At 43.9% G+C, this 52,178-nt stretch overlaps 1 protein-coding gene and 1 non-coding gene across 2 annotated transcripts in view; one reads left to right on the top strand and one right to left on the bottom strand.

Annotated features, from left to right (window-relative positions):
* Positions 1–7,354: 7,354 nt before the first annotated feature.
* On the bottom strand, positions 7,355–39,030 carry VAPB (VAMP associated protein B and C; the record flags this gene model as incomplete). The annotated part of the gene is made up of 5 exons (XM_035025646.1): positions 7,355–14,522; positions 17,275–17,451; positions 19,393–19,473; positions 22,856–22,959; positions 38,790–39,030. Coding segments are annotated over 5 exons (762 nt in total), but the record flags the coding sequence as incomplete, so codon positions are not given.
* A 13,038-nt stretch (positions 39,031–52,068) lies between these two features.
* The window catches only part of LOC118024120, a 140-nt gene continuing 30 nt past the window's right edge, over positions 52,069–52,178 (top strand). Inside the window, exon 1 of the small nuclear RNA XR_004683001.1 lies at positions 52,069–52,178. This exon is cut by the window's right edge and continues 30 nt beyond it. This is a non-coding gene — a small nuclear RNA (U4 spliceosomal RNA).

Raw genomic sequence — 52,178 nt, 5'->3', positions numbered from 1 at the left:
CGGGATTCCAGTGCCCTCCTAAGGGTGGGATTCCTTGACTGTGTTTGGGGAAAGCAAGTCAGAGCTCCTTTGTGGGGCCCCGCATGAGCCACCTCTAATTAAAGGCTCCCCTGACTGGACCGAGGTGCCCTCCCTCCCAGGGCCTCTTGGTTCTGGAGCAGTGGATGCTGACAGAAAGAACCATGGCTGGAGAAAGGACAACAAGCCCTTCTCTCCTGAGCTGAAATAAGAAGGCGTCATCTGGGGGCCTGGGGGGCCAAGGGGGCTGGGTGAGAAGCCCACAGACACCAGCCTTCTGGCCCCTTTCTCTGCTCCTTGTAGAACCCTCCACATAAAACCCAAGATAGCTTTAATCAACAGAGGGGAAAGTAAAACCCATAGTTCTAGTTCAAAACAAAACAAAACAAAATTAATGTTCTCCATTCTATGTTCAGTCACGTTTAAAAGGGAAGGAAAAAAAAACCCCGTGCAGTTTATAATTCCATAGTGCAAGCTCCCAGGAGAGTAAATGAGGCTTTTTTTTTTTTTTTTAATAAAAAGTTTAAATTGTATACAGCTCTCAGAGGCCCATTAACTAACAGATGCTGGTTATCAAAAGAAGCTATTTCTTTGCTTTTTCTAAGCGAATGTGTTTAATCTCCCAGCGGTGCTACCGGCCTGAGAAAGAGCAGCTCACAGTGACGCGGGCTCTGCCCACTCAGGCCGGTCTCATGGGGCCTCGGTGACTCAGGCGTGAGGGAGGCTGGAGGGGACAGGGCGGGAACAGCAGCTCCTGACGCAGAGGAGCGGGGGAAGCGCATCAGGGCCATCAGTGGGGCCCTGGGAGGGGTGGGGGGGGCTGTTTCTGCTCCCTGGGGGTGAGCTTGGCCCTAAGTGTCTAGAAGCCGGTCCTCCTCACACACACCCCACTAGATGGATGTGGCGACCGAGGACTGACCCGCCCCCCCCCCCCCCCATCAGGGTCTTCTCTTCGCCCCTCCCTCTGCCTGGAATGCTCCAGCACCTTAGCTTTCACCAATCACAATTAAGGACCCTGTGCTTCATTTCCCTATTGTGGGCCTCTCTCCTCCAGGAGTCCCCTGACGGCTCACTCTTGTCTTTCTTGTCCCCCACCACGCCCCCAGCGTGTGGGAAGCGCCTGACACATAGTAGGAGCTCAGTAAACACTGGTTGAATGAGTAAACCCCCTGAGTACTGATTTGGAGGCTCCAAACTCAAGCAGCCAGAGGACAGCCACATACTCTAAATCTGGCTTGGAATTTTGGTGTTGCTTTATTATTATTATTATTATTATTATTATTTTAATAAAATGGGCAGAGCAGAGCCCAGAACTGTGAACTTGAGGAAATCTGTTTTCTCCTACCCAGGATCTTCCTAGGAAGGGCATTGGGGGCCAGCTCTGTCCCAGAACAAGGGGCCACACAGCCTGACTTGGGCAGGATCCCCTGAGAGACCCCCTCAGGTTTCACACGTACAGAGGTCACGGAGATGGGGAGACCCTCAGCATCATCCAGGCACCTAAGACTCTCCATCCTTAGCTGTGGAGCCCCCAGCTTCAGTTTCCTCCCCAGGAAAACGAGCTGAAACACCTGGAAAGACCATGCCTGCCTGGTAAGAGATTCAAGAAGCAGCAATGTCGTGTTCGAAGAGGAATGGCTTTAAACAAAAATCTCAGTGAGGATGGGTCTTCTCCCAGTGATGTATTTACTTCCTAAGGGTTATTAATAACCTACTACTCTTGCTCCTACATTTGGTACTTTTTTAATCCCTCAGGAGAAAAATAATTAGCAAAAAACCTTATTTTTCTTGGTCATCACTGCTGTTAAAATCAACGGTCAGTTTATTAAGAACTACATGTAGGTACTGAGTACCCGACATGGGCCAGGTGGGACACCGGCTTTCACATCTACTTCCTTCTGAAGCCCCCTGTAAATTATGGGAAAGGAACGAAGAGGCACAAGTTCACATGGATACACAGGAAAGGAGAAGAGTCAAGTAGAGATGGCAGCAAACCTCTGGAGTCTGGAGGGCTGATGGGTAACATGTTGAGAGCAGGTGACAGAGAGTGGAGAGAAAGGTGCTGCCTGGCCGGTTTAGGGGTAGGGGTCAGAAGCAAGTCCACTCATGCCCCCAAAGGCTTAGGAAGCAGTGGTCTAAGGAACCCTAGGGGCAGGAGAGCACTGGGGCTGAAAACAGGACTATGTGAAAGTCTTCAAAGGAGTTTTACCCCCAGATCCTCTTCCTAACCCCTGTATGAAACTGGAAATGCAATCGGGATGGTTGGACTTGCAGACCATCCAGGGCAAGGTGCCATGCTTAAAAATATAGGTAGCAAAGAAAACTCTACCCATTAAATGGTTGGGTTGCACAGCCTCCTTCTCCTTGAGAGATAGTGGTCAGGCTTCTGCTACCACGCAGAAGACAGGAAGATTCCAGAGAAATGAACCCACATTAAACCAACTACAGATACTGACAGCGGGAAGTTCCCCCAAGGAGGTGTCTGTGAGGTCCCCACCCATTAGCTTGCATAGAGACCCACCATTCAGCAAATCCCACCTACACAGATGCCGCTCTTTAGTGCTTCACTTCTAAAAACATTAAAGGATGGTCAAGGATCACCAGGCATTTAAGGAAAGCCTCCAAAATGATAGAGACAAAAACCTAGCCCAAAGTGACTAGGAAGAGCCCCATGTTGGGTGTGGAGATTACTTAAAAATAAATAAATAAGCTAAAAGTGACTAGTAAGAAGCAGATAATACACGGGACAGAACAACAAAAAGAACTATACCACCCTTGGTGAAAACAATGCTAATGTTTTAAAGACCATCAACATTTTTCAGTCCCTCTTATTTATAGAATGAGAACCAAAAAAAAAAAAAAAAAAAGGACTAGAATATCCTCAGTGAAAAGAATATATACATCTAGCAAGAGCAGTTTGTTACAAACAATAGTATTTAGAAAGGAAAGAATTCTTGAAAATTATAAATATGATGGCAGACAAATCAAGAGAAAGTTGGAAGTTAAAGCTGAATTTCTCCAAAAATTAAATTAAAAAAAAAAAAGGATTAGGAGTTAATGGCATTAGACTTCTTAAGGGCAACACTGGAAGCTGGCAATCAGCAAACATTCTAAAATCCTCAACATGATTTCCAACCTTGATTTTTATACCCAGTACTACTATCAACTGAGTGGGAGGGCAGAATGGAACATGTTCAGATATGTAAAGTTCTCAGAAAAGTTAACTCCCATACACTCCTTTCGCAGAAACCAGCTTGAGGATGTACTCCACTGAAGTGAGGAGGTAAAACAAGAAAGAGGAAGCTAGAGAAACAGAAAACAGGAGATCTGCCAGAAGAGGACAAAGGGAGATTCCCCAGATGATGGTGAAGGAAGGGCCTCCCTGGGATGAGAGCTGGGCAGCAGGTCTGGAGACCAATCAGTCCAGAGAGTAGCAAAAGAACAGAGAGCTCCAGGAGGGACCTTCCCAAGAAAATACGTAAGAATCACAGGGTACCGAATGTGTGAATGCTCTTTCACTTCTGTCAGAGTCCAGGGCTGAATTAATGAAAGCTATATAAGAAACTAAGCAGGGGAGAGGGCAAGGGTTATGTATAAAAGGGAACTATAATCATGGAACAGATAATACCTTGCTGCAAACGATATTTAAGTCTTCAACAAGCAAAAGGATACTGACATAGCCAAAATTTGTGACATAACACTATGAGAGGGAGGGAAAGGAGACTGTGCTTCAGACAGGGGTGGAGAGAGAAAGGTGACTGGAGCCAAATCCTCACCTTCCTTAGAAGGAAATCAATAGATAAGATCTAGAAGTGAGGGCGCCTGGGTGGCTCAGTTGGTTAAGCGACTGCCTTCGGCTCAGGTCATGATCCTGGAGTCCCGGGATCAAGTCCTGCATCGGGCTCCCTGCTCGGCAGGGAATCTGCTTCTCCCTCTGACCCTCCTCCCTCTCATGCTCTCTGTCTCTCATTCTCTCTGTCTCAAATAAATAAATAAAATCTTTAAAAAAAAAAAAAGATCTAGAAGTGAAAACTCAAGAAAAAGTAATATAGCCACATGACTGAGAAATAGACATGTTACTACCAGAAGGCAGAAAGCGCTAACACGGCTGCCTCTAGGAAGTGGAGGTACAGGGCCAGGAGGGTCTGCTGGTTTTCATTATGAGCCTGTTAGAACTACTTTGCATTTTATCCAATGCACATGAAATGCTTTGGTAAAAGGTAAAATTAAAAATGCTGCAAAACACACGACACATGAAAAGATGCTCAACATCACTCATCACCAGGAAAATGCAAATCAAAATCACAAAGAGATACCACCTCACTCACGACTACCAGAATGGCTAAAATCACCAACACACAAGAAACAACAGGTGTTGGTGAGGATGTGGAGAAAGGGGAACCCTCGTGCACTGTTGGTGGGAATGCAAACTGGTGCAGCTAGTGTGGAAAACAGTATGGAGGTTCCTAAAAAAGTTAAAAATAGAATTACCATATGACCCAGCAATTGCACTACTAGGTATTTACCCAAAGAATACAAAAACATTAATCCAAAGGGACACATGCATCCTGATGTTTATAGCAGCATTATTTACAATAGCCAAGTTATGAATACAGCCCAAGTATCCATCGACAGATGAATGGACAAAGAAGATGTAGTGTGTGTGTGTGTGTGTATAGGAATATTACTCAGCCACAAAAAAAAAAAAGAATGAAATCTTGCCATTTGCAACGACATGAATGGATCTACAGGATATAATGCTAAGCAAAATAAGTCAGTCAGAGAAAAACAAATACCATATATTTCACTCTTCTGTGGAATTCAAGAAACCAAACAAACAAGCAAAGGGGGGAAAAGAGAGAGGAAAACCAAGAAACAGACTCTGGACTACAGAGAACACACTGCTGGTCACCAGAGGGGAGAGGGGCGGGGGGACGGGGAAACGGGGGATGGGGATGAAGGAGCGAACTCGTCGTGATGAGCACCGGGTGATGGATGGGAGTGCTGAATCTCTGTATTATACACCTGGAACTAACATAACACTGTATGTTAGCTATCTGGAATTTAAATAAAAACTTAAAAAAAGAAAAAAAAAAACCACTGCAAAACCAAATCCAACAACAAAACCTAAAACTTCCCTTCAAATTGCTTTCAATCCAGTTAAGGACAGACTATGGCAAGAGAGGTGTCAAACGCTTTGGGCGACAGGGGTGGTGGAGCAGGGAGGGTGCCCTCGCACTGGATCCCAGGGTAGGGGAGGAGGGAGCAGCTGAGTTTGTACAAATTAGACTCATCCTCCATGTCTGAAACTGAGGGAAACACGGGAGAAAGTGCCTGAAGCGCCAGCCGTGAGCTGCCAGCCCGTCTTCACACAGCCACCAGAGGGATACCTTTTGATGGTTTTACCATTACGAACAGAAAATACTTTCTGTGCTTTGGAGTCCCATTTAGGACCAGCAATCTGACTGCAAGGCGGGGGTTGAGATATAACAATGGGTCTTGCTTGGCTTGACTTTAAAAAGCCTCCTGCCTTCCGTACACATTTTCCTAACATCTTTTAAGTAGCATAAAGTTACATTTTTCAAAAAGCCCGTAACACTAATTTTGTGTTTCTCCAAATTTTTACTTTTTTTTTTCTTTGAAGTGATTTTAGTGGTCAAGCATTGCTAAGAAAACAGAAAGCGAAGTTCTACTTGGACAAGGTAAAGCCTCCACCTTAAGTGCAGCTTCTGAGAGGCAGCTTCTGAGGGCGGGGCGGGTCTCCCCCATCACAGGACCCTGGCAACTTCCCAGGCGGCATCTGTCTTCTTGAGTAATGAGATGATGAGAATGCCAGAACGGCTCCTTTGACTGTTGAGTACAGAACACCTCTACTTCACAGCTTTAAGGATGACCACCATTTCTAGTCCCTCTTCCAGAACGCTCCACGGTCTGCAACACTGAATTGGGCCTTACCTGTGCCCCCTGCAATAAGGACCCGAGAAGCAAGAGGACAGGCTCACTTAGACCGACGCCATCGGGACGTTGCTGGCAGAGGTCAGGAACGAGAGCTTGATCAGCTGGCAGTACAGCGTTATTTATCGCCCCCGCCCAATCCATTTCTATACCCTCTGTGGCAAGTGGTTTTCCCAGGAGTAAAATACCGTACGTTCCTATTTCCACATTCATAAATGTACCCCTTTTAGAACTGCATTTCTGCTGTTCTACCACTGGCCCTTCCCGCGGTTAAGACTCCCCTTCCTCTGAACTTCCATCATTCTACATCTTCCGTGTGCGTTCAAACGACCTTTACACGTACAAGCTGCTCAACCTCATGCAAAGAAATGTGGACTGAAACCAAGAAACTGTGCGCCCTTTCCAGATGAGCAGAGAAATGCAAAAATCAGCCATGGCAACGTGCTACCCTGGGCGGGGGGGGGGGGGGGAGACAGGAGCTCGCATGTCCTCCACATGCCGGTGGGGAAGTCACGGGGCAAAACTTAAAATGCAGGCACCCTTTGACTCAGCCATTTCTCCCCGAGGAACTGTGCCCTATTATTCCCGCTCGTGTGCAGGGGTGTTGCTGTAGCTGTTTGTAGCAGCCAAGACCAGAAACGGGTGAAGTGCACCTCCGTGGAGGGCTGGTTAAGTCAATTACGGGCACATCACAAAGGAAAATGACAGAGCCATTAAGAAAATGTGTGTGGACGTGAAATGATCTCTGACATATTACAAAGTCAAAAAACACGACAGCGGGCTGTGTGTGCCATCTGCATGTAAGGAAACGCGGGGCTGTGCGCGCTCGAACACATGTGCAGAGAGGGTCTCGGGAAATGGGGCATTCAGGAGTCTCTGGAGAAGGGCGAGGGTCTGGGCCTGGGGCAGGGGGGTCTTTTGGACTGGTGTCAAGTCTTAATGTTTGCTTGTGTTACTTTTTCAAAAGAAGTTAAAATGTTGTCATTAACGTTTTGAAAAGATGACACTGTAAGTAGGAGAACTGTCCAGCACAGCTTAAAGACAGGCCGGCGCACCTTGCAGACCTGGAAGCAAGCTCCACCAGCCAGGACTCTGTCAGTGACAAATCCTCCCCCCCCCCCCCCCCCCCCAAAGTACAGGAATGCGTGCCTGGCCCCCACACTGGGCAAAAGTTTCCTCATCAGTAAAGTGAGGAAGCTGACCTAAGTCATTCCTTACGTCTGTTTCCGTCAGAGAAGATATCTATGATTTTTCATTTTCAACCGATTTTATGTTCCTGAGAATCAGGGGCAGAGCAAAACAATGGGTACTGCTGTGTTCCCTAAAGCATATCCAAATGCTCTTAAGCCATCCGTTCAAAAAATTTTACACTGAAGCATCCTTTAAATATATTCAGAGCACAGAATTTATTGAACAGAATACGGAGACAGCTAGTACAAAAGTTTATGCCTTGGCAGGGCGGGCTTCATCAGGCCGACACGGCGGAACATGTTGAGAACACGCTCTGAATGGCTCTTTCAATCTGGACACTGCAGAGATACATCTCCTTCCCTCCGGGAAATGTAAAGTCAGCCATAAAACCATGAATTTATTACATATCAGATAACCAGAACGGATGATGGTAAAGAGTCCTTTCCTGCACCAACTTTTTAAATGAATTCTGTCAAAACAGGAAATACAACTTAAAATACAGAAAAGAAAAATTAAAACAATAGCATTCTAAGACATCTCTTAAAAGACTCAATCCCCAAATGTTAATGTACATTGAAGTCAGAATAAAAACACACACCACAAACTGCAGAGATTTTTTTTTTTTTCCCCAAGACAGGGAGAAAGCTTAAGCAGAGGGGGACAGCGCGCACCATTGAAATGACTTCTTTACTCACAAAGGAGAGAGGACGTTAAGGAAACATTTAAATAGATCATTCTGAGTTTCTTATAGGAAGTTCCAAATGGCAGCAGTTTATAAATTCTTAAAAAAGGAAATGCTAGCAGCAGAAATGAGAACCAAATGTACTTTGCAGTCTGCTCTCTACATATAAGCTTGAATCACTTTACTGAGGCTGCTTACGAATGAAACGCACAAAAACAAATCACTCCTGTTGATTAATTCCTCAGCATCTCCTGCAGTATCTAACATATTACAGAAGGTAAACTGATAAATGTTTGCTAAATGCGCGAACGCTGGAGGCAAGCAGTTCTTGTACACATGGTCTCAGGATTACAGACAATAAATTCTGACCTCTGAATCCAACTAGAAGAGTCAAGGGAAAAACCTCGTTTTAAATGAATGCCGCAGTGGAGGGTCACAGCTGAATGTAGTTGGCTTCTAAAGTACAAAAGAAAGATGGGAATGCAGGCGTCAGGTTCCTACAAAGAACCAGACCTTTTCGTATCACATGAAAAACCATTGAGTTGACGTGAGAAACATGCATGCTAGTCTATCATTGTTTTAAGTCACAAAAAGCTATGCATTCTTGTTAGCACTAAGCCTTAATGAAACTGTGCTGAGCTATCAGATTTGTCTACCCTAGTTGGCATGTACTGAAGAGAATCAAAAAGTTAATGGGACCCTGTTCCGCTGGGGTCGGCCGCGGCGCTGGGCAGGAGTGGGGCCACTCTCCCAGCGTCCATCAGGATGCAGTGAGCGCACAGCAGTCCTGCACCCACGTCCATTAGCCGAATGATTAAATATACATCAGCCCTGTGGTATAATAAAGTAATTCTAATAGGGCATTGTCACAGGATCAATGTTTCCTGGTCTAAAAATAAACATTAGCATTTATCTAGCGGCAGAAAACTATTATCCCATGGTACTGTTTTATTCAACTGACATCTTTTAATCAAAGCAATCCATATTGTGGCAACATTCCAAGGTATCATGATTGCAAATATCTACGGCAAGTTAGGTAATAGCTATGCTTTTGTTGCTAGCTTTTTCTTCCTCTTCTATGGAGTCGATACAGACATTTTCTAATGAATTAATTCCATTAGGAAAAAAATCTGAAGTAATTATATTACTCGAGACAACCTCTCATCTACCTCCACGGGTTTCACTTGTAACTATTATACACAACCATTCGTGTGTGTTCATGTCTTCTAAATTTCCCCAAATACCCCTGTAATGAAAATAAAACAAAACCTTATTTTTCAGTGGCATAGATGACGTCGCTAACACCCCGTGGAGGGAGGTCTGGATTCCTCCGCAGGGGGTTGGCGGGGCGTGGGGTGGGGAGGCTCGTGCACCCCAACTGACATTCTTTGGGGTCGACCCTGTGGACTAAGTGTGTGGCAGATGGGACTCGAGCGTAGGAGCGAGAGGGCTGGGAGTCTCGCTGGAGGCCCGTTTTCACAGCCTCCCAAGCCCGCCTCTGGGCTGCCGCCCCTTACCAGGGTCTGCTGGGACTTGCTCCCTTCCATGATCTCTGCGAGAAGTGCAGCGCTAATTCGGGGAGAGGTCTGAGCCTAGCAGCTTGGCTGTTCTTAAACCACGGCAGGCCGCTTCAGTGATACCAATTTTAATGACCTGCCCTCGCTTCACATTTAATTTATAAGTTACATAAAGCCCCACAGAAAGCATCCCTGTCACTGCCTTGCTGAGACAGACTGGGCATTTTCTTTCCACAGCCCCCAAAATTCATTCCCTGCGAGCATCAGGCAGAGATCTTCAGGTAACCAGAAAATGGAAAACGCAGTTTCTTCGCTGTCTGAAGTGTATTTGGTTTCAAAAAGAAAAATAAAAAAGCATCTCAATGAGCGTCTGGATTCTGTCCACTTCATCTTTAGAATAACTGCATGAGGTATGAAGGCAAACACATAAAAGGGGAACAAGCGGTCCAAGTGGCTGAGACTGCGAGTTCACTCACCAGAGCCTTCACACTGCTGAGTGGGAATGCGGTCCAGACCCTGTCTTAGCCATCCCAGCCTCACCACTGGCTTCTCAGAGACCGACTTCGTTCCGAATGAGAGGCTCTAAGAAGTTGCTCAGTGTTACCTCTTGGAGACTTCATTTCCTCATGTGCGAAACGGAGCCCTCACCCCCCCATCCCACCCCCACTGGGTCACAGCTGTTTGAGCGAACGTTCTGGAAGTGCTCTGCACAAGGCAGAGGGAGCACTGGAACAACAGCAACTTTCCCTAAAAGGCTGCTGTGAAAGCAGCTCTGTCTGAGGAAGGTTAAAAAAGAAAACAAGACTTCCACAAACCCAACCACGTCAGGGAAACCCCAAGGGGCCCCACTCGACGTGCGGCACGTGTGGTCCCCGAGCTGCCTTCAAGCATGGGTAATCACAGGCCTTAGCAGATCTGTGTGCAGGACTGACTCCTCGGGGGACTTTCTAAGAACAGGTCCCTTTCTGCTGATCTTTGAAAGCATTCACACCCAGCAACAGCAAACACGCCCACGCTTAACTGAGAGAGGACTCCTCGGAGTGGTCACTCTGGAGAACTCCGGAGTTGGACCTAGTTCTGCTCCTCCTCTAGCCAGACGCACTCCATGGACCGGGGCAGGGGAGGCTGCCCTGGACCCCGGGGCCCCGTGAGGCGCCCTCAGTGAGCTGCCATCGCCAGCAGGGGGCGCAGCGGCCTCTTCACCTGAGGAAGGCTGGCAGTCCAGTGCTCAAGGTGACCAGGACACCCAAGTCCCATCTCTCTCATTTTTTTCTTTCAAACTAAGAATTTCACAAACCATAACAAGAAACTTGTAAATGGTCCAGTTTAGAGAAGAGACTGAAAATGACAAACGGTATTGTATTTTGGCATGGATTTCTGAGTTTGCAAAAATAAAGATCTGTGTGTGCAAAAAATATAGGCACCATTTGAAAAATGTTAAGCTACTTACATATGGTACATGGTCTACACACACACACACACACACACAGTTTGTTTTCAAATTAATTTGAAAGGCTATTTAGCTCTGAGCTATCACTGCATTCAGTTATATCTGACCCAACACAGCCTGCAAGTCCACACTGATATCTCTGGATAGCAGTTCTGTTCCTGGGATTTGTTTGAAAGCGTTTAGGTTTTCACGGATCACTGGAGGTTCCTCATTTTTCCCCCTTCTGTGTTATGTAGGTATAAGCCGTCTCTCTAGGCATAAACTGTCCACTGGTAAAAATCAATTTTGATTTTATCAGTATTTATTACTGCTGGTGCCAGCAATTTAGAAGACTAGAGCGGGAAAACATGCAAACTAGGAGAAGGAAAAAAAAACTAAAGCCAGGTCCTCATACCTACAAACAATACAGCCTGCTGTCTTTAAGAAGTATTTTGTATTGTGTGGAGGGAGCTTAAATTATCAATTTAAAAATTCAATCAATAAAAATTTGCAGGACTCTTATTGCTTACATCTCTTATGTATTGGTGGGCTCGGTGGCAGATTTCTAAAACAAAGGCACTGCTCTGGGAGGTGCTGTAAAGCAGTGCCCGGGGCAGCAGGCGGGAGGGAGGGTGGCCTGGCCGCTGCCGGCTTAGGGCTCGGGCCGGCCTGCGCCCTTGCCAGTCAGCCCTGCTCGGGCCAGGCCAGTTTATTCTGATTACTTGACTCTCTTCCTCTTGCTTGGGACAGGCCAGGCCACAGGAAGGGACCACACATCTACCTCTCTGCCTGACCCTCATGCTTCCTCAACCGTCATTCCAAGAAAGACACTCAAAAGGTGCGTACTTCTCCGGTTTGAGACCTCGAGTGTTTGTGGCTCTTCAAACGGTCCCTGACCCTTAGCAGTGCTTTGTGCGTACACACTCGGCCTCTCCTAGCACACTCTTTACTCCTGGATGATTTACATAATATCCAATCTCCCCACCATCACCTTCCCTCTCTCCCTGGGAAGCTCCCTTCTTCTGCTCAGTCAAAAAGCCCCATAAACTAACATGCGTTCACCGAATCTTAACCTCGAAAGGAGAGAGCTTACAGGATGATTAGTTAGAAAGAAGACAACTCTGGATTTTAAATTCTGATTTTCAGCTACAAACAAAAGGCCCACATCTCCTGAGAAGCTGAATGCCGTCTCCTGCATATACACAAAACGGGAAGTCACTGCCAAGTCTGAGAACAGAACAGATATCCGAGGCACTCTTTTTAAGAACTCAGCCACTCCAGTGCAAGTGCGGGCAAGCTCCAGCCTCATACGCCAAATCCCGCCAGCTGTTTCTGTGAATCAAGTTTTATGGGAACATACAGCCACACCCCTTGAGAAAAAGTCTGCAGAGCTCCACTCCACAGAAATGGGACTGTGCCGCACTCCAGGAACAGTCTGAGACCCTTCTGAGTGAGCCCGGTCCTTTCGAGGCCATGAGGGGCTGGAGGCTGTCAAGAATGGTTCGCTGCAGCTACCACATTTGGACAGACTGTAGCCCACTTACAGAAAATTAATGGCAGAAGGCACAGTCTTTTCACCCCATTCCATAAGTCCCTGGATCCACGTGGACAAGATAATACTGGAGACTCACTTCTACTCGGGCAGCCCTCCCTGTGCGCGCACTCAACACCATCTGAGCACCAGGTGTGTGGCTGTGAACTAGGTCTGCTCCATGTTCCCTGCAAGCACTCGGGATACAGTAACTTCTCATGAAGACAGAAGCTATTTACTTAGACTGCAGATGCCCAGCTCCCAGTCTCTAGGTCCCTGACCAGATCCTCAGGGCCAGAACCAAGGCCCTTCCGCCCCAGCCAAGCTCAGGAGGAACGTGACTCACACGGATAACTTCTAAGAACTGTCTTCCTTTTGATGAATCTGTCTTTTCAAACCTACCCACTCCCTGGCGCCATGCTCAGCATGCTTATCTCTCATCTTTTCTGCACGGCTCCTTGACCCAGAGGAGAGATTTCTTTCTACTGAGGGGCAAAGCAATGGAAGAGCAAGGGTGACCAGCTGCTTAAGATTTTCAGCAGTTTTATTTTTATACTCTCAGTTGAAGCCAACAACAAATACACACACACACACACACACACACGAGATATATATATAGATATATATATTCAAATCATTAAACATACGTATTTCTCATTGATAGGGCTCATTTTAGAACTAACCTTCCAATAACAAAATAATAATGAGGATCATAATAATTTCCCCCGTATAGCAAGTGTGACAAAATGACAAAAGAACTCTTAATTCTGGGGCTTTATTTTAATTTTTTTTTCTTTTTAAGATGCTACATAGTCAAACAGAACTGGATTGGTCTTTTATGGCATAAAATTAATTTACAGTCAAATCTCAATCGCTACTTGACGATTATCTGAAGAGCCTCCCCACCCCCTGGCCCCACCCCGCTGGCTCCGTCTGCCGCCCCAGTCCAAGCGAGGGCCACGCAGGAAAGGTCAGGACCAGGCTAGGGGCACGTGTGCTGGAAGTATGCGTGGTGGCAGAGGGGCACTGAAGGAACAAAACGGAAGATCAGCTAGTCTTCGCCATTCAAAAGGGTAACAGAGTTGACTGTTGCTACTAAGAACTTCCCTCTCTGACGGTTGTTACTTATTTACACAGAGAAACACCTCCTGGCAGCAATTGTCCAACATTCAAACAAACCACACCTCCATGTGTACGTAGAGCCCAGAACCTCTGGAGAGACAGGAGCCCTCAGCTCTCCAGCAGCAGTGCCAGCCTCACCCCCTGGCATTAGGCCACAGCATTAATTATAATCTTGTGGCAATAAGGAAACATGAGATGAGATACATTAAATAAGTTAAATATGCATTAAACATCTCTGAGTAACAATTCAATCTCACTACATGAACGGACAGTAATTTAGCTTGGTCCCTTTAAGAGAACAAAGCATTGACTTTCATTTCCAAAGTGTTGGGTCAGTCGCTGAGCACCGCCCCCCGCCCCCCACGGGCAGACCCGACACCGCCACAGCACAACGCCGCTGGCTTCCGACCTCGTTCATCGTTCCCAAGGAACCGACGGCCAGGCCCAGGGCAGACCATGGAGCAGCAGGCCGGGGGTGAGCAGGCAGGGGGGTGCTACGTGGAGGGGATGGCCCTCCCCGCCACACTGGGCTCCGCTCCCCAAGGGCCAGTACCAACAGGCAGGAAGAGGGTCTTGTTCTGAGAGGTAATCAACCCAGCCACATGTACCAAGGCTACAAATGTCTAAAGTGACACAACATGCCATTACGATTTAATCACGGTTTCCCTTGTCATTAATAAAGACCATTCTTTTCCCCCCAATCATTTACTATACATTTTTCACTTTCTAAAAGATTGTTACGTTATAATTGTGTGTGTGTGTGCACGCGTGTGCACGCGCAGGGAAGGGGTAATTTAAAGGCAAGACCTGTGAGATGTCATCACACATTAACTTCTTTTTACACATGGTTATGATAAATTCAAACCCCATGGTATGGCGGGCCCATCAATCCAGCGTGCCGCCCTTTGCCTGCCGCCCCTACAAGGCGATCTTCCCTACGATCACGCCAACGATGAAGAACAAAACCACCAGCGCGAGCAGCCGGGCGCTGAGGCCCTCGTCCTTCCCGGCCGCAGCTACCACGGGAACAGGGTTGTTGCTCTGTGCTGTCTTCCTCATCCGAAGCCCATCTTCTTCCTACGGGAGCAAGCGCACATTTCAAAGACAACCCAAGGCACCAGAAGGAGAAGTCAACTGTCCGGCTTCATCAGTGTGGGCTTGTAAGCAGACTTGAATCACATAGTGTGGGCCAGCCTCCTCATTTTTCAAAGGGAGAAACTGAATCCCACGGAGAAGGCCCCGGCTTGAGGCCACTGAGAAAACACTGCCAGAAGCCCCTCTTTGCCTTCACCCACGCACACGATGCTGCTAGCCACCTTTTCATACCACACATCTAAGCAGGCGGGCCTCGGTTCCCCATCACTTACAGAAAAAAAGCCCCTGAGAGTGTCAGCCAGGCCCTTTGCACCCTGGGACCATCCGCCTCTCTGGCCATGCCTCCCGCCGCTCTCCTACATCAGACTCCAACCCGCTCTGTCTTCCTTTCCTCTACTGAGCAGGCTTCCCTAACCAAGGCACAGGTTTTGAAATGATAGACACTTCCCAAAGCGCAAACATAAAAATCACAAGAAACTACGAAGTGGGGGGCCCTGAAGCTTTCAAATGCAGAGCTCTGTATTGATGAGTTACATGTAGACTGCTAGATAGAAGACATGATATGTGGCATATTAAAATGTCACTGAATCTGACAGAGGCATCTCCGATATTTTCTACTTAATGCATGGAATAGAAACTTTTTCCTCCTTTACTGATCCCAAGGCCAAGTCCATACTCCTCAACAGGGCATGCAGCAAGGCCTCTCTACTTGGGCTCAGGTGCATCTCTGGCTAATTGCCCCATCTCCTCATCCCCAAACTAGCCAGTCCTGGAGACAACAGGCAGCTAGTCCATCGAGCTGAGTCTCCGCGGCATTTGTGGTCCTCTCTGTGGGGCCACTCATCACTCGGGTCGTCAGTATTTGCGTCCCCAGCTACCCTGGTCAGCAGGGAGCTCTTCCATGGCTGGGATAGCTCATGCTTGCACCCACAGTGCCGGGTACATGGGAGAGCCTCAGAAAATGTGTTGGCCAAAGGGAAGAATGAAACAACACAAAACAAGAAATCAGTGTTTGGCAGGATAAAGAATCTTCTAACGTCAAGATTGGTCTGATAATATTTTAAAGATATTCTGCTCATGGGGCATGGCCAATATCGCTGCAGAGTGATAAATGACTGGTGTTATTCGATTAACTTCAAAAAAAAAAAAATGGGCACAGCAAAATACAGCATTTATTTTATTGGGTTTATATAGAAGCTATTTCTACCTATTTATCACTTTAAATGGCACAGGACTCTGTTTCTGAAGAGAAATACGCTCAAGGAGAAGCTTTAGGCGTATCTTAGATTTTTAGCCAAAAAGTAAAATGCCAGCTTCATAATTTACTCCATACTAAAAGAAGTTGCTGAAGGAGGCAAATCAAGATTACGCAAAGAAAGAAGATGATGCCATTCTCCAGACAGTCAGTTCTCCTGTATCTACGGCACGGTCACAATAAAAGAAGTCATCAACTGAACGGTATGTATTTACTGCGTGTGTCTGGTGCCGTGGTGGTTAAAGAGCGGATGCCAAGGGCGGGTGAGTGGCATGATCGAGAAGGGACTAGACCGGTCTCAGATTTAAGCTGCAACAGAAGTTCCTACGACCAGATGTTCAGAAACATTCTCATCAAGACCTTGTCTGAAACAGACAGACTTTTAAAGCTGGAAGGGGCCTTAGATATGTTCTGCGAGTGGAGGCCCAGGAGATGCTGTGACCATGACAGACTGCGAGCTAGTCAAGCGTGCGCCGTCACTAGCACAACTCAGGCCGCCAAGGCCAAACGAGGTGCGCCCCACCTCCCTTCACCACCCAGCGCAGCCCGACCTTCTAACGCCAAGGCCAACCACCTCGTCAACACCCACAAGCTGGAGACTCAGGCTTCTCCTTCTACAATCTCCACCTGTCTACTATGACAACTTTCCATCTCCAATCTCATCACCGTGTGAACAGTTTGAGGAGACCCTACTGCCCAGACCCACCTAGAATCTTCAAAAATGACAATTATGCCTATATTAAAAGAGTACCTATTTACCCTCCTAAAGAAAGATTCTCACCCACTGGGGATGGAGCAGGGTTATAACCACTGCTGTTTTGTGTTTAGTCTCAGAGTCTGTCTTCGGTTGACACTAACGGGAGGGCGAGAGAGGCTTGGTTTCCTTACAAGAGGACGAGAGTCTGCAGGCTGAGGCAGGAGAATGGAATGGATGTGGACTCTGAGGCACAAAGCCTGGGTTCAATTCTCACTGGAAGTGTGACCTCAGGCAAGTCACTTAACCTCTCTGTTTCTCAGTCTCCTCCATCTGTAAACTGGGGATGGTAACAATCCCTACTTCATAGAAGGTTTAGAAGATTAAAGAAATTATAACATGTCAAGTACAAGGGAACAAGAATTTAAATAGCTGAGAAACTTCTGCTCAGGGACACTGGATAATTAGGGGGGAGGGGGGAATGTGTCAGAGCTCTTTTGAGAACCTGATGAAAGCCATAGAAATTTCTCCCTAGGGAAAGGATGTGTAAATACAAAACAATTCTACAAATGCAGGGATGTGTCAACTTCCCCACCCAAGATCACAGTGGAAAAGCCCCTGTTTTCTGTAGACTATCAGGAAATAAAACACCACTGGGGCGCCAGGCTGGCTCAGTCGGTAGAGCATGTGACTCTTAATCTTGGGGTTGTGAGTTCGAGCCCCACGTTGGGCATGGAGGTTACTTAAATAAAATCTTAAAGGAAAAAAAAAGAAGATGCCATTACCTTGAATTGCTTGTTCTCCTCCCGGAGCCTCTGCACTTCTCCCTGCAGCCTCTTACACTCTTCCATCACCTTCTTAACTTCAGTGTCATCCAAAGAAGAACTCAGAGCTTTAGACACCGTTGGTGTTTCTGTCTTTGATGCAGTTGTGGGTATAATTTTATTTATTTCTACATCATGCTGTTCAGAAATAAATGAAAGCCCAAGTGTCACCAACTATGTAATAAAGGACTTTTTTATGCAAAGTAAAGTAGTTCTCAGAAAACACCACACGTGGTAGCGTTTCATCCACACTGTAAAATGTCACATTTATTTTAAAAATGGATCACTTTATCTAGTATCTTAATAATCTAAAGCAACTGGGCCCCAGAAATTATGGATAAGGACAAATAATGAAGTTCGGCTGAGACTAATACTTCAAAGGAAGAGGAAAAGGGCTGTGCATACTGCACTATCAAATTCCTGCCATGCAAAAATTAGCATATCGTAATCGTGCAAGCTCAGGAGTTATTAGCCACAAATTACTGTCACCAGGAAGACCTCAACATCCCCAGGACGGGCCCGGACGGGGGAGGTGGGAAGTCAGGGAGGACATTACACAGAGAGCGATTTATTTCACGAACTCAGGACTTCGAAGCTGGGTTGAAGGTGAAACTAGCTCAGTGTCCGCAATATTTCAATCGAGGGAAGCTGCACATCCCCACTTCCCTGCCGAGACAGTTATGACGGTCTCTGGAGAGTGACTGGGGAGGAGCCGGTGCCAGGGAGGGCATGGAGGTGGTCAGGTGTGCCGGGGATCACTGCCCTAGGGGTTCTGTGCAGCACACCGAAAACGACCGACTCTCCCTTCTGCACTCTCGAGCTTAACCCTTCATTTTCCAGGTGAGCAGAGGGGAGCCCTGCAAAGGGCAAGGCCCCCATCTACAAAGCTCGTACAGCACAGAGCCAGGAGCAGAACAGGAGGTCTCACAAGTTCCCAAACCGACCTTCCCGGGACAAAATGTGCAATGGGAAGAGACAAACATCAACAACAACAAAAAACCTATTACCCACTCCAAGAAATAGGGTAACGATGGCGGTCAGTCGCTGAGCAGGAAGAAACTACTAAGAAGCGGTGGCACAGATCAACAGCATTCCTGCAGATCGCTATGGACAATGTTCACGGAATGTGGGCGTTTCGATTTCCCAACTCCAGCTATTAACAGCCAGGGTAGTAGAATATTCTGCAAGGTGTTTTTTAATACAATTTAAGTTCTTCTAAGTTGAAGGAAGGTCCAAATCAGCATTTCAGATAGAGTCTGCTCTCCCAACTGGTCACGAGCAAGGGCCATGAGAGGCCTGTCCCTTGGTTTCATGGAGAAAAGCAAGCTGACAGCTTGGAGGCAGCTAGTCCTTTCCCTCACCCCCTCAGGCAGCACAGGGGGCAACTCCCAACAGGAGGCAATTCCGCCCCCACCAGCGCACACTGGGCAATGTCTGGAGACATTTTTGGTTGTCACACGAGAGGGGTGATGACTGGTATCTAGTGAGGAGAGGCCAGGGATGCTGCTAAACATCCTACACGGCCCAAAACAGCCCCCATGGCAGAGAATGATCCAGCCCTGATGTTAATAGTGCTGAGGCTGAGAAACCCTAATCTAAAAGCAGGTCTGACTAAAGAGGCAGGAGGGTTAAGGGGGTGGTGAGGTGGTGTTAGGGGAAAGTGCAGACAGGGAGACCTAAGACAGCAGTCTGTGAAACAACAGAACCCGAGAGCTTACCACCTGTCCATCAAGCACCATGATAAACGGCAAATTATTCCCTGTTGTAGACTTACCCACTCTTTACAGCAACCTATAACTGCCAAGTCAAAGAAGCTCTTTAGGATTTATGACATTTCAACAGCCAACAGGTTGCACTTTTCAAGAAAAAAAATTGTTTCAATTAGTTGTCTTTCTGCAAGTCTCTCAAAGGCTGATTTCATGAAGGCCCACTTATTTGTTGACTTCAGCTTATTTTTTTCATCAGACTTCAGAAAAAGGAAAATAATTTGCCAACTTAAATCTTGGTTTTGCAGGAGATGGTATGCAAATGAGAATCACCTTGCAACATTCAATTATTGTTAACTATAAACATACTTACTGGTTTATCATTTTCTGCTGGCAATTCAAACACACATCTAAGTTTTGAATCCATAAGGTCTTCCGGTTTTGCCTCCTTCCACTAAAACAATTTAAATTTAATAATCAGGATATTATAAAGCTGCTGGAAGAATAATTTTCTTCCTATAACTGACAATTTCAAAAAAATATTCTTAATGAGAAAGCCCTGATGTATATCAAATAAAGAACTTACGTCTGCTAAGATTTCAATATTTTTAACATGACAAGATTAAATACACTAGCTTTCCTGAATATTTATTACACTTCACAAATCCCAGTCCTGCAGCCTGATTCCTCCAAGTCAACCAATGCTGCTCCTGTTGCTAGTCTGTGGGAAGCACATGGAACAGAGACAACCACCGCTGAAGGAAGAGGAATTTTCTAAATTATGTCTGAGCGGTCAGAGGTAACTTTGGCTCTCCTTAGGAAAATAAAATTTACTTTGCAGGGTACATCCTTCTTAAAGTAAGCGTATACTACCTGGGAGTGGTTTTAGAACCACGCTGCCAACTACCAATGGGGCACATTTATGAGCAAGCCATTGTCTGGGCCAACCCCCACTCCCTCCAGCCCGCGGGTGGGGACGACTTCCTGGCTAAATCCATGCTCTGGGATTGTACTCCTGGCTTAATCCTCCTCCTTTGGGCAGTGGAGGGCAGGAATCCCAGGGTATGCTGAGAACTGCAGACCAGCGTAGCAAGAAGGTTACAATACGGAAAAAAGAACAAACTCTCCACCCTCGCCCCAGGACCATGCAGGAGGCAGCTAGCGCAACACAAGTACCAAGAGCCAAAAATAGGAAACTATCTATATGTCGAACAATAGGAACTGCCAAATAAATCATGGCAGATCCATTCAGTGGAACAGCATGCCATTCAAATGATACTGAAGACTACACAGAGAAAATTCACAGAATCATAGTGAAGAAGCTACAGGCAATAGTCTAGTCTGTTCCTCTGTACACACACACACACACACACACACACACGAGCATACGGGTGCCTGTGTCAAAAGAGCGTCAAGCAAGGATCATCACTGGACACTAAAACCACCAGGTGAGACTGCTGATGAGCAGGATATTCACATGATCTCCAAGCATCCAGGATTACTCAAGAGTATCACAGATTACCTATTAACCACAAGGGGCAATTGTGCCTTGACACTGGGAAGTTGGCAGTCACCATCGTAACCAAGTAATCCAACTGAGCATCACCAATAGAGGGACGACCCAGTATTAAATGCCTTCTGATATGATGCATACAATGACATTACTTATGGAATATTCTTGCCAAAAAACATTTAACCTTAATTTAATCATGAGGAAATAATGGACAATCCCAGAACTGGCCTGGACTCAAAAAATTCAAAGTCACGAAAAACAAAAAAGGTTGAGGGAATTGGACTCTACTAGAGTAACAACAACTAACGGCCATTTTGGAGCAATTGGAAAATGCTGCGTATAGGTTTCTCTGTTAGATAACATGATTGGATTAATGTCAACTTTCTCAGCTATGAGGACAGTGCTGTGACTATGTGAGACACTGTCCTTGTTCTGAAGCGTGTAGGAGTGGAGTGTCATGAAGTCTGCGTCTTACAGTCAAGTGGTTCGGCAAAAAAAAGAAAGTTTATAACAGAAATGAGGCCAATGCGGCAAAGTGTTAAATGGTGAATCTAGGTAAAGGTTATAGGAGTAGTCACTGTACAATTTTTTTCCGCTTTCTGTATATCAAAATACAAAAAATATAGTTTAAAATAAAGAAATAGCACAAAGCTCTCCATAACAGTGGTTAGATCTAGGGTAAATAAATTACGGGTCACTTTTAGTTTTATTTTTGCTTATTTGTGTATTTCCAAAATTTCCTACAATGTACATTCATATAAAAAAATTTAAGTGTTATAAAAATTACCATAAAAGGGAGTGAAATTCACGTTTATTGTATGTAGAGGGCCCGGACCACAAGAGCCCTCAGATACAACAGCTCCAGACACTGTGCCAGGTGCTCGACACACACAGCACACTGAATCCCACAACAATGTGTGACCTAGGTTTTTATCCCCCTTTTACAGGTGACCCAATCTTACAGAGAGTTAATGAAAACTGCCCAAGGCCACAACGTTAGTACAAGGCAGAGCTCAGCCCCACGCCCGAGACGCCCAAGCCCATGTCACTCTTGTCACTAAGCCATGCAGCAAAAGCCAAGCGAACACATTCTTAGATATTCCAAATTTTGTATTTGCCATACATTTCCTTGCTCACACAAATTAACATGAAGTATATATCATATTCTGGGAAATAAAAGAAAAAGTAGTAAATGCCTCAATAATCATTCTTATGAAAGGGGAAGCCTGCCTATTATCACTCATCTCTCTCCAACCTCAAAATACCCAGCTTACCCTCATCTCCTGCCCCAAACTTGAACATCCGCAAAGATGGTCATTTATGCTTTTCCAAGACTAACAGAAAAGGCTGAGTGGTGACACTGGAACGTGAAGGGAAGCTGTGCATAGAAAGCCCTTCACATAAAACTTTTGAAAGAGAAAAACCATAGTACTTCATGAGCCACGGCTGACTCCCGTCTGCAGGTGCTCCTTGGGGGACCCGTCTCCCAGCTTGGGCTGGCAAGCTGGAAAGTGATGTGGGTGTTGAGGGAGCCCCACCTTCTTTTTCCCATCTGTGAGCTCAAGGACTGGCCAGTCTGTCCTAGCTGGGGCTGTGCACAATAAGGTTTATCTGTACATTGTGATTCCCGCAGACAACAGAATGCCCGCTGATTTATTCAAATGCAGAAAAAGCTTACTTTAAGGAGAATTTCCATTATAATCTTTTCCCAGAAAACCCAATAATATAGTATCAGTTATTCATTTTATAAAAACAAAGTTACCTTATTTTTACCAAAATTAGAGAGAGTTAAACATGTATTTAAGCGGGGGGGGGGGGGGATGAGGGAAATTAGGGAGGGGGAAAAAAAATCATGCTTACCAGAACCAAGCAGAAAAACAAACCCTCAAGCGTTGGAGGACATTTAAGTATTCCACTCTCTCACATCCCTCTGGGTTCTTGGGGCAGGGGGTGTGTGTGCAAGGAGACATGGTAAGAGACATTCCCTAGACTAAGAAGGACCCTTTTCTATGGGGGATAGAAGGGGGGTTTAAAGGAAGGGAATCCTCAAACCATTCAAGACACAATCCATCAGAACAAGGAACTGCTGAAGCAAACTGAGATATAAAAGTCAGAAAAGAATAGTATTCTGGAAAGTTACATAAAATGTTAAAATCAAAGTTTAAGAAAACCCATAAAGGTAGTCAAAGTACAAACCTCCTTGAAAACACCATTCCCCTTTAAAAACAATTTTGACACATTTTGAAATGCATGCACCCAAAATTTTGTACCTAATCATTTTTTTTTAATTACTAAAAAAAAGTAAGAAGCATTCAGTACTTACTACTGCTTCCATATCAGAAGTGTCAGTTGGAGCAAACATAGACTGAACCATAAACTTGTGTTTACTTTTCTCATTGGGGTCATAATCGAAAGGCTGTAACATCACTGAGAAAGAAAATATTTCATTAGGAGGGTCAGAGCTTGGTTACCAGCAGCCATTTGTTATGTTAAAACTCGTATCTCGGTTGTACAGCAGTTTACCAGGATTCTCATCTGAGCCTTACACCGCCCCAGTGAGGCCAGCAGGGCAAGGTGCCCAGCATCTTCTCCGCTTTTCAGGTCTCAAGCCTGAGATCCTGAGAAGTTGGGGGACTTGCCTAAAGTCAAACAGACAGTGGCAGAGCTGGGACCTGGGCTTAGGATTCAGGTCTTCTGATTCCTAGCCCCCCGACCTTTCATGACCGCCCACCTGACACAGAGGTCCGCTACAGGTCCCACAGACAGGTAAACCAGGCGCAAATACCATATGCCTTTCTGCTCAAGACAACAGAGCGAAATGATCTCTTCAGAAAGTAAACTAGAATAATCCAAGACGTGTGACGGTTTCATTTTAGCTTTTCTTTGTCCATTTCCCATGCCAAGGTATTCAAGTATTGCTTCAAATACAATTTTGCCAATGCAATGTTAGGAAATTGTCACAACCAGCACGCTCACAGCATGGGAAAAACACCACCAGCGTACAAACCACCTCTCCTCCCCAAGAACCTAGAAGGAATATCACATAAAGCCTCCCTTCCTCCCCAAGAACCCAAAGGAATCTCACATAAAGGCTCTCTCGGACAAGTCACGCCCACCACACTGAGTAGGTGCGACCCCGTTCCTACCGGCTTCCTTAGTACCCACCACCCTTGTTAAACGGCGGCTGCTTTAAAATACGCGATGTGCGGGGCGCCTGGGTGGTTCAGTCATTGAGCGTCTGCCTTCGGCTCAGGTCGTGATCCGGGGGTCCTGGGATCGAGCCCCGCATCGGGCTCCCTGCTCGGCGGGAAGCCTGCTTCTCCCTCTCCCACTCCCCCTGCTTGTGTTCCCTCTCTCGCTGTGTCTCTGTCAAATAAATAAAATCTTAAAAAAAAAACAAAACACGCGATGTGCTGCAAGGCTCTGGCTAAACCACACATCTGGTTAAGTTCCCTGACACACACCTTTCTCACACACGGGAAAAGCCTCCTATAGTCCTGACCAGGAGAAGCGCTAACACGGATTCGGCACCTCCCATGAGCCAGAAACCTGGCTCTGTACGTTAGGTCTATTATTACCTCATTTAAACTTTAAGAGGTAGGTACTGCTATGGAGGTTATTTTAATGCCTGTTTTCAGGTGAGCAAACTGGAGCACAGAAAGGTTAACTAAATTGCCCGACGTCACACCACGAAGGGGAGGGATGCTCAACTGCAGGTGGCCCACCACAAAGGACTGACTCCCTGTCCTCTACCAGTTAGAGTGCTGTCCTTCTCCACCAGCACCTTTCCTGCAGGGCACTCAATCAGGGTTCTCTGGCCTCTGAGCCCCATCTTGCGGCTTCCTCCAAAGCTTCGCCATCAACTACCCCCTGCAGCAGATAAAGGGCACATATCCTAAACTGCAGTTTGTAACCCTAGTTCACATATGAAGAATCGGGCTAAACAAAAGTGAAGTGACTTGCTCAAAGTCAAGTGTCAGGAAGCAGCAAAACTTCAACAAAGAGCCAAGTATAGCCCAGCACCCTTCGGCCACACTGACCACTCCAACAGGAGACAGATTCACACTCTGAATTCACACTCCCCATCACATCGTATAAAAGCAAACATGATAGAGAACAGAAATGCAAATATCCCTGCCACCCATCTTGGGGATGCAGAGTTCCCTTGACCTTCGAGACAGAGAAAGTCTACTGAAATCTAACACCACACAGATTTCAATGTTTCGGTATACACAGTCACCCACGCAGTTCTGCTGCCCACACCACCCATCTGACACGCTCTCTGAGCTACAGGGGACATTACTGGGAGACTTCTTCAGGACAAAATCAATAAATCTACAAAACTTTCTTAAATTCGGGGCTTATATGGGGCACCTGGGTAGCTCAGTCGGTTGAGCGTCCAACTCTTGATTTAGCTCAGGTCATGATCTCAGGGTTGTCAGATCGAGCCCCGCGTTGGGCTCCATGCTCATGGCGGAGTCTGCTTTGCTCTCTCTCTGCCCCTCCCCCCACCACACACGAGCTCTCTCTCTAAAATAAATAAATAAATCTTTAAAAAGAAAAAATTGGAGGCTTATCCACACATGACATCAAGTCTGGATACCAATAGTGATATTCTGAGTACCCAAAATCCAAAGTGTGACCGTCAGCAGAGAAAACAAAAGGTCATTTAAAACTCAAGGCCACTCCAATTGGAATTTTACTCTTACAGGTGCAGAGACACGGTTCCCTCCCAAAAAAGCAGCTCTTGCTGGTGGCTTTGGACCTGGAACGCAACTATTGCCCCTTCTGGCACCAAGTTGGCAAGAGCTCTTCTGTGGACAGACCTGGGGCATCGTTACACACATGGGCTTGACACTTAACCCTGGGAACAAATGAGCAGACCAGCAGGTCAGCCCCACAGACTCTTCTTCTGAAAGCTAAGCTCCCGTCATGCTTTGTCTACCTCCAGGAATGCAACACGGAAAATGCACATAATAAATGAGGGGGCCAATGCCTTTGCTTGTACGATGATCTTTCTTGGACAGACTGCCAACCTTTTTTGAAGTTAGGCCACAGTGTTCAAACTACTGTCTGATTAGTGTTCATTTTTTTTTTTTTTTTTTAAGATTTTATTTATTGGAGAGGGTGAGAGAGCAAGCATGAGCGGGCGGGGGGGGAGCGGAGAAGGAGAAGCAGACTCCCATGGAGCAGGGAGCCGGACATGGGGCCCAATCCCAGGACCCTGGGATCAGACCTGAGCCGAAGGCAGAAGCCCAACCAACTGGGCCAGCCAGGTACCCCTGGATTAATGTTCATTTTTTAAAAATTAATGTAATTAGGTTTTGAGAATCTCAGATTTCACTTGGCTGTGACAAAATCATGCCCTGGTATTTTTTTAGTATGGGAAAGAAGAAAACTTTGTCCTAGGCCACACTCAGATCTCCAGTAGCACGTAAGCTCTAGGTTAAAAACTGCCTCATCCTTGAGATTTTATTTTTCCAGCCGTGAAAGGCCCCCTATAGTCCTCCACCATGGAGAGCTATGAGGCTGAATCAGAATTATCTGTAAAGAGTCCCCAGTGTTCAGGAGATGGCAGTAATCAGAAGACACTGCTAATTTTCAGAGTTGGCACTTTAGCACAAACTACACTGGGTCACACAGACAACCGACAGGTCCAGAGAACCTAAGATCCCTCCACCCACAAACAGCCTCAGAAAGGTCTGCTGTTCCCCTTGCATCCTTCCCCTCCCCCCTTCCTGGAAGCAGCGCAAGTGAGAAAAAAAGAGTCAAGAGGACTTCCTGTGGATTCCAGGCATGCGCTAAGGCGAAACCGACCCTTTCCATCTCTCCACCCTAGCCGAGTCTCCCAGTCCCCAGCACCTTCCCAACGCCCCAGGAAGGAAAGGAAAAGGACCTCAGCAGTGCTACTATGTCCTAGGCACCACAGAAGGCACGCTCTCATTGCATTATCCCGTCCAGTCCTCGCAACAGTCCACCAGAGAAGGCCGGTCTCACCAGTCTCATTCAGACCCCATGGCCAACAGATTAAAAGACGGAGCCAGAACTCCACACTGGCTTTGCTTCCAGAGTCAGATTCCACACCCAGGTTCTCAAAGCACTATCCGTGGAGCCCACAGGTACCCCAGGAGGTGATCCATAAAGTCGACAGCGTGGGCACAGTAACACCAAGACACCTGTCCCTCCGCCGGTGCCGAGCTCTGCAGTGATGGCTGGTGCAAAGCCAAGAGTAAAACTAGCAACACCTCAGCACAGGCCAGCAGAGGCTCCCACACGGCAGGGTCTCCGTGTCAGGCATCGCCACACACTTGCAGGTTTTTTTAAAAGGCCGTTTTCACTTAATAATATCCTGGAGGAAGCAATAAAAAGGATTCATTTTACTAAACTTCAACCCTTGACAACACATCTTAACACTCTGTAAGAGGAAATGCACATACACATGAAGTGCTCTGCTGTCTTGGGAAAACGGCTGTATCATGTTTAGATTGTGAGCTGAACTAGAAGCCTTCTCATGGAACACCAGTTCCTAGAAAGAACAATCGACAGGAAAATGATGGTTATGCAGATCCGGGTATATGGCAGATACCTGCTCAAAAATGAATCAACTGGACCTGTCACCTCAAGGAAAACAACTTACAGTAGTTGTTGCCAATGATAAAATCCAAGCTTTCTACCAAAAGGAGACTCTTGGAAAACATCTATCTGACATCAAGAGCCCAGTTTCCCAAATACTTGAAGACTTTTCTGATGAGATCAGTGATTTTTTTGATATTGCATCATGAAATATGTCAACACTTGGAAGATCTGCATAACTCAGCTAACATACAGTATTCCAAAACCCATTCAAAGTGCAAAAGAGACCAATGCATTTTAGTGAAACAAAGTTCAAATAGTATACTGTCATGGTTTCAAGATTCCACATTGTACTAAACTTTAAGAAAAGTGCCACTTGCCAAGTTTTGGTGTAGTATCAAAATATAATGTCCACAATTATCTGAAAAGGATACTGAAAACACTCTTCCTTTCCCCCACCACATATGTGTGGCAAAAATGGCTTCCCTTCATATACATTCATCAAAACAACACATTGTAACAGACTAAATAAATGCAAAAGCACAAAAAGAGAATCAAGCCTATCTTCTATTAAGCCAGACAATAAAGAGATTTGCAAAACATGTCAAATAATGCCAGTCTTCTCACTGAATTTTTGAAGTTATTTTTCATTAAAAATGTCACTGTTAGGGGCGCCTGGGTGGCTCAGTCGTTGAGCGTCTGCCTTTGGCTCAGGTCATGATCCCAGGGTCCTGGGATCGAGCCCCACATCGGGCTCCCTGCTCGGCGGGAAGCCTGCTTCTCCTGCCCCCTTTCCCCCTGCTTGCGTTCCCTCTCTCGCCGTGTCTCTCTCTGTCAAATAAATAAATAAAATCTTAAAAAAAAAAAAAGTCACTGTTAGCATGTAATTGACTTATTAATGTTATTAAGTGAATTAATACTCTTTAAATTTCTCACTTTAACTTACAGCATGATAAGTATTAATATAACCTCCAAATGAAAAGGCTCTTTGGGTCTACAATTTCGAGGAGTGTAAAGGGGTCTTGAGACCAAAAGGCTGAGAGCCCTGTTATTCTAAACAAGCTGCCTCACATGCCCCTCTAGGAGGAAAACGACCCGGTTAAACAATTCGAGTGAAGGCATCGGTGGCTTTGTGCAGTGCCTCTTGAGAGAAAGTGCAGTTTAAAAGAGAAAGCGACTGGAGTGCCCGGCTGGCTCAGTCGGTGGACGGAGCGTGCAACTCTTGATCTCCAGGTTGTAAGTTTGAGCCCCATGTTGGGTATAGAGATTACTTAAAAATAAAATCTTTAAATAGGTAAACAAATAAAAGAGAAAGCAACTTCATACAAACCAAGCCATGAGTTCTAGCATGCATCCAGGCCTTGGGTAGGGACAGAAGCACGCACGCAGGAACGCACGCGTATCCACCACTTTAGAAAGGGGTCTGGGGTTCCCTGTGCTCCTCTAACCAAAGCACCTAGCAGCTGCCTGCTCCACCTCTGCAGACGGGCGCTGACACCCACGGGCACTGCTGGATGTCACAGGGGTCATGAGCACAACTCCAGGCCTAGAGAGCTTCCTACCTACCAAGCTGCCACCGTGTAGATCAGGAAGAACAGCTAAAAGTTATCACTTACACTTAGACTTTTGAGTTCAAAAAGAATGTAAAAACACAAAGAAGTGGGTATCGGCAGCAATCAAATCACCTTACAAGAACACTGGAGACAGTCAGAAGCAGGGACTTGTGAAATATAAACAACCATGAAGCTGGCAAGTTGAAAATGTGAAACTGGGAGTGAAAATCATGGCCTGCTGGTGAACTTCCAGGAAGCTCAGGGTATTAGGTGGCCTCGGCCCTTCCCCCACGGCAGCCACTCTCCCTCCACTTGCAGCGGCAAGTGGAGAAGGTGTCTGCCCCCCATCAGCTCCCCTTTCCTCGGGGGCTCCCAACTGGCAAGCAAGAATGAAGAAGTCAAGTGGCCACCCAGACCCTGAGAGCCTTCAGAAACCCTCGCTGTGCCTCAGTATCCACATCCTGCTTAACACTGCCCCCAACTCACGTCGAAAAGTTTGTATTTCTCAGCTGCTATCATCTCATGTCCAATTCAGTTTGCTAAACCCTAGTAGCTGGAGCTTTATGAGAACATGACAGAAGAAGTGTTGTTAATCGTTTGTTCTGTCAGCTCCATACATGCAAATTGTGACAGAGATGATGTACTTTTTTCCGTGACAGGCTATAAAAGAGCTTCCCATTAACTTAATTTATTTCACTTGAATACCAGAGACCCTGATGATAAAACCCTCTTAAACGAACCATCTATCCTACTTTTAAAATGTATCTGCTGATACTACATTAAGAAGAAGCTGGTTACCAGGAGACCGCTCACCATTCACCAACATTAATGCTTTGTGATACAATGTCTGCTGTGTCACAGACTGCAGAAGTGGGGTCCTCTCAGGAAAGGGCCTCCAGGGGTCATAAAACAGTGGGTCAATAAGATCAGACTTCCTTCAAAAGAGAAGAAATGGGGCGCCTGGGTGGCTCAGTTGTTTGAGCGACTGCCTTCAGCTCAGGTCATGATCCTGGAGTCCCGGGATCGAGTCCCGCATCAGGCTCCCTACTCGGCGGGGAGTCTGCTTCTCCCTCTGATTCTCCCCCTCTCATGCTCTCTATCACTATCTCTCTCAATAAATAAATAAAAATCTTTAAAAGAGAAGAAATGCAGAATATGTGTTACTAAACACACACACACACCCCTCAGAGAAATGACGACCTCACTAAATGCAGCACAACAGCCTCCGAGAACCCACGAAAGTTACACATCACTTTCATCTGCATCATAATGTGAACAGAGCAAATGAATGAAAGTCTCACAAGCAGCAAGGCACATACTTCATTATTTTTTTTAATCTCAGAATCTCACCTTCGAGATGTCTCTCTCCTCGTTTTACATGGCCACAATCACAGCTCAGGCCCCCACTGACATCTAGATTTCTCCAACTAGGAGCTCTTCTCCCTTCCTCCCAGTGTCTCTCCCCATCAAATCACCCTGCACAGCTCCTATAACCCGTCAATTTAATCTTCCCAACACACCCTATTCACTGTTACCATATTCCTCAGACCAAAACCCTCCTACAAAAAAAACCCTATTCCCAAGTAAAAGACAATCAGTGCAACTCTTCCCAGTCTCCTCAGCTTTCCCAGTACGGACCCATAACAGGTACACACATCTGTTGGCCACACTCCCACTCACAGGGTGTTCTGTCATTACCAAAGTCTCTTCTTATCATGTCGGTCCTACCTGGCACGTCTCTTTTGGTCTTCCTGCCCTACTCACATCTCAATACACCAACCTTCCACAACTTAACCCACCAATCTGACTTGGTAACAGGGGAGTCTCAGGGTTCAGCATGCATCAGAATCACCTGGAGTTCTTATTAAAACACAGGTGGTGGGACCCCACCCACCTCCAGAGTTTCTGATTCAAACACATCTGGGGTGGGGCTGAGAACATGTATTTCTTTTTTTTTTTTTTTTTTAAGATTTTATTTATTTATTTGAGAGAGAGAGAATGAGAGACAGAGAGCATGAGAGGGAGGAGGGTCAGAGGGAGACAGACTCCCTGCCAAGCAGGGAGCCCGATGTGGGACTCGATCCCGGGACTCCAGGATCATGACCTGAGCCGAAGGCAGTCGCTCAACCAACTGAGCCACCCAGGCACCCGAGAACATGTATTTCTAACAGGATACTGATTCTACCAGCCCAGGAACCACACCTGCAGAACGCGTATTCAGTATTTCACCTAACACTGTGGCCCCTACCAGAATGCTCTCTCACACCCTCATTCTTCTTTGGGGACCTTATTCTACTAGTGGACACTGTTGACACTGAGATGCCTAAGCTCCTTGCCACATGTTTGCCCTTCTACCCCATTTGACTGAGACCAGGACTTCATGTTTTGATAGCTCACATTCTGGATACTAGTTTTTCATTGGTTGACAGGTGTGTACCTTCTTCCCTTCCAACATTCAAAGCACTCCTGAATCATGCTCCCTCTAAAAATCGCCTTGGGGCAACACAAAGAGAGGAAGCCTTCTTTCACTCGCAAACATCTGGCTTACCTTCTGTCCTACCTCCCGGAGCTACTCTCTCCTACCCGTGGGTTCAGACAGCAGTTTCCAATCTTCGCATCACAACTGTCCCTTCTTTCTCCTTTTTGATCGCCTGTGTGCCACCAAAAGGCTATTCTCTACCAAACTGCATTGATGGTGTAGTAATGTAGTTCCTGCTCTACTTTTTTAAGCTAATCAGAAACAAGCCAGAGCCTGAGCAGCTTAAAAGACCAGTATTACCACAATGAGGTGAAATAATTCTAGCCAAAAGCAAAGCAACTCAGAATTGTAGACTGTGTACCCTTATCATGAGTAAATTTATTACTTCCTTTAGGATTCTCAAAATGTTGAAAACATAACTGCTTTCCGGGACTCTGCCTATTCAGGGTCCTATGGATGGAATGACAAATCCAGCAGGCAAATAATTTTATCTACTTATAAGTAAGTTAACATTGAATTATCTTTGTGTTCTCTATAGAATTTTCCAATTCAGTACAGCCCATTGTAGATAACAAACTTCTCATTGTCTGGTTGACTTATTGGTGCAGAGACTAGTACAAATGTACCTCAGTGTCACTGGAAGATGAGATGTGCGAGATGCACAGCACTGACCAAAGAACAGGCCTCATTCACTCTTTTTTATAAACATTTTTAAAAACATACATCTTTTTATTTTTTTTATTTATTTATTTTTTTAAAGATTTTATTTATTTATTTGAGAGAGAAAGACACAGCGAGAGAGGGAACACAAGCAGGGGGAGTGGGAGAGGGAGAAGCAGACTCCCTGCGGAGCAGGGAGCCCGATGCGGGACTTGATCCAGGGACTCCAGGATCATGACCTGAGCCGAAGGCAGTCGCTTAACCAACTGAGCCACCCAGGCGCCCAAACATACATCTTTTTAAAAAAACTCCAACATACTTTCCTGTTTCCTATAATACTTTATAATGGAATACAATATAGCCTTTTTCTGATTAACTCTTGGGATTATGAACACCCATTATATTCTAGCTTAGAAAGACCTACAAGCCATGGCTCTTGGGACTGATCAACTAGAATACGGAGAACTGTCTGCCCTGAGGCTTAAGTCATCCCAGTCCCCTGCTGTTATTTCTGAACCCTCTCCCTACTCACCCTTTGTGATATTCCTGTCCAGTCCTTCACTGTGGCTACCTCCCAAAGCCCTTTCACTTCATTCTGGCCTGTAATGGGCCGGACGCCAGGACAAGGTTAACAGTCTAAAGTAAAAGAAGGGGCACTTGGCTGACTCACTCAGTGGAGTGTGTGACTCTTTATCTCAGGTTGTAAGTTCAAGCCCCATTTTGGGTATAGAGATTACTTAAAAATAAAATGTTTAAAATTTTTTTTAAAAATAGGGCACCTGGTTAAGCATATGCTTTCAGCTCATTTCATGATCCCTGGGTCCTGGGATCAAGTTGAGCCCTGGGCTCCCTGCTCAGCGGGTAGCCTCTTCCCCTCTGCCCCTCCCCCCACATGTGATCACGTGCTTTCTCTCAAAAATAAATAAAATCTTTAAAAAAAAACCTAAAAATTTTAAAAATAAAGCAAGAGTAAACAAGAGAGTCAAGATGAAGAGCTCAAGTGTTTAAATATGCAAGACACTGGGGCGCCTGGGTGGCTCAGTCGGTTAAGGGTCTGCCTACAGCTTAGGTCATTATCTCAGGGTCCTGGGATCGAGCCCCATGTCAGGCTCCCGGCTCAGCTGGGAGTCTGCTTCTCCCTCTCCCTCTCCCTCTGTGTCCTTTCTCTCTCTCTCTGTCAAATAAATAAATGAAATCTTTAAAAATAAATAAATAAATATGCAAGAAACTATAATGAGTGAAAAGAACATAACTTTTGGTTGCTCCAAAGTTGAGCTTAATTTCTGCTCCTCAGTGACTCCGCCGAAAGCTGAAGTTACTGTCCACTAAGTGAGGTGTTCAGTGTACCTGGTAAGTCATCTTGATCATGATCTTTGAAAATGTAAAGAACAGGGGCACCTGGGTGTCTCAGTTGGTTAAGCATCTGCCTTTGGCTCGGGTCATGATCCCAGAGTCCTGAGATCGAAGCCCAGGTGGGGCTTCCTGCTCAGTGGGGGAGTCTGCTTCTCCCTCTCCCTCTGCTCTCTCGCTTGCGAGCTCTCACTCTCAAGTAAATAAAATCTTAAAAAAAAAAAAAAAAAGATTTATTTATTTGAGAGAGAGAGAAGCAGACTCACCACTGAGCAGGAAGCCAGACCCAGGGCTCTTATCACAGGACCCTGGGATCATGACGCAAGCGGAAGGCAGCCACTTAACCGACTGAGCCACACAGGTGCCCCAAATAAATAAAATCTTTATAAAAAAAGAAAAAGAAAAGAAAATGTAAAGAAATTAAAAAAACTGTGTCATACTCCTACAAAGTGAAACATGGGATTCTTCTTAAGAAACTTGAATATCACAGTAAAATTTTAAAAAATCTTTAAGAAGCATAATTAGGCTGAATTTTTATTAATTTCCTTTTGTAAAAAACCAGAATCTCTCATCTATCTGGTGAAAAAGATTAAAGACATCTTTTAGGTATGAATGTGAGTCGCTCTTATCTGAGAAGAATAAACTTGGTTCATGAAAACCATTTATAAAAAGGTTTTGCTTATCAGAGGCTTCCAAAGCAAATGATCAAACAAAGAAGAATGTTGCTGTTAAGATGCCCAAACCCCCCAAATTTAGCTTCTGCTATCAGCACTTGACAGATGAATGCCTGGCTTCTTTCTCTAAGGGCAGTGCACTTATACGCTGGTGCTAATCACCTAAAAGCTATAGCTCAAGGTTGACTGGTCCAGGGCAGGCAAGCAGCTCCATTAAACTGAGTCAGCAAAATCTTAAAAGGATTAATTATCAATTGCAATACTACCCAATTACATTAATTGACCAATGTTTCCATCCAAGAAGAGCTGCTGATATGAATTCTCTGTCCTCAGGATTTTACTGGAAGAACTTTATGCTTTAACATGTGATTGAAAGGAGTGCTGGAAAGGATTGTGTGTCAGAAGTGAACACTGCTCCTTAATTCTTTGAATTTTAATTTAAAATACTGATTCAGACACTAGTAGATTTGTGTTTGTTTGTCTTTAATCCATTTTCAATTCCCAGGGTTCACTTAGTAAAGTGTATCTGTACCCAAATATTGGTATCTTTAATGACTCTTTCCAATGCCCCCCCCCCACATATAGATATTTTGCATTTCTAATTTGCTTGGTACAAAGGCAACCAATGTGCATAATTGAACTGCAAATGGAAGCATGCTTGCTACTTTAGTGAAATTAGAATTCAGTGAAGGTTATAAAAATATTAAACTTAATATCATATTACAGGAAGCATAAGTATTTTTGATGGGCCCATAATTTTACCACTTCACCTGCTGTATCCGCTGGCAAACATGGTTTGGAATATTAATGGAAAACTCCCTCATTATTAAACTGCAGTATTAAAAAAAAAATCCACAACCACTAACAGCTTACCACAAAGACATTTTCAGAAATTATCTACCTTAAAAATATTTTCCCACCAGACAGTTCAGAAAATCGATTTAATTTTGTAAAGCTAGAACAAATGGGGAGACCCCCCACTGCTTCAAACAATTCATTAATTCAAAAAGTTCTATTTTCCTTGCATTTAAAATCTCAGGGGGGGAAAAATCCAATCTCCGCTTCTCCAATCTCCATTTAAGTGTAGCTATTTTGCTGAGGTCCAGATTTGAATAATTCAAAACCATCTCTAGTAGATGGTGTGTATCAAGGAGCAAGGGCCAAAACCATGGCATTCTGGGCCAATTAATGCAAACAGAAAGCACTCTGCACCCCCTCACCTACTACACTGCCTCATCCAACAGACACAAACCACAGAAGGGGCTACTGGAAGAATGAGATGAGATGAAATGAGCACCTACATAAAGGACAAAGAAAAGGACTCCCATTCTAGACCCAGGTGACCAGACCTCAAACCATCCCTTTGGGAAATCCACATATTTTCACCTACAGACACAAAAAGTCTAGGTTATGCCTGTTTCCAACCATTACTTTACCACCTAAGTTTTTAAAACAGAGCTGTTATTTTTTAAGGACTCAATAAGTAATTTGCCACCTTCTGGAGAAAGTAACATGGTAGGTCAGAGTCTGGACTTTTGACACACAATTTAAGCTCCCTTGACTATATCAAGCCTACCTAAAAGCTAAGAAGAGTTTCACAGGGTGTGTCAGAAAGGTCCCTAACAGCTACAAAGTCTCCCCTCATGCCCCCCATACAACCCTGATCTGTGTGCCTTCAGAACCTCAGTCCCTCTGGCCAGCTATGTGGGTGGATCTCCTCCTCCTCCTTCTCTTTCTTTCCCTCCCTGCCCCCCTCTCTCAAAGAATGATTTATAGCCCCCCCAATAGCTAGCACATCCCAAGGGTTTTCAGAAATGGGAGAGAAATAACGTACTAGGCATGTCATTTGCGGGTAGGCCGACACTCTGTGTGGTAGACCGGGCAATGCTGGTAGCATTTTAAGTTGATTTGATGGCCACCTTTTTATAGATTATATTTGAAAATTCACCAGAAAACAAATGCATATCATAGAAAGAAAACATACACACTCCTTAAAATTAGAAAAAGTCAAATAAAAAAATGGAATTAATTTATTTCTAAAAAGGCAATTCAAGTATGTATAATCCACGTTCGACAAAAACAGTTTTTATCAAAGCTAGTGGGGAAGATAACACAATCCCACTCTTGCGCCATGTGTTCAGTTAACACAGCACTGGAAAGTACTCTGTGAGGCAGATACTGTTCCTTCCATTTTACAAATGAGAAAACTAGAACCTAGACACGTTAATAGATTGGACAAAGATCGGCCAACAGGTTAAACAGCACAACTAAGCTTTCTGCTCAGGTTCCCAGACCTCAAATCTAGTGATCTCGGAGGAGAGTGGGTTAACACCAAACGTGGCCATGTATACACCTGGCCTGTGGACAATCTGCACTGCCTTCTGCTGGTATCCTTCATGTCCTGAGGGTATCTTCTCTCCCAAAGGAACCTAGAAACTCTACGTACTCACCAAGATGTCATCACATAGCTGCATTTTAAGAGGACCTTAAAAAGCTCAGTGCTTTTTACCTTGAGATACGAATGTCTAACACATTATACACTGGTCCCTCAGCACAGAAAACGGCAGCAGATGGGTGCCAGCATCCTCTGCCAACTGAAGATGCTGTCCCAGAAATGCAGCGACACCTGGCTTCACCCAGGTGCACCTCAAGCAGTGCGAAAAATACACACCAAATAATAACAAGGGAGCCCTTCTCATGTGCAAACATAATCTTGTTTCATCTAGGAGTCAGGCCTGTAGACACACGGGCACTTTATTATTCAATTACTTTCCCCCAAGTACATTACATTTTGAGAACCATGGTACTTTATGTAAAATTTTATATTCATTTGTAAGTGGGGCCACCCCCTAACACTGTTGAGGCAGCTTCGTATCACAGAAGAGCCACCGAGTCAGGAGCAAAGCTGGTTTCAAGTACCAGCTCTGCCACTAGTCACCCATGTGGCCCTAGATAATCACACCCATTCTCTGCACCTTCCGTTCTTATCTGCAAAAGAAAGGCCACAACCACAAAATCTTCAGTCTTCCTTAAGCAGGGAATTATAAATCAAAACAAATGCCCAGGGTTATTACCTTAAAAAACATTCCAAAAATTTTTTTTTTTATTTAAAAAAATAAAAATAGGGGCACTTGAGTGGCTCCGTCAGTTAAGCATCTGAGTCTTGGTTTCAGCTCAGGTCATGATCTCAGGGTCATGAGATCAAGCCCCACATCAGGCTCCATGCTCAACACGGAGTCTGCTTCAGATTCTCTCTCCCCGCCTCCCCTCCCAGTTCCCGTGCTCTAAGAAATGAATAAATAAAATCTTAAAAACAAAAAACAAAAAACAAAACAACCATTCCTATGATTGGGGGAGGGATGAGTCTTTCTGAAAGAGACATACACACATTTATATTTCATACTGGAAAGCACACCTACACTGTACAGCTGCCTGTTGAGACTATTTTATTCCGAAACTATGTTGCTGCCCCCTTATTTACCCTGAAAATTTGTAATTCTCATCTACTGACAACCTTGCTCAAATTTGATATGGGCAAAGAAATCAAGAGGAAAACCAAAGTCAATAAAAGGGAATAAAGATTTCAGCAGAAAAACTGAAACCATATGGATCCAAGGGGTACAGAAATGCCAACAGCTCAGACCCTTTCCCTTCCCCAGCACGCTGCACTTTAGTCTGGGCTTCGGAGCCAGACACAGTGATCCACATCTTGGCTGTGTCACTTGCTAGGTTCGTGAGCCTACAGCCACCGGTCTCCTTCTTAGTACAAGGCAGGTAATGATGCATTCCTCACAGGCCAAATAACAGAAATTATATGAGATAATGTGTGTGCTGGCCCAGCACAAAGGAGACCCTCAATAAAATCTGGCTCTCACCCTTCTGACTTCCTGAATAACAACCCAATTCAAGTGTCCAGATCAGGTCTTGCAGCCTCAGAGAGAAGCACACAGGGGGATAGCTGGTGTGGGAGCACCATAATGAGAGAAACCAATGGATGTGGGGAATAAGAGTTTACAGAAATGATCAGATAATGAAACACCTTATATCTTTCCAAAGAGGTGAATCATTTTCTTTTAGGTGTCAAATGAATAGCCAAATGCATCACAATCAAAATCTGTCATGGAAAAAGCCAGTCAAGTACCCATCTCAATGAGTAGTAGCTTCTAATGATGCAGAACCCTCTGTGACACAAAGTCTCCTGATTTTTACAGGATAAACACACACTCCCCCACAGCTCCTCCACAAATACAAAAGGCATCTTGGATCCAGAAGTTCTAATGAGCTGAAAGTTTATTCCATTTCTAAAAGACATTTAAACTCAAACCCATCACTTACATCTCCTTAATTCTAAAATCCAATTCTCAATCTGGGCACTCTACCAGTGTCTTTTCAAAAGCTGGACTTTGGAAAATATATGCATTCTCAGACCGTAAGGGAAAAACCCATCAGACACGCACAAAACTTTCGCCCTTGGATATAGTCCAGTCTCCTCAGTCCTCACCTCCCTGAGCTTTTCACGATCAGTAAAGTGCAGTTACCAATCATTGGGAATGACACAAGCCTAATGTCAGAAACCATTTAGCTTAAATAAGAAAATAACTCCATTTAGCATTCTCCCACAAAGTAAAATTAAGTTTGTTTAGCCCTTTTTTATTTATTGCCAAAGGGCAGATTTAATTTCAAGGGAGTGAAAACCAAACTCATTCTGAAGTAAAGTCTAAAGTTACCACTTTACTTTTGCTGTAACTATTAAGGCACAGAAGACTGTAAGCATTAAACCAAAGAGGCTTTAATTATGGAAAACCAATAGGTGAGTGGGACCCACTAAGCTTTTCAATCAGAGGGTGGCGGGTTCAGGGAGAAGTCTATTGTCTTATTTTGCTATACCAAATGCAAACTTTAAGAAATCCTACTGGCTTTAGGGAGACTTTTTAGCCCCCCCCGTTGGCCTCCAGTCTCCGGACTTACCAGATACATTAATCGAGGCCCCTGCATCGATGATCCCACTGTTGGGCCTCACGCAGTATCTACGTGGTGCTGTGGTCTTCACTTTAAAACACACATTTCGGTCTGTTGGGTTGCCAAGCTTTAGGTTGGTGGTGACGACATCGGTGAAGGGACCTGTGGAATGAGGCAGAGACTGATTGGAGACCTTGTGAGGAAAGTTTAGAAGACTGACTGATTTATGTTCTGGGGTCGGGAGGGATATGGTATATAGTTAAGGGAAGATTCAAGATCCAAAACTAGCTCACTATCACGGATGGGAGAAAGGAACGGACGTTAACACACTAACAGCAGCATCTGAAATTCACCACGTTCTCATCACACTACCAGGCAATCTAGGTAAGCGTTCTAACATCCAGGCTCTCCTTGAAACCTCACAACTTTATGGTTATTGTCGTTTTACCGATAAGAAAACCGAGGCTCGGGCAACCCTCTCAGGTCCTCCCTCTCCTGGAGCTTTAGACTATCGCTCAATAAATTTTGCTTTGCTGCCCACAAAAAAAAAGACGACGACGACGACAACGGAGGCTCAGGAATATGCGTTTCTTGTCTAAGTGTTCATGCTAGTTAGTGGTAGGTAGTTAGGATCTGAACCAGGCAGCCTGAATCCAATCCAAGACCAGTTCTTAACCTATGTTAAATACCGATTTCCACAATAAGATGACCTCTAACAGAATCTGAAGGATTAAACTTGGGTCCCACAATTACCAAGGGCAGAGTGTGCCAAGGGTAGCAGGTGTAAAAAAGACTTTAAGGTGTTAATGGTCTATAAACACAGAAACAGAACCCCGCCCCCCAATACAGCGTTAACTACAGCAAGGTCGGAGTCCTGCTAGGCAGCCCACACCTGGAACGTCATGTTCAGTTTTATAACTATGCAGGCTACTGAGAAGATGAAAACAAAGCTCAGGGCCCGGAGGGTATTTTTTATTATTATTATTTATTCATTTTCTACTTTATTAGATTTTTTAATTAAAAAAGTAAAACATGCTTCTTAAAACAAGCCAAACAATAAGAGATGTATAAAGAGGAAGTTAATAAGCTTTCCCTTGTCCCCTGAGGTGACTACTACGGGAGATCTTCTCACATCATCTGTGCTTACACAAACAGCACGTACACACATGTACCGGGAGGGGGACAACAAGAGGGATCATACTAGTCACGTTACTCTGAAACTTGCTTTTTTTCCATTTACTGCTCTACCCTGGATACCTGACCACTAGGTTTATTAAGGAGTCAGTGGGAGGGTTGACTACAAGACCTCCTAAGTCCTTTTCAACCTCTTTTCAAATTGACATCTTTTCACCATGTAAATCAATGGTATCTTTGAGTGTCCTCCACACAAGCTCTTTACTCCTATCTCTACATTTACAAAGAAGTAGGAGGCGGGGTGGGAAGGTCTGTGTGCTCCTATGTTCACAAACCAAGAAATAAATAATGTTGGTTCATCCATTCCCTAAGGAAACCCAAAAAAGACATTCAAATCTGTGCCTTGAAAAATTTTCAATGAGACTCTAAGCTCCTTAAGATAAGGACGATACCTTACCAGTTTCTGTATCTCCAGAATACAGAATACATTCTATACCTCCAAGCATCTAGTAAAGGTCTCAGTGTGTGTGTATCTAGATGGACGACAGACAACAGACAGACAGACAGGCAGGCAGGCAAAGATATTCGCCAAGGAGGAAACTACCAGGTGGATAAGCACTAGCAAAATTAAAATCTCAGGCTACTTTCTCTCCTTCAGAAGCACTCAGGGTATAAAAAATCAATTTGATATGGGCTTAACTTAAATATAAATTAAGAAATCAATAATGATGGAAAGGAAGAAAGGTAAAGGGACTCAGTTCCAAAATCAAATAAACTATAGCCAGTTCTGCCATAAAGCTTAGTTTGAAATCGTGAATTTGTTCCACTGTGATTGATGTGCATATTAGGGGGACAATCTGAGCATAAAACAAATTTCACATTTGCTTATGCATGATTTTGTCTACAAGAAATGCTAGATGAACACAGAAAAGTGCATCAAAAGTGCATCCAGCTGAACCAAGCTGCCTAGAAATACACAAAATACACCCCCTACACACACCACCACCCCTATCAGCTACCTCAGCTCACCTGTGGGTTGGCAGCCACAACCACCCACACCCACAGTCACCATCTGCCCTCCTTCCTCCACTGGACAGTGACTCACAAACTACAACTATCCCGATGCCACCTCCACAGGCAAACTTCACGTCTTCTTCAAGGTGAAGTGCCATGTTTACTGAAATACAATACCGTATTTCCTACCGATTTAATGTGTGTAAAACCATGATTAGGCTCCTATCTGTGTTTGTGTATATGACCAACAAAGTTTTTGAACATTGTGGACTTAACCTCATTTCCCTCTTGTAAGTCCTACAGCGTTTATCCTGCTATTTTATGTGGTATGGCGATTTTTAGGAATGCATACGTTGCATTATAGCAGAATCAACTGTACTACTGGGTCAAGGACGGTTTTAAGTTACTTACACTAGAATTTATTCTCATTCCATGGGCAATGGCACCTTCAAGAATGACATGCCTAAAGAGAATGTTTCCATTGGATTATCTTTCTAAAAAGCCCTGCCTTTGGCCCTCTGGAGGCTCAGGCATTTTGTAGGTGCAGTTGTGGCCAGACACGGGTAAAAGCATCTTCGGCAGTGCATCTCACCTACTGACGCCCATCACAAACAACCCTCTCACTACACTCAAAGTCATCTCCTTACTGAGAACCAAAAGCTTACCCAAGGGGGCAGGTACTCTGTGGCCTAAGAAGACTTTCAGCTACAATGAGGAAGAGCCCCATGCTGACAACTCTCCCTCCTTGTATCAAGTTTTGGGCATCAAGGGAGAAACAGTATCCCTGGTGCTGAGACGTGTTTAGAGGATTATGGAGGCAGCAGCTCTCTGCGCCTCTACCCTTTTCCACTCTCCACAAAGCATACAATCTGACTTATCCCCCCTAAAGACTCTCTGCTTGCTTAAGAGTGGAGATCACTTCAGCAGTGGTAAAACGAAAAAAGAACAGCTAAACACAACTCTGATTTTCTGGAGTCAAAGACAGCAATTAAACACGCACACACACACTCATGCATGAACAAATGACATACACACCACGCATGTCCACATTCCTGGCCTTTACAGAAGAACTGCCAATCACAAGAACTCACATAAGCATAGCTCCAGCTCAAATAGCTCACAATGCTGGGGCAAAGGAGAAGAAAACAGACAAGCTGTGTGTCTACACAAAGAGACACCTGAAAAGGAATGAGCTTTCAAATATAAACCCCGGGGGCGGGGCTGGGAGGGAGGGTACTGACAATCTGATGGTGATTTATGAAACTATCAGGCCTTAATGTTTTCCAGATATAAACTTAAAGTTGTTAGTTTCAACAAAATTCTGTCTCAAGAACATGGAAGCATCTTTAGATGACAATGCCAAGAATTCGTAATGGCCCACAATTACATCCAAAAAAATTACAGATTTTCCTATGGTGGTCTGAAGTATACTGAGCAGAAAATAGGGTTGTTGGCAAGATTTCACTGTGATGAAATTAAGAATATTTACTTGTTTCCAACTCAGTTTGTAGTGTCTCTTCCTCCTTGCCCTACCTCAAGAAGTTGGGGGTAGGGGCGCACCAAAATTTAAGTATTTGTTTATCCCTTACACTGACCTTTTCTTCTAGGTATTCCACAAAAATAAACCAAATTTAACTGTAAACACTAAGTGGTTTTTGGAAATTCCCCCCAGTTAATTTATTACACAGTAATATAAATAATGTTTCACATTATAAATCACATAAAAGGTAGTCTAATTTATTAAAAGACAAACAATATTTGTAGTATTAAGTAGGATAAATAAATAATCCAGATTTCTCCTTCAACACTCAATCCTGGGCCTTTAAGTGTTTGGGATTTCTTGCACTTACATAGGGTTTTTATTTGTAAAAATCTAGAGGGAACTATACTGAAAATACACGCAAGTGAACAACATTGTTAAAACAGCAAAGTCTCATGAGTAAAAATCTAGACATTTTGTAAAAACAGGCCAGCCCTCTTCTCCCCACCCTGGGCAGTGTACTCTAAGAATTTTATTGAAAATAAATTATACTCGATATGAGTAATTATAGGAAATAAACCATGTTAGTGCCCTCCTTTTTCCCTGTATTAATGAATTAGAATATACAAAAACCTCAATAAAAATGATATAAGGGCTTATGAGCATCATTCAGATTTTTACTAGTCACTTTCATTTCATAAAACTGCCATTTCCATTAAAGCATTATGTAAAAAATGGGATTTTACTATACCAACATGCATATTTATCACCAATGAATTTAAACATGCTTAGTAAGTAAAGAGTCAATTTTACAAATGAAATCTCCTTCAAAAGTTAGACTTTTTTCCTCCAAGAAATGAAAAAATGATTTGGTACCTCTAGAACCACAGCACATACTTTTAATCATTTTTCTTTCCAATTTTCTATTCTTTATTTCAGATAATGTTTATATAAAACTAGGAACTAAGGATCTAAAATGTGAAATGAAGGCCAAAAAAATGAAGCAATATGAACTTGGGAGAAATTAGGAATAATCTTTAACATTTTAATTTTTCTTCTTAACAATTTAAGTAATATTCTTTTTTTTTTTTTGAGTAATATTCTTTATGCCCTATATTATGCATAGTCATCTGTGAAAATTCTTGAGTTTGTAGATGCTCACGAATAGCAATGACTAACTTGGGTACTGACTTCCTTGACATACTCTAAATGGAATTTAGATAAAGCTAAGCACAGTATAAACTATTTTCTCCACCAAGGCGTGACTTACTGTCATTCTGAAGTGTGTATTTTCAAACAGTAAGATCTGGAACTCACCTGTCTTAGAAAGCAAAGAATACAGAGACTACAAAGCCAGCAGAAGTATGCATTGCACTAAATGTGAAAGGAGGAACGGTTAATTTTTTAGTCTTACAAACATGGAGCCTTGGAATTATAAAGTGCTGGTTTAAAGGCCAAGGAAAGAAGGTCACAATCCAGCAAACTTCTCAACGGTAAGAGGTCAGGTTCCAAGTACTGAAAATGTCATCAAAAATGGCTGGATAAACTTATCACGAAGGAAACACAAGAGTGCTTTGTAGAAAAAAGTATTCCATTAAATCTTCAAACATTTTACCAATCCATGCACAGTGCAAGTACTGTACCTCTTTTCTGTAATCATTCATTCGTTCATTCAGAGACCCAGAGAGAAAAAGACCAACAACAGTCTTCCTTTCAGGAAATGCAAATACCATTTTTACAAAAGAGTAAGTTAAGCGCTCAAGTCCCAGTGACTGTAAAAGGTAAGAGGGAAAACTGCCAAGTGAACTCAAAAGTCCATCTTGGCCTTGTTTATCTGTGTGACCTCAAGCACATCTTATCACCCCATCTGTAAACAACAGGACAGAATTTTTTTAAGGGGTAAATATATCATTTCATTTTTACTCAGCAATTCAATTTAACCGGAATGAATATAAATACACACACACACCACAAGAAACTATAAGACTCCTAGAAGATAACACAGAAGAAAATCTAGATGGCCTTGGGTTTGGTGGTGACTTTTCAGAGACAACACCAAAGGTACCAACCATCCATGAAAGAAATAATTGACAAACTGGACTTCATTAAAATGAAAAACATCTGCTTTGCAATGGGCACTGTCAGGAGAATGAGAAGACAAGCAGGCCACAGACTGGGAGGAAATATTTGCAGAAGACCTATCTGATAAAGGACTGTCATCCAAATATACAAAGAACTCTTAAAACTCGGTAAGAAAATGAACACCACAAAAAAATGGGCAGAAGATCTGAACAGATACCTCACCAAAGAAGATACATAGATGGAAAATAAGATAAACAAATGGAAAAATATACAAATGAAAAGATGTTCAACATATGTCATTAGGAAACTGCAAATTAGGGGCACCTGGGTGGCTCAGTTGTTAAGTGTCTGCCTTCCACTCAGGTCGTGATCCTAGGGTCCTGGGATTGAGCCCGGCTTTGGGCTCCCTGCTCAGCGGGAAGCCTGCTTCTCCCTCTCCCACTCCCCCTGCTTGTGTTCCCTCTCCCGCTGTGTCTCTCTCTATCAAATAAATAAAATCTAAAAAAAAAAAAAAAAAAAAAAAGGAAACTGCAAATTAAAACAATGAAACAGTGAGATACCAACACACACCAAAAGGGCCAAAATTTACAGCACTGACATCATCAAATACTGGCCAGGATAGGGGGCAGCAGGAGCCCTCACTCCTTCCTGGTGGGAATACAAAAGGGCACAGCCACTTTGGAACAGTTTGGCTGTTTCTTAAAAAAAAAAAAAAAACTACACATACTCCTGCCATATAATCCAGCAATCGAAAGCCTTGGTATTCACTAAGAGGAGTCAAAAACTCATGTGCACACAAAAACCTGCACATCAGTGTTCATAGCAGCTTTATTCATAATCATCAAAACTTGGAAGCAACGAAGATGTCCTTCAGTAAGTAAATGGATAAATTGTTGTCCATCCAGACAATGGAATATTATTCTGTGCTAAAATGAGCTATCATGCCATAATTCAGAAGTGAAGGAATCTTAAATGCATAACACTAAGTGAAAGAAGCCAATCTGAAAAGGCTATATCCCGTATGATTTCAATTATATAACATTCTAGAATAGGCAACACTATGGAAACTAAAAAAGATCAGTGGTTGCCAGGAATTGGGAGGAGAAAAAGGACTGAATAGGTGGAGTACAGGGGATTGTCAGGGCAGTGAAACTATTCTGTATGATACCACAATGGTGGATGCATGTCATTATATGTATTTGTCAAAACCCACAGGATGTACAACACCAAGGCTGGACCCTAATGTAGACTACGGACTTTGGGTGATAATGATGTATCTACGTAGGTTTACCAGTTTTAACAGATGTACCCCTCTGGCACTGGATGCTGATAGTGGGGGAAGGCCGTGCACATGTGGAACCAGGGGTATATGGGAACTCTGTACCTTCTGCTCAGTTTTGCTGTGAACCTGAAACTACTTTAAAAAACAGAGCTTTGGTTTTTTTTTCAAAAAAGGAGGAGAAAAAAGTATTTGGACTTTGTATTAATTAAGTTTTGGAAGCACCCCAACATTTCTGATACTAAATATTAATTTTGAAATATTTATATATTTTATATGTGTACACATAAATGAAGTACACACACAGGTATACATGAAGAAAGATGCTTGGCAAAGAAATTGCTTTCCTTCCTTTTTCTGGAGTTAATGAAATTCTTTTTTTTTTTTTTTTAAAGATTTTATTTATTTGACAGAGAGAGACGCAGCGAGAGAGGGAACACAAGCAGGGGCAGTGGGAGAGGGAGAAGCAGGCTTCCCGCCGAGCAGGGAGCCCGATGTGGGACTCGATCCCAGGACCCTGGGATCATGACCTGAGCCGATGGCAGACGCTTAACGACTGAGCCACCCAGGCACCTCTGGAGTTCATGAAATTCTGGTGTTAGCAATACACATCCTTCCTTTGTAGTATGTTCCTAATGTAGCTACAATACTTTGAAACTCAAACTATATGTGTTACCAAATAACTTATATACCAAATTGACATATAATCTATCAGGTCTCAGCTTTCCAGATATAAACTTAAAGTTATTGGCTCCACAACAGCTTTTTTCACTCTGCATAAAAAGAGCTGTATTACTTTATATTTTTGCAAACACAATTTAGGTACAGTATCTCTCCTTTCTTCAACACTTCCAAAAAACAACTTACCATATTTCACTTCAGCTCTGAAAAAATAACCTTCTGGGAAGGTAATAATCTGTCTCCAGCACCCTAGGACTGATGATGGATTTTGTTAAGACAATAAAATCATGCTTGAGGTTTCAATACAATAGACTCCAAGCACAGGAAAAGTATATAGGAATGGGGAGAAATGGACACTATGAAGTAAAGTCTGCTGGATATCTTACAGATGTCTTTAAAATTTATCCTTTGGCAGTCTATTTCCATTAGAGTATCCTACTGCCTCCTGCTTTCCCTAACCATCTGCAATGCACCAATCGTCACATTTTTTTTCCTTGTTTATGTAAGTCTTCCCCTTCCAAAATCGAAACTCCATGAAAGAGAGACATTTCTGTCCCTCTTGTTCACTACTGATCACCATCATCTAGCATATTTCCACACACAAAGCAAAATACTCAGTACATTTTCTGAGTGAATGAATGAATGAATGAATGGCCACACCATGATCCTAACTATTTTAAGCAATAGTTTTACTCTTCATGCATGCCTCCCCTGTGTGCACAACGAGGCTCTGGGTGAATGAAGGCCCAAGACTGCTGCTGCCCACCCCCCAGCACTATCACCCTTTCTACCTTCAGCGCAGGACTTCTGTCACCTGACAGCTCAAACGTTGCTCTCCTGACTGCTTCCCACCTAGAGTAAAGTTGCGTGGAAGAGGAAGCTGTGCCCGTCCTGTTCATCACTGGAGGCCCTGAGTCAACCCAAGCAGTAAAGGGGCTCAATAAGTGTGTACAGAGTAAATGAATGCCAGACTTCCTTAAAGGCAACTCAATTCTGATCCTGGCACGGTTCCTATAAACAGATGCCTACTCCATAACTGGGATCTGAAGTCATGATAAATTCATGCTGTCCATATACAGGATGAACGTATTAAAAATGTTCACTTGAGGGCGCCTGGGTGGCTCAGTTGGTTAAGCGACTGCCTTCGGCTCAGGTCATGATCCTGGAGTCCCGGGATCGAGTCCCGCGTCGGGCTCCCTGCTCGGTGGGGAGCCTGCTTCTCCCTCTGACCCTCCCCCCTCTCATGTGCTCTCTGTCTCTCTCATTCTCTCTGTCTCAGATAAATAAATAAAATCTTTAAAAAAAAAAAAATGTTCACTTGAGTCAATAATACTTTCATCATTATTATTCTATGATAATTTTGTTTAAAGTCGCCCCCCTCTAAAAAAATGAAAAAAAGATACAGTAACAGATACTCAAAGAGGGTGAGCTCTTAAATAACTATGAATTCAAGAGTAAGGACACTGGGAGAAGTTTTTTTTTTTTTAAATCTATTTTCTTGATTGAATTGTTAGCTCACATATTAAATCAATGCTTTAGAAAAAAAATAAAGCTTTGCAACCAATGTGTTTTTAATGGCAGACATTGGATTCCAATATTTCAACAGAAAGCCTAATTGTGTAGCTCTTATTTTGAAATAACCACACATAAAGAACTCTGCATAGACACATCCCTTTCCTGAAGAAACCTTAGAATGCAAAGTGTTCTCAATTCATAAAGTAACCTCTAAATTAATAAAGTGAACAGAATATCCTCAGGAGACAGACGCATCCTACCCATTATTAGAGCGGGAGAAATCAACACCAAGAATACTCATTGATGACGCCACCACAGGCACACCAGCAGCCAGCCTGATTGAAACAGACTCCACCAAACTTTCAGGCTGCTGGTTCTTTCTGCCTTGGAGCAGAAAGAAATAAAAGTCAGTCCAACTCCATGGGTGGGAAAGCTAGACCACAAGGCACTCTACTGTAGTGTAAGAGTTCAATAGATAAAAGCACCGTGAAAGGCCTAAGGTCAAACTCAGGAGGGCTACCGAAAAAGACACACAGCTGGAAACAACAGCTTAGGAAACTGAAAGCTCTTTGTAGCTTATGTTGACAGATAAGCAATTATTATTCAGACTACACAAAGAACTCTTGTTAGTAAATATGCTCCATTCTTACAAAGGAATACTATACAACAACTGAAAGGAATTAACCCGACCTGTATTTCGACAGGAGATGGGTCTCAAAAGCATGCTAAGGGACACTTGGCCATAATAGTACATGAAGTCATATAACTGCGGAAGCAGTTCACACTAAACTCCTCTGGAGAGTAAAGAAAAGAGAGGAGCAAAATTGGGCAGACATGTCTTCAAATTCTTCGCAAAGTGTACTTCTTAAAGAAAGACTTAAAACAAGTATAACAAATTAACATTTAGTTATTCTGTATTTGGGTATTTATTACATTACCTGTATTTTTCTGTATTTAAGTGTTTTTCCAGATAAAGCTACCTGCAGTTTATGTCAGATCCAGGCAATGTTTGAGATCATTTTCTTCTTACCCAGAATGCCTTGTATATATAAAAAATACTAGAATCCTAAATTATGGAGTTGTTTAAAACCAATATACCTACATCAACAGGCATTCTTGTGTAATTTATAAAAACCAAGGTTATCATTTAAAAACATGTTTAAAGTAGCAGTGGTCTCACTAATTTAAGACAAAAACCCAAACCTAAAATTTTTTACAAAGTCTATTGTTAGAAGACTAGAAGCCTTTACCCCTTCAGAGAGAAATACTGTGACTACTTTTCTTTAATGCAACACTTTTTTTTCTAAATAGAAAAATAGCTAAAAGTATTATATAAAGGCTGAAACTGCATAATCCTATCTACACGCAGCACTAAGACAGACTACAGTAGACAGCTGAAGATTAAAGTAATAGTACACCTGACTATTATGAATTTTATATATCAGTTCTAAAAGTATCTTAGACCATTTAATAAACTGAGTTTTTTCTAGGCACAATCTTTATCCCATTGTAATAAATATCTAGTAATTTTTCTCTCTTTAGAAGACCAAAATAACCACAAGATTACAATGATCATGAAAATAAAAAGATAAGCGATATTCCACTCCAAATAAAATTCCACCTAAAGAGGAGAGTGGCAAAACATGACTCATTTTTTTCACACAAAGCAAGAAGAGTCAAGACAGACATTATGCCCAAGTGAGGGATATGAGTGGTAAGACAGCAAGCGGGTCCCAATTCCTCATGGTTGTAGCTGCGGTTTTAACTTGACTAAGTTATAAATTAACAGCTCAAGTCAAGTGCATAAGGTCAGTATCAGTAGAAGTAAAAACTCCCCCCAAATGTTCAATCTTTAGTGAAGATGATGGCATGGGGAAAGCTTCCACACCAAAATCAACACATCCCAATGCACAGCAGACACACAGAGTGAAGCAAAACACATTTAGCATTCTGCACCTCTATGGTTCACCTTACATTTTCAATTTGTGAACAATGAGGAATAGCAGAATGTGGTTTATCAGTCAGTATGTAATCTGCTCTGGTTTCCTTTTCAACAGAGAACCTAAGTGGCTATACCAATGAAAAGAGATTATCAACCAGGTCAGCAGCTTCTTAAACAAATTCAACCAGGGACTAGGGAAAAAGGCTCTGAGACTTGAATGAAAAATATCTTCTATTTCCCCCTTTTCCTGCCTTTAGAAATCATACTCCTTCTTCAAAGTTTTGCTCAAATGCCTTCTCTTTTGGAAAGGCTTCCTAATCTCTCAATTGAAAAATAGGATTCCCTCTAATACCATATTCTAATTAGCTAATGGTAACCAAATTTATATCCATGCTGGTCCTCTCCCTTGATCACGGCTTGCAAGTGTATTAAGCATCTTGGGCTGCAACAACACTCTTAAATCCCACTCCCCTCCCCCAAACCCACTGCTTCCCATCTCAGGAAAAGGAACCACCACTCATTAACATGCTTGGGCCAAAAGCAATTACCCTAGATTCCTCTCTTCCTTCCCCACTCCACATTTAACCCATCAGCCAGTTCTACCTTCAGAACAGATCTGGAATCGGAGCAGTTCTCACCACATTCTCTCCACCGCCACCACCCTGGTACTAGCCACGGTCTCTCGTGTACTCTGGGCCTGGATTCATGCAGTAGCCTTACGGCTTGCACCCATACCATCTCACAATCTCACACCTCTCAGAGCCTACTCTCCCTACTTCACACTGTGGTCTTTTAAAAACGGACTCCTGCTCAGAATCCTCCACGGCTTCTCATCCCACAACAAAATCCCAAGTCTGTCCTGTGGCTGGCCTACCAGGAAGGCTCCTCCTGTCTCTGAGTCCATCTCCTGAGCCACTCCATCACTCCTCTGCAGGCACAACGATCTTGCTGCTGCTCCGTGAATACACCAAACTCAGTGCCACCTTGGGGCCTTGCACTTGCCCTTCCCTGTCTGGAATGGTCTTCCCCCAAATGTGTGTATGGCTTGCACACTCATTTGATACAGGTCTCAGCTCAAATATCACCTTCTCAGGGACATGGCCTTCTCCAATCACCCCTTTTAATACAGAACCCCTTTAATATAATGCCAAACCCCTTTAACCTCTACACAACAACCCCCCCTTCCACTGCCCCATTATCTGGCACCATGTTATATGTATTTCCTGGTTTTTTTATTTAGTGCCCATCTTTCCCACCAGAAGATGAGCTAAGGCAAAGGTTTTGTCAGTTTTTTCACCTTGGTCTCTCAAGTATCCAGAACAGTACTTAGCACACTGTAGGCATTCAGTAAGTACCTGATGAATGAACTGTCCAGGTGCTGTGCTAAAGCCCTCCAGCTACAGAGACAGCTCTGCTCCTCCTGCCAGAACCCTGGGAAGACAGTAAGCATGCTTGGGGAACCATTCCAGGACCCATCCAGAATTAAGAAATAAGAATCTGGGATTGAGGCTCTAGGATGATATATTTTGGGAAGAAAAAGAAGAGAGAGAGAGAGAAATTATCAAATGATAGTGATATTAGTTAACGTTTAATTGTGCCAGGTCTGGGACACCTGGCTGGCTCAGACAGTAGAGCATATGACTCTTGATCTCAGGGGCATGAGTTCGAGCCTCACGGTGTGGGTAGAGACTACACAAAAATGAAAAATAAAATCTTAAAAAAAAAAAAAAATTGTGCCAGGTCTATCCTAAGCACTTCACATGTGTTAACTCATTTAAACCTAACATGCCCCATAGTGAAGACTATGAGGCACATAGAAGTTAGATACTTTATCCAAGGTCATGTGACTTTTAGGGAGCAGGTCCAGAGCTCACCTCTGATCTGGTGGGCTGTACACTACCTCTCATTGCACTGAATGCTGCACTAAAGCTAAGGGTGGGGGGCTGAACCCTGAGGGAAGTCCTGGAGTCTGAAAAGATGAAGGAACCCACCTTTTGAGCTGCAGGAAAGCCCTGGCGAGAGCCGTGTGGTGTGATCAAAGTGGGGCCTTCACAGGGGACGTCACAGGGGTACAGAAGGGATACGAGGGAAGTGAATGAAGCTGAGAAATGCATGGAAGCATGAGGATATGAAAGGAATAATATTAAAAATAATTCTAGGAAGCTTTGAGCAGTGGCGGTATCATAGCCAATGAGGTTTATCCGAGGCGCGATTATTGCTAATTGAAAAATAATTCTAGGAAGACAGGTGTGAGGGAAAAAATCGGGTCTC

The sequence above is a fragment of the Mirounga leonina genome, unplaced genomic scaffold (genome assembly GCF_011800145.1).
Source record: "Mirounga leonina isolate KUSES-001 unplaced genomic scaffold, KU_Mleo_1.0 Mir_195, whole genome shotgun sequence".
In the NCBI taxonomy this organism is placed as follows: Eukaryota; Metazoa; Chordata; class Mammalia; order Carnivora; family Phocidae; genus Mirounga; species Mirounga leonina.
The sequence above is the reverse complement of the archived record's forward strand: the minus strand, read 5'-3'. Positions and strand labels throughout refer to the sequence as shown.